General features: G+C 35.4%; 1 protein-coding gene across 1 annotated transcript; it reads left to right on the plus strand.

The window, feature by feature from the left end:
* The first annotated feature begins 10,434 nt into the window (after positions 1-10,434).
* LOC149963256 (glucose dehydrogenase [FAD, quinone]-like) lies at positions 10,435-35,837 on the plus strand. The gene is made up of 11 exons (XM_090165618.1): positions 10,435-10,454; positions 16,302-16,509; positions 22,664-22,866; positions 24,509-24,698; positions 28,189-28,320; positions 30,968-31,260; positions 31,444-31,600; positions 31,665-31,825; positions 34,008-34,185; positions 35,205-35,427; positions 35,500-35,837. The coding sequence occupies exons 2-11, from the start codon at positions 16,368-16,370 to the stop codon at positions 35,639-35,641; spliced, it is 1,821 nt and encodes a 606-aa protein (XP_090021744.1). The 5' UTR covers positions 10,435-10,454; positions 16,302-16,367; the 3' UTR covers positions 35,642-35,837.
* The last annotated feature ends 36,252 nt before the right edge of the window (positions 35,838-72,089 follow it).

Here is a 72,089-nt window from a genome sequence, read left to right on the forward strand (position 1 = left end):
GGATTCGGCAATACTCGGGTCTTTAAGATTCATTGACCTAAGAAGTGCTTTAAATGATGATCTTTCCAACACAGTGATAGATTGATCCCTTTAACAGAAAAAAAATTATAAGTAAAAATTACTTTTACTTCATCAGGACCTTTTTATCAAGCGTACCATATCAATAAGCATTTGTTACATCCATATTACTGTCGTCCCATCCCAGACAAATGACGAATAAAGCTGGTTTCGCACTCGACGGAAAATATGCCGGAAAGCCGATAATAAACGCCGAGGTGAAAATTGATTCCCATTCGATATACCGCTAACGTTCAACTTCACGCTGCTAATTTTCCGTCGAGTGTGAAACCAGCTTAATGAAATAAACAGTCTTATCAGCGATAAATTCACCACGGGGGAAATGAATCTTCATAATCCACGCCTACAACTTTCCCAAAGCCTTGTGCAACTATTCGGGCCTTGTATCTGATGATCTCGCTATTATGGTCTTTCTTAAGGCTTACCTGGTGCTGCGTGGCGACTAGGACCAGCCCTAGGCTTCACAGCAATGCTTGCATCTATTGCGTGTTGGAACGATACGGTTAAATCGCAGGGGCAAACGCTCTGAGCCGACGAGCCAGCGCAGCGCGAGGAGAGGAGAGAGAGCGTAAAATGTTGTCATTTGTCAAATGACGCGTTAATGAAATCTTGGGTTTTAGCAAGTCGGGCAGCACGAAGTACCGTTCCCCCTTTTCTCTTGAACCCACAAATAAATAATACAATCGACAACATTTGACACACACTCTCTCTCTCTCTCCTCATGCATGTTTGAAACTGCACGTATATCATATCGCTCCAACACAAAATAGGGCTGGTCCAAGGGGTCGCACAACACCCGGTATACCCATCTTCAGCCCATAACTTATCCGGGTGGTTTCTTCATTAATGTAAAAATTTAAATAAACATTCTCCCAAAATGTTCATTTCTATGTCTATGGCTTTCTTCCATTCCTTGTGTTGTGGCGATGTGATACCATCTTGATAATTAGATGGTATTTCGACTTCTGTACAACAAGATTCCATGACCTTTTCATCTTCGGAATCTTCAGCGATGTCATTATTTTTACTTGCGTATTCAAATAGGGTTAGATAATAATTCAACTGCTTGCATGAATCTTTCACAGCTTTCATCGACCGCAATTTGATATCGTCGGGATCATAGTAATAAACGTCACGTCGACCAGCTATAGCCCCAGTTTGTTTAATTTTTAGCTGTTTTAGCTATCCATTTGGTAATCCAGTGACTAGTTCACAACCTCTTGTTGAATAATTCCAGGTTCTTCTTGATTATTTTCTTCAAGATCGGGTTCTGGAGCTATAGCACAATCTTCCACTAAGATTAATTTTCGTTGTCAACTGCAGCATCGATATATCAATTTTTATCTTTTATGAGAGTAACATGCTTTGACTCTACGACGATACCATATTCTGAGAACCATACTCGATACCCCATTGTATTAACAGCATAGCCGACAAGTACACCTTTTCTGACTCTCATCTGCAGCTGGTGCTTTCGTTTCCGTTGAGGAATATGTGCAAATACCTGACGGCCGACGCGCTGCAAAAATCATCTACTTGGCTTTATATTTCGCCAAAGTTCCAATATTATTTTGCCTCCCAGCTCCCAATGTTTCGAACGATTCTTCAGCACTACAGTTGCACTGACCAATTCCGCCCATAGGTTGTACGGCAGATGTGCGTCCTCCATCATGGCTCGGACAGTATTACGGATGGTACGGTGACACGCTCAGCCACCCCATTCATTAGTGTCAAATATGTGTTGGTTCTTTCATGAACCAGGCCTGCTTCTTTACAATATCTAGTTAGATCCTTAGCTAAATATGCCAACCCGTAATCAGTTCTTAATCTTTCGTCCCATTTGATTTTCAACTTTAAAACACATGACAGCTAATAAAAACTTTTATGTATCGGCTTTTATCGTTTATAAACGTTATAAAGTATTTTGCTCCCCCTAAGTAGGCGATAGAAATTGGTCCCCAAGCGTCAGGGTGTACAAGTTCTAAAAGGTTCCTACTTCTGATATTTGGAATCGATGAATGCATACTTCTTGTGCACTTTGCCATTCGGCACGTTGTACATGCTTCTAGATTCCCACGATGAAATTCTAGTTTTTCCAACATGTTCCTTGACGACATGAATTTTAGATCTTCGTTATGTGAACCAAACACTTGTGCCACAACTCAATCCCTTTAATTTTTTTAGGATGCAGACTTGTATTGTACGTTTCCGTTTCATCATCACCAGGTTCATCGTCTAAAACTTGAGCCTTTATGGAGTAAACATTATCTTCTGATAACGACGCCATAAACCCAAAATCACCCTTCAGGAAAAACGTCGTGTACCTCGAGTTGTCTATTATTGACATGAAACCTGTTTGAAATGAGATTTTTACACATCCTTGGATCGTGCATAACACCTCGGAGTTTAAAAACGTTCATACCAATGCGTAACCAAATATCACATCGAACTTGCCTTCTCCGACATAAGCATTGTAACCCGACCAGCTGAAGTCGCTTGATGACTTAGGCCTAACATGGTGCCTTGTGTATTAGCATAGCTGATTATTATAATTTATCATTATAATGTTCCGCTGGCGTATATGTACAAAACCACTCCTTATTGGAAAAAAATTAAGTGTCGTTGCGGAGTCTAATATCCATTCATCTGATCGGATTATATTCATAACTAAGGCTGGAGGCTATGAACGCGCCTTGGCTTCCAATGATGCCTTTTGGTTTTTTATTTCCTTTTTTGTTTTTCCTTTCGTATCTACCGATTTATTACGGCATTCAAAGGCTCGATGACCCCACACATTGCAATGATTACATCGACCTTGGAAACAACCTATCGGAGTCTTCGAGGTCCGTTTTATTTGCGTTGATAATGCAATCATTTTGGCTCGGGTGATGCGCCTTTAAACTCTGTCGACCATATTCAGCAATACGTTATCCTTAATAATCACGGGGGTGAAGTCTGTCGCTGGAGCGTTATATATTACGGACACCAATTTTTGATACGTCTCAGGCAACGATCTTATTAACTGATATGCAACATCATTTTCCGTTACCAACTGCCCAGCTTCTTCAAGTTGCCGTTTAGCGTAGTATACTCTCCCGGTGAAAACTGGCATACGTACGCCTTCTTGATATTCCAGGTTATGAAATTTGTTTCTTATAATAACGATGCGAGCTCTTGATTATTTCAACAGCTGAAGTTTGCCCCTCTAAAAAACTTCTCATATCTTCTGATACTCCTAGAGCTATTGTTGCTTATGCCCTTGACATTCGGTCGTCATACCTCTGATGAGCTTCAGCTGTTTCACCTGGTGAATTTTCTGTATCTGCAACTATTTAAATTAAATTTAACTACTCGCCCCATCATAAGGGGATTTCCAATAGTCGCCATTTCTATCAATGTTAAAAATGCCACAAATCTCAATTAAGCCTTTACCACCTTCACAAAACGTCGATCCCCAGCAGGTTTACCAATTGAAGGCGGTAAACAAATTATTAAACTAAACTATAATAACTGTACAATATTAAACTTGATCATAATTTATTATTAAGTATTAAAGATATTAATGGAGTTACACATACATTATTGATGCTAAATGAGGAAAACGTGAACAAGAGGCATGAAAGACTACCGAACAAAACAAATGGCTGCCCATCATAAAAAAAGTATATTAGTTTTATGTCATGCAATAGCCAATGACCTTCAAGCAATTATGACGAAGTAATAGGGTAGCACACAATAAATCTTCTTATAGAGGGTGTTACGGATAAGAGTACCGAAACTTTCTATATGCATTCTATGGGTCTCTATGAGTTAACAATGTCGAATAAACATGGGTCCTAAAATGCTTCGTTTCAGAGATATGGGCTCCCAAAAAACTACCTCACAAAACCAGACACAGCCTTAAATCTGGCAAACAATATTCTTCCTTGAACCAAATTGTTTTCATTAACTGTTTTTTATCCGTCAGGCGAGAAACTTGAATAACAAGTGGCCAAAGTTCATTAATGTCCTTTGGAAGTAAAATGAGTTTGAAGACAAAGCCATTTTAGTTTTATTGACCCGGTTCCAAATAAAATAAAAACATTTTGTCGTTACGAAGGATTTTAATTATCAAAATTGAAGATACAAATGTAATAAGATTTCTAAAAGAATGCTTTTAAGTTTGTCTAACTCGTTCTGCGGTTAATATGGCACGTCCAAGAACGCTTATTGGGTTACAAGTTCAAAGATTCAATCGTTCGTCTATTTGGTAAAACCAGTCGAAATATTATTTGAATCTCTTTCCATGTTACATGCCAATCATAAAAAAACAATGTTTAAACTTTGTATTTTGAACTTTTTTAAATGATTCTGTTTAATTTGGTTTCCTTTAATATTTAAAGACCTTCAAAGTTTATTAAAAAATTTATGTTTTAATGATAAAATGTTCTTTGTAATGATTAAAAAGCGGGTAAAACAATAAAGTTTTCCATCGAGCCAAACTTTTAAGTGATATTATATTCCTATGAAATGGGAACTAGATAATTGACTCTAAATGACTAATTTTAACAAGAGATCTTACGAAGAAATCAATTGAATAGGTTTCCATTATATCAGAGTTATTTCAATCTAACACCAGTAACTTTATGGATCATTAAAATAACTGAAACAGGTTTATTTTAATTTGTATTATTCTTGTAATATATTCTGAATGTAACTAGATGTTCTCTTATATGGATTTATTCAATTTGTAAAAATGATAATTTTGTTATTTAAGCCAAAAGAAATGTGATCGAAAAATATTGAATTTAAGACAAAATAATTATAAGTAGAAAACATTTGTTTACAATTAATGGAGAAAATGGTTTGAACTAGTTTGATATTATTCTGTTGGTTCGGTGGTAAATATTTGGATAATACCCAAGATAAACCCGAGCCTGAGAGTCAACCGGTTTGTAATTTCAATCTCTTGCGTTTTCGAGAACGGCTGGAACCCGTCTCGTGTTATTTCAAATCAGTTTGGAAAATATATCGATCAATAACGCAATCGTTAAATATTTTTTTCCAATAATCACACATCTTTTCCCTGAACATCTGAGCTCAGTTACTGGCATATTCATCATTTAATAAAAAGCCGTTTACTCGCGCCACTGTCACTAATGAAGGTGGAAACAGTTGTAACCTCAGTGCCAGCACCTTAATTTTAAGATATGTAGACTAATGAAATGTAAAACAGATGTTTTTTATTTATGGAAATATGAGCCAAATATTTTGAATATTTAAGTATTTATAATAATTTAAAAACTTGCCTAAATTTTAATTTATGGCGATGAGCTTTTCGGTGACCTACAGAAATAAATGCAATTTTAATAAATTTACAATCTTGATATTTTAAAAGGTGTGAAAAGGAAATCTCCATCAAGCGCCTTAAAATTGAAAAAAGTTTTGCGAAAGAGTTCACTTAATCGCTTAAATTCTTTCAGAAAATATATCATTTAATTTGTACCTATAGATATTGAAGAAAAACAGAAGGGGACCCATTTTATTTCTTTTAAAATTTTATAGAAGGTTAAATGGCGTTGTTTGGGACCTCACTCAATATCTCGAGGAGGATCATCTGGCGTCCACTTTAAATTGATTTGTGCGCCTCTAGAGTAAAAATTAAAAGTAGGCCATAGCCTACAGCACTATTGTATGTCGTATATTCCGCGTGCCTCTCGCTTATTTTAAATGCGACTTTACGGAATGTTTTTCGCTTTTTTTGTTTTGTTTTTGTTTTTGGAATAAACAGGGTGATTAAAAGAAGACGCTTTGAGATTTAACAGTGAAATAATCAGCAGTTTACGAACTTCTTGCGCTGGCCGCTGCGTGGCTCTTTTTAAATTGAAATTTAAGAGATAACAGCAGCTCACCACACTCTTGGCTATTTAATATAAAAAAGCATTCGAATATAAGCTTTTGGTGAAAGCTTAGGGTCTTCGACACAAAATTACAGCGACGTCAGGATACGGAATATTAAATAGGATTAAATAAAAGCGCAATTATTAAATACACATTCCAGGAGGTTTGAAAGAATTGGTTTCGTAAGTAAAGAGGTCTCGCTTCGTGTTACATTTTGGAGGACGACGATTGGAGTTGCACTGTAGATTCTTCTTGAGATTCATAACAATTCAATTTTGCGTGGTCCTGAATGTCAGTGTCGAAAAAAGGTTTGGTTAAAAGTAAGCTTTAAAACAATAGTGTTGTCGTGTCAAAAGTTATAAGTACAGATATGTTAAATTTTGCTCAAGGCAATTTATTTCACGAATCCACTCCGGCGGTTTAAATACAATTAAAATTCAAGACACGTATAAAGAAAAGAAATTTTAGGAACTGGAGGCATCATTAGCTCTTTCTGTTGTCGAGATCTCTTTTTCTAGTTCGTATTCAATGTTATGTAAAAAAAATCTAGTTAAGTCCGTCAGCAATCAACTCGAGCTATATTGGTAAATACTTATCCAATGTAAAAATTCATAGCAAAATTATATTCTTCTCTTATATTAATTATTTTAGTCAGGAATCCATACCTCTACTTGGAATGCTTATCGTGGCCGATTTTCGTATCGATGTGGCTGACGGTTTTTTGACGTCCCTATGTTAACTTAACAAACAACAGCGTGAGAGGGGAACGCGAGCAGAGGGGATTTTTTCTCTCGTAGGCGGGGCCAAAGCCGTCAGAGTGACCTTTCCATACGCGATACGCCAGGATAACTATTCCAAGTAGAGGTATGGATTCCTGGTTTAGATAATAATTAACTAATTAGCCATTCACGTGTTATGTCAAATATTGATAAAAATATTAAGTCAAAGAGGAAATTTTGTTAATAGTAAAGTATTGTTTTATTAAATATCCCTCAAATTATATCGTAGTACCATGAATTTATTCATATTTCACCATGAATATAGGTATCCTATGATACTGGCGCCATCACGTTCAAAAAAAGGCTGAGCTTCTAAACCCCGCCCACAGTGACGTCATGGCATACAGTCATCTGCCTAAAATTTCGCGTCCATAAATATTTTGAGTCCGTTTGATAAGAGCAATTATGGGTAAGAAAAACGAGAAAGTTGCGCGTGAAATTAGTTTTAGTTTATCTAAAATAAATGAAAAGAACGAAGAATTAACCCAAAAGGTTATTGCTAGGTTAGCCCTTGATAAGGAGGTAGGAATTTTAAAACGACAATGTCTCAAACATCTAGACCATTTTGGCTTACGTGTGTTTACAGAAGTGAATGAGAAACCCAGTCTTGACTGTGATACTTATCAATCAAGTATTTTGACTGAATTGAAAACGATATTTCCAAAATTCAAACAGAATTCCTAGCTGTAACCAAAGATATGAAAATTATTCAACCTGACTTCAAATGATGCTAAGCCTGGGTCCGATATCTTACGTAAATGAACTAATAATAGATTCTTAAAATTATCACAAGAAGTGAAAAGAATGGTTTTCAAAAGATTCACTTTTTAAACTAATCATATAGGTAGAAATGGACATTTTAAAAGCACTTTTTAAACCATAATTAATGTAAAACGTAAGGAGTCTAAAAACGAAACGCAAACATAAACGCAAAATTTACTCACTGTATCTCCAGATTGGCTCGTTTAAATCGTCGTTGTGACGTAAATCGGCAGAAAGTCCAACCTTTTTTTTAACCTACTGTTCTATATTCATGGTTGAATATGAATAAATTCATGGTAGTACGACGTAGATCATATTTTTAAACTTTTCTTATTCTTTTCATCGTGTCTTTTCACCCTACATGAATAACCACAAAATAATAATTGTTATTATTAAATAATTAAGTGATTTTGTCTTCAAAACATGTTATTCCAATTTCACATTAGTATTCCCGGTAAATACCAAACGCGATGTGATAATTAAGAAAATTTACTTTTAATAATACTGATGTAAATCTACAAACACTTTTATAAAATCAAAAACACAATATATTTATTATTACTATTTCAATATAGCCGCGTTCACACTAGATACTTTGGAACCGTTTTTAATGGTTTCGAAATATAAAATTTAACATTTTCGGTGTCAACTGTATGAATAAATACATTCAACGCAAATTTTTGCAGTTTTAAAACGGTTCCAAAGTGTTTAGTGTGAACGGGGCTTATGTAAAACCCGGTAGAAACTACCGACTGGGTAAATATTTTCTATAAAGGGTGTTTTAACTGGATCTCCCCAGGCATATTCCTCAAAAACTATATTACCTAGAAAAGTGCAATTTTCAGGATGTACACTATAGAGAAAGGTCGTTGTTATTTGTTAATCTCGGCAAAATCGTGGAATTTTTATTTTTTAACGCTAGGTGGTAGACGAAAAAGGTCAAACAAATTGTGTAGCATACTTAAAAACCTTAAAGGAAATTATTTTAGTCGGAATAGGTCCATTTGTCACTGAGATATTAGGTTGATGAAAAATAACAAGTTGGTAGTAGGTGGCTTTAGCCTTTTCACAACCAATTTAAAAAGAAACCTATCTAAATTGTAATGTTTGTATCACAGCTAAAAATGAACGTTTTTTAAATTAATTATTTTATTGGAAATTAATTTTGAGAAAAAAAAACATATTTCCGAAAGTGTTACCAAATTTACTTGTGTACCAGTTTTATACTTTATGAGGTTCGATAATTTCATCATCCGCTGCTATACACGTTCACGCGCGATACAGCATATTTTATAATGAACCACGCACCATAGCTAGAATTACGAATCGAAACGCTGCATTAATTCTCTGGCGCAAGTCTTCTTCGCTAGTGACTCGCGTCTTATAAACTTCTTCCTTAACGAATCCCCATAGGAAAAATCCGGCAGTGTCAAATATGGGGACCTAAGACTCTAGAAGGCCATCGCACAGGGCCATTCCTTCCAATCCAACGCCCAGGGAACTCGACGTTAAGGAATTGTACTACACCTCTTTGCTTGTGAGGTGGCGCACCGTCATGCTCGAACCAAAGGTGTGGGATGTCGATCAAAGGTACATGTTCCAATAACGTGATCTCTTAATTGACTAGCCCAGATGTTGAAGCGAAATTGGACCTGATTGTGGTGAGGAAATCCCCAGTGCGGATTTTCATCGCTCCAAATGTGGTTGCTCTGTCCGATAAACGGGCCGTCTCTCGAGAATGAGCACTCATCGGAAACGAGGAGCAAACGAAGGAAATTTTTATTTACATCGGCCATGGTACTGAACCAACGGCAAAGGTCCAATCTAAGTCTCCTATCACCATCGTGAAGTGCTTGGTGGAGCGTGGCTCGGTATGGATAAAAGCTATGGTGGTCAAGGACACTCCAGAAATCATACGTTGGCAAGTCCAAATCAGAACATGCCATTCTTATACTTGCTCGAGGGTAGGTGACAAAGGTGGTGATGACTGTGTCTTCCATATTAATGTTATGATGTCCGCGTACGCGGAATCTGGGATTCACGTTGTCATCATCTTCAAAGTCACGAACAGCACGAAGAATAAAATGGTGATCTGGTCGACTGTCAGGATAGAACATTTGCAAAAACTGACTTAATAGACGGGCCTTTTGATGACCATCACCGTATTATAACTCTTCCATCTTGGACTACTTACAACCTATTTTTTTTAATTTGTTAACCATTTCGGAAATTGTATTGCACATTCAAAATGTATTACCAATAAAATATTATTTAAAAAACATTCATTTTTAATAGTCATACAAACATTACAATTTAGATAGTTTTCTTTTTTAATTAGTTGTGAAAAGACTAAGGCCGCCTACTACTAACTTGTTACCTTTCATGACCTAATATGTCGGTGACAAATTGACCTATTCGGACCAAACCAATTTCATTAAAGGTTTTTGGGTATGCTCTACAACTTGTTCATCGACAGTTTTCTTAAAAAAATTAAAATTCCAAAACCGTGACAAATTTTTGCTGAAATTTACAAATTACAACGATCTTTCTTGATAGTTTACATCCTGAAAATTTATATTTTCTAGGTAATATAGTTTTTAGGCAAAATGCCTGGGGCGATCAAATTAAAACACTGCCTTGGGGTACCCTTTAGCTTTTATTCAAATAATAGTTCATTTGGTTTGCAGATTTTAGATATCTTCGTACAGAGGCGGTAGAGGATAGAGGCCGGCGTTTGGATAAAAATTAACCGTTTATTTGGATAATATCCATAAACAAAAATTATCCAACAAATAATCAGTTATTTTTGGCTTTTTCCCATATTAAATCGTTTCTTTCCATGGATAATATCCATGGATAAACGGTTAACCGCAATTTTTATGATTAATTGAAATTTTGCCAGTTAATTTATCTGTGACGCCGATCTCTAGTAGAGGAGCATGGAAAAGTTTCAAGGTAGGCTAAAAATTGTTTGTCCTCAGTAATCCTTAATAATCTTATTTCTATTTCACATTAACACTAATTTAAGAAAACATTATGATTTTTGAACGGTTCTTTCATTGACTGTTTACTATTCTTTAAATTTGTTTAAGTGTCTCTTTTTAAATATCATTAAAATGTTATTGATTGAATTTATAGAAAATATCACGCGTCTCGTCTACTTCTTGTTCAGAAACTATTTTGAAAACTTTAGAGCCTCCAGTTTAAAATATCACGCGTCTCGTCTACTTCTTGTTCAGAAACTATTTTGAAAACTTTAGAGCCTCCAGTTTAAAACCACGATAGTGGTCCATAAATTTGCAGCCAAAATGATTTCGACCCGCATAGTAAGTCTCGCTCGCTTGTCAAACAAATATTTAATACCTTGGCTTAGGACTTCCTTACCTCCGCGAGAGGTTGGGTTTTTCGGGTGACCCGTGGTTTTGCATTCCCGCTCTCGCATCTAATCACTCCTATAATCTCTTGGTTCACTAGACACGTATAAGTGTTATTAGATGGGTTTTCCTCTAAATCGCGTCTTACTCTACAGGGTGTTTTAATATGATAGCCACAGGCATTTGCTCAAATACTATATTAACTAGAAATGTTAAATTTTCAGGATGTTCACTATCGGGGAAGGTTGTTGTTATTTGTTCAATTCAAGTAAATCGTGACATTTCTGACGGTTTTGGAATTTTTATTTTTTAACGCTAGGTGGTAGACGGAAACTGTCAATAATTAAGTTGTAGAGCAGACTAGAAAACCTTTAAGGAAAATGGTTTGATCGAGATCGGTTAATTTATCTTTGAGGTATTAAGTCATAAAAATAACGACTTGGTAGTAGGTGGCCAAACCTTTTCAAAACTAATTAAATAAAAATAAACCAATCTCAATTGTTACGTTGGTATGACTGCTTAAAATGAACGTTTTTTAAACAAATTGTTCCTTGACAGTGTTCTTCTACCACCTAGCGTTTAAAAAGAAATTTCCAAAACCGTGAAATATGTCATGATTTTGCTGAAATTTACAATAATAATAATAATCAGCTAGGCTAATACCCAAGGCACCACCATAGGCCTAAGTCATCATGCGACTTTTGAAGCCCTTAATTCAGGTGGCCAGGTTACAATGCGTAGGAGGGTGGTGGCAAGCCCTGCATGCCACGAGATCGAGCCAACAGCTCCCTACACTAACTATTACCGTTAACCTAGACAAGTTTTTATGGAAGGGGAAACCGAAGATCTCGGGGGAAAACCCCTTAAACCAGAGGGGAGAGAACTCGCAAACTCAACGCGGAAGGAGTTGTTCCGAGTTTTCACGCAGTGCCACAAGCTGGGATCGAACCCGGCTCCTCTTGCTGCGAGGCGAAAGTGCTAACCACTCCGCCACCCCAATTAAATTGTACATCCTGAAAATTTTTATTTTTAAGTAATATAGTTTTCGAGCAAAATGCCAGGGTCGATCAAATCAAAACACCCTGTATGCATCATATCGGCGCTATCTGCGGAACAGCTCCTGGAGGCCCGGCGAAGGTTAAAACCCGCTAAGATTAAAATAATGAAATGGGAATATTATAAAGTCATTATAAGATATTTTCCATGACGAGGTCGCCAAGTTTGAAAATAATCCTAAGCGGTGAAGGTGAGAGTTAAGTTTTCAAACATTTACATAACGTTTAAATAGAATCAGAAATCTAGGGCTTGCTATAAAACGCTTACAAAAAATTTGAAACATTTTCGTAATTGTTAACGAAAAGGTTTAGAAAATTTTAAAATATAAAAAAAGGTTTTCACTTGTTCTCAGTTCGGAACTCCTTAGGGTGGACACGTTTTAAGAAAATGTATATTTTTTCAGAGAGCAGATTTAGAAGCACTTTTTGTTTCAAAATTCAACTACTGATATATTCAAATAGTGAATTAATTATCAAGTTTTTCTTGGAAAGTAGCTTACCCCACATTACGCTTTAGCTTTTCAATATCAAAACAACTAAAATTCGCGAAAATGTATTTTAATGAAAAAACGCTTCGTGTATTTTTGTTTAATGAAAAAATATTTTTAAAACTTAGCACAAATTGATTTTCCAATAAACATTTTCGTCGAAATTTTGCTTTTTACGTAAAAACTAAATTTCCAAATAAATGACGAATCTAACTAAATTAAGCTTCAATAGAAGTGTTTATTTCTATATATAACCATGCTGTAATTTGGATATTTGCACAAGCAATAATTTTTCTTTATTCTACTGTGTACATTGCTTTGCTTAGAAATTGACCTAAAATACTTTACATTACGTTACTTTAAACAACGTTACCATACGTTACTATAAATAACGTAACATTACTTTACTATAATTAACGTTACGTTAAGTAAAGTTACATTACGTTACATTAAGTAAAGTTACATTGTTTCATTACATTATGTTACGTTAAATAACTTTCCATTACGTCACGTTAAATTTCTTTCCAGGACGTTACGTTACATTAAATTACGTTACTTTACGTTATATTGCGTCACTTTACGTTACATTACAATTTATAATGTTTTAAAGAATCCCCTAAACCCCTAGTTATACATCTACACTGTATAATCTCCCGTTTAAATACACAAAAAAAGCGCAGAAAAAACGTTAATTATATTCCACCTTCTTTTTCTTGAAGGCTAATTATATAAAAGAGTCGGATAAATTACTGTTTTCGTGCGACTTGCTGAAACCAGCGAATCAAACGATTAAATCTTGAAGGTGATCCACTGCGGATTCTAATTAGAGAACCAAAATTCTTGCAGGCAGGTTCAGCCATTCCGATAAAAACGTTTATTTACGACATCAGTGAATTTCGAATTGCAAATAAACAGAATTCGTTTATTATGATTGGGAAAAATTTATATTAGGTAAACATTTTATGTACGGTCAACTTTATGTATTTATATTTATATTTAATATATATATTTTTATCCATAAGCGTAAAGAGTTTTAAACAAATTAGTTTAATTTGGCATTTGGCATTTGGCAGCCCGATTGAATAGAAGTTTTGAAAGATTTCATTTTTGAAGTTGATAATAATTTTACACCGATTTGTGAACCTACGCTCGTTTTCGGTCGAGACGTCACAATCATGGGAGACCAACTTTTTAGAAATGTCGTAATCTTTCTATATCGCGTATTTTATTTTTAAATGAGGTTAACTTCAATTAGTTAGTAACCGATTAAATATGAAAGTGTCAGCTTGCGTGTATAAGTATCTCCTTTTTTTATAATAATAAAAAAATTCATCTCGGAGGTTTCATAAATAAGTGTTTTGAAATTTGACTATTATTTAATATCGAAGGTAATCCACTGATAATTCTTAGTTCTCATTCTGTTAAAATAAAATTGGTTAAAATATTTAAAGACATACCTTTTTCCTTTGGTGTTGTCAAAGTCAAATTATAGTATGTAGCCCAAGAGTATATATTTTAATACAGCGCAAAAATTAGAATAATTGAAATATATACACAAGTACAACCTTGATATCTTAAAACTGAGATTTCTGTTACATCGGATTCTCTTGTTTCAATCCTTCAAAGTTACGTTGATGTCAGGTCCGACCGGAAACACGTAAAGCGCTCAGTTCATTTTTATCGTAAATAAACCCTTGTTTAAAGAGGAATAACGGTATCTAATTTCTATTATGAATATTTTAAATATAACATAACTATATTTTGAAATATACACTCTTCTTGAAGGTCACCTTCGTTATTTTCCCGAAAATAACAAATTAGTAACTAAAAGGCGACACATCATTATAAAGAACCGCGAGAGATCTTCCGCATTTATTCATTTAATTTAAATAGGAACGTCTCTTTATTGAAATTCCGTCGATATCAGCAGCAACAAATCCGTGAAAAAACCACCGCTAAGTTCGAGACCTTCGAATGTTTTTGGGGCTGACATTCGAGACGTTAAAGTAAAATCGAGAGAGAGAAAATATTGAGTCAAAGAGAAAGAAGTACGGAGGGAACGTGCGTTATCCTTATCTTACTAAAAATTGGTTTTATTGGCGGGTTACCGACGCAAAGAAATATTTATCTAAGCCACGGACCATTGCAGTTTCCAGAATAAAAAGGTAATTCAATATATATTCAATTGTTTTTTGTTTCATTTCAAGACAACTCGATTTTATTTTATTTGAAATTGATTGTTCGAAGTTGAATTAATTAAATGATTCCGTGCTGCAGAACCCAATTTTTTTCAAAAATTTATATTTATTCGGTTAAATTTATTTTTATTGATTTTTATTACCTGATTTTCCTAATTATTGGATTTTAACCAAAACAGAAAATAAGAATCAATTTCTTTATTTTAGTTAATTTGGCGAAAAATTATTACCAAAATACTTGTTATTTGAAATTATTATTATTATTGTTATTCCGAAATTTATTTTCGTCTTTGGTCACTTTCGCATGTTGAAATATATTAAATAAATGTTTAAAAACAAAACCAAGAAATAATTATCTCGGCTATATCCAAGATTACATCTCACGACAGAATTAAATTTTAATGCCAGGGAAACTACACGTCGACCAAAATTGTAAAGTAACCTTCGGTTTTTTAATTTGAAATGAAAAACAAATCCAAAGCATGATGTATAATAATATAAATAATTTGGGTTTATTTAAATTTTAACCATAACGAAATTTGATGGTCGCTGCAACTATATACTATAATGGGCGTTTCCATTTGAGACAATACTACCTGCTATTTAGCCAGTCAGTATGTGATTAACAACCAGAGGCGTGGCCAGGGGGACCAGTCGAAACGTATGAGTGCCCCTTCAACGCACCAAAATGGTGCCTACGCCTCTGAAAGCTTGGATTAATTCATTTCGGGAATCAGGGCTTAGAATTTGGTCGTATGCCCACTTATTTTAATTTTTGACGATATTTTGGGATTCTGACTAGTAATAGCGCCGTAGTGGGCATTAATCTTCAACATTTCGGTTGATTTGGTGGATGATACGTCAATCAATACACCATTAGCTTCTAATCCATACGAAACGTCAGTCGATGGGTTATTCTCTAACTCTGGCTGCAATTGTATATTCTTTTCGAGCAGGGCCTCAAAGCGAGTTAGTTTTTGCACCATGGCTTCCTTTATACCGATGTCGCCATATCGTCCTTAACTCACTTAAAAGGTGAAACATAAATCAATCGATAAGGACTTTTTAATAAAGGACAGGATGATAAAGTTAATGTACAGGGTGGTTGAGTGGTGCTCTTTTGGGGATATTTACACTTGGTGCGCTTATTAATTTAATGTATAGGATTTATAAAACGAGTTCATGGATTTGGTTGTTAAAGCTTGGTGCGTTAGTTAAACGACGGCGTGATTAAGATGTTGTTTTCATGAGTAAAACAAACTTACGAAAAATTTCATCTTATGTTATAATAGTACGCTTATTAAAAATGTAATAGGTGATTAACAATAAGTTAAAATTGATTATAATATTTAAAATAGATTTCATACATCGGGAGGATTGTGTGTACTTAAATGTCTAAACAACCATTTAAGGAAAAACTTAACCATAAATATTAATATCTTAGTTTACGTAGCTATCCCCAAAACAAGCAGACAGCAGAAACGTTTTCTCAAACCTTAAGATCAACTAAATCTGTTATAAGCATGAAGCAGAAAAATAGAAATTAAAAATATCCTACAACCTAATTAATTTGAAATGAATAAAAACATTTTGTGGGCTCTGCAGAGGTATATTACCGCTTCCTAAATTGCTCTCGAACAATGCGATCGAACATTTCTGTAATGGCATAACCTTTTTTGATTTTCAGAAACAAAGAACTCTCATTATAACCTCACTTATTTATCTGAGCTGCTGGCCACTTTTACCAGTGACAATGGCGGAAATAAGATCAATGTTGGACCCTAGGTTGTTGTCGTTCTTGATGGCTTTCTTCTCAATAAATTTTTTGGGAACGGTGAAAAGAACCAGAGTGCAAACAACGAACGACATTGAACAAGAGTACGACTACGTTATCAGTAAGTTAATTTTCATTCAAGACAAAATGACTTGAATGGCTGAGTTTATCTTTGTCCAGTGGTGGCACCAGGATTTTAAAAAGTGTAGGCAAATGTTTTTGTCAAAAATAGGTCCCCGTATTTAATTTTTACAAACCAGTGGCGGATTAACGAAAAGGCTGAGTACGCTCAATCCTACGACCCTGGTGCTTGCCTAAAGATAGAGAGATCCGAGACGAGGCTTAAGGGATTAAGGTCATAGATGCCCTATTAAAGACCAAGCCTAGGAACCCAGGTTGTATTTAATCCGACACTGTTACGAAGAACAAATGGCCTCTCCTGGGGCCGAACACATTAACTCCCGGAACATTCTAAATATGATTTGTGGGTCCCCGCCGCCACTGCTTTTGTGCATGCGAAAATTAAGCGAATGGGCAGAACCATCATATTCGCATTTTTAAGAGATATTAAGAATGGCCGGTCAGCGCGATTTCCTATGGCTAAAATTAATACAGCCAAGCGCAGGAGAATCAATAGTCGGGTCGCTAAAAATTTTAAGACTTTATTTTAAGCGATTTTCATGCCCAAGATTCAGTATTGTGGATGCCTAGAGGGATTATTCTTACTGTCAACAATTATTGTCTGGCAGTACTACAATTAATTTTAATGTATCAGCGTTGGTGTACAGTACAGAGATACCCATACTGATTTGTTGCTACTGTCAACTTTAGCGAGAAACGTATTAGAATCCCGTAGATAAGAAACTTCATACTGTAATGAGTTAGTGTACCATTTTTGACATGGAAGGCCAACTGATCAGCTCGTATCCAGTTTCTCGGAAAAATGCAAAAATCAAATTTTGTCCGTCTTCGAGTTAACTTTGTTTTTCGCAAGTTACTCAAGAAATAAGAAACCATTTCTTATGGGAACTTTATTTAAATCTCATAATTTATACGTAATTAAGTATTTTTAACTTAAAATTATCATTATCGTAATTAATTTAATGGCAGTTTAATAGTAATTAACATTTTACCTGTTAAGCCTTTGCTTCGTAGGGAAAATTAGCCCGCAGAACCCGATCATATATTCTAGGTAAAAAATAACGTATTTAGATAATTTAGTAGTACCAGAAAGAATTTTGTGGAAAGTGAAAGTTAATTTTGTTTTATCTCTTCCATAAGTTTTTTTTACCAAGCTGATTTTTTACAGAGTTAAAAAAATTAATCATTGAATTTTAATTTACGTGTATCCATCTAGCATTGTTTAAATAATTTTGGGAATTTTAATTACAGTAATGAAGTATGGTAAATATTTGAATAATTTTTCATAACAATTAACGTTCTGGGCATTCAAACTTAATCCTCTATGACTCTATGTAAAGGCGTCTTAATTATTCAAAAGCTTAACGAGTGAGTAGACTGAAATTATTGTTATTTGAGGATCAGTTATCATCAGTAGTGTACGAGCCATACCGTTGTAAGGTAGTACAGCCAGAACAGGGCTGGAGAGACCCACCATTCAAGTACTGTTGATGAATGTTTGCCTTCGTGGCTATAAATTACACGTTTGCCTTCGTGAACTTGTGGCACTGGGTGAAATCTCCGAACAACTCCTTCTACGTTGAGTTTGCAAGTTCTCTCCCCACTGGTTTAAGGGGTTTTCCCCCGAGATCTTCGGTTTCCCCTTCCATAAATACTTGTTGAGGTTAACGGTAATAGTGAGTGTAGGGAGCTGTTGGCTCGCGTGGCGGCAGGGCTTGCCACCACCCTCCTACGCATTGTAACCCAGCAACCTGAATTTAAGGCTTTAAAAGTCGCTCAATGACTTAGGCCTAGGGTGGTGCCTTGGGTATTAGCCGAGCTGAATAATATAAATTACACTTTGCATCGATGAATATAAATAACACATCGTTGGTTTTTAATTTGAAAGCTCGGCAGAGTTGGAAAAGTAAACGATTCAAAGCTCTTCACAAATCATGCTATGCTACCCATAAACACTATCTCATCAAAGGTCTGTTTTTAATTGAGAGTTTTACCAAAATTAGCATATTTCACTTGCTTACTAGAACCAGTTATACACCTATTATCTTGTTATCTAAGTCTTAATGGGAAATTAAAACTTAATTTGACATAACCTATTATCATCATTATTTCCCAATGTTAAGTAAAATATTTAAAATAATATTCAATGTATTAAATTACATTCAATAATATTAAAATGTCTGTTCAAAATATTTAAAATTAAACCTATTTATTTTCTAACTTATGGCTTTTATTTTAAATTACTAATTTTAGGAAAAATATGCCCTGTGAGGCAGAGCAAAGGGACAGTTATTAAATAAAAAATGCTGTTATCAAAGCGGTTGGAAGGTTGATTTAAGGGGTAGTTGGGATCAATGAAGGCACAGATATTGGAAATGTTTTAGAATTAAAGAGATATTTTTTGGAATTATTTTAAAAAGCAAAATATATTTCTAAAATAATTTCCATAAATTTTTCCTCTCCTTTTATATATTTTAAAACCCTTTCCTTAAATTTGAGCCTTGAAACTGTAACAGTGAACTGAGAAACTTTTAAATTGCAAAGGACTACGTGTAAAATTACAGCATTTAAATTGCTGAAACTCATTATAGAAACTAATCTAGTAAAAAAGTCATCAATAAAAGAGATTTACAGTCAATTTAATCAAGAAAGTTAACCGAATAGGTGCAGTAATAGCCTCTATTTTCACAATAATAGCCGCCTAGAGTTAAATCTAGGCGGCTATGTCACAATCAACAGATGATATTCTCTACCTATAGAGAGAGCCTGCAAGTGCAAGGAGAGCCATGTGTCTTGTCCTTTAGCTTAGAAAAGATAAGTCAAGAATTTAATTTTATTAAAAAGACTTTCAAGAGACCCTCTAGTCAATTTAAAAAACGTAATTCAGTTGCCGTACATTGTGAACCCAAAGTTACGACTGAATGACTTAATTCAATTTGACTAGGTCTTTCTTGAAAGTCCCTTTAACCATTCAAACAGGTTACTGCAGTTTAACTGCACACATTTCATCAGGCCTTTCTAGAAAGAAATGTGGTCATTTTAATGTATGTAACTCAAATGTCACTCTTTTTTACAACCAGCGGGTACTTGACTTGTGAGGATCTTCAGTTTTTCATGATGCATGCCAAATTTAAATACTGATGTATGATTCTACTTTAAACATAAGTTTAAAATAATAAGTGGAGACTTGGATTGATAGAACTTATGTTAGTACATGTCTGTTTTATAAATTCATTAAGAGAATTAGCTTACATAGAAAGTTGCAAACTCTTTTAACCGTTTAATTTATTTATACAAAATTTTAATTTAACATATAAAACAGCATATTAATTAAGGTTATAATATTTGGCGAGTAGTAGTTTGAAACACAAAACTGCAGAATCCAGTTACGACAACATACCAGACATCTATACAGGGCTTCCACATTTGCTATCTAAAATTATCCTCTTGCGATAATTTCATTAAATGAAAAATCCCGTTTTTCGCGTTTTGACCTAGAAATTCCCATTTTTTTATATAGATATTGAGATTAATTCTGATAATTAATTCCACTTTAAGGTTTTATTTATTACAAAATTACTTACATTTGAATAGTTTTGCAAAAACATATCCTCAAAAGTTGCTTTGGATATTTAGATCGTGACTTTTATAATCACCCTTTATTAAATATCCATCGCTTTTCCCGTTTTCCCTCTTAAAGTGCATTATTCCCTTTTAGTGTTTTTAAAGGTTGAAAAATTCCAAAAAAAGGAAAAATTCCCCGCATATGGAAGCACTGCATCTATTGCATTGAAAATCAATGCCAGAAATAAGCGTTTCAAAAATATGGTGCCTTATTAAGCAAAATAGCTCAGCTCGTAGTTCGTCTTTTTATTTCGAATTTTTTATCCCACAGCCCTATTTTATATCCATGGCGGCCGATTTTAAAATTCATTTTAAATATTTCCATTTGAATATACGTAATTCTGAACTAAACACGCGTACTCCTTTACAATTTAAAATTTTCTCAGTTTACTGTTATAGTTTCAAGGCTCAAATTTAAGGAAAGGGTTTTAAAATATATAAAATTTATGGAAATTATTTTAGAAATATATTTTGCTTTTTAAAATAATTCCAAAAAATATCTCTTTCATTCTAAAACATTTCCAATATCTGTGCCTTCATTGATCCCATCTACCCCTTAAATCAACCTTCCAACTGCTTTGATAAAAGCATTTTTTTATTTAATTGTTAGAAGGTTCCACCAGTTCTTAGAACGACATAGCGTCTGCTTCAAATTATATGGGTTTTTGACGGCGAATTCGATCATACTAAGAAATTTGGCTAGTTTTTAAGAATATCCATTGAGCTTGCATGAAATTTTCGACTTAATATAAATATATATGTAGACAATACGTTATAGGATTCTTAAATTATATAGGTATATTATGGCGAGGAATTTTATTTGGCCCATTAACAAATAAATGAACCTAAAACAACTTTTAAGGGAAGTGGCGTTCCGTTTTTTAATGACCATATAAGAACATTACCCACCTTTTCCCCCAGTATTAAATCCACCTTTGGAATATTTACTACATTATTAATTGTTTATTAACATGGAAAATTAAGGGTTGGACTTCGAAATGACTTGGCGTAATTGCATATCCGAGGCTAATTAAAGTTAATTTATGCCATTTTTCAATTCTTACTACAAATCACAACAAGAGTTCCTGGTTATTTTCAAATCATATGATTTCTTAAATATTATTCTCAACCATGAGTCAAAAAAATTTAAAGCGAAAGATTATAATTTGAGGATCTTTACATTAAACCACAATTAATCATAAGACTTTAATTTGTCGATAAAAAAATTCAAATTACAACTTCTTGTAGAGCCGTGATTGGAAATGACTTAGCTTACGGATAAAAACTTCAAAAACATTAGATTTTAAAATACCAAGAACACATAAAAGTAAGAAAATAATAAAAGGTGGCACCATGAAGTAATATTTATCAATCTCAGAGAATTGACTGGCAACCCCTGGTGCCTACATTTTTATATAGTCATGGGAAATGGAGCCTCTAAATTATATATTATTCTGAAAATAAGTCACTATATTGGCTATAGTAGTGCCTTGGGTATTAGCCTAGCTGATTATTATTATTATTATTATTAAGCCTATCTGTATAACAGAATAGTAATAATCGTGACGTTATCTCGGAGGTCCAGCTCCGGCGCAAAGGTAGGCGCTCACATTTCTTCCTCTTCAGAGAGTGGAGGAGAGAACCACCTTAATCTGGTCAGCACAGGTCGAGGGGTTACCCGGGCGTGAAACGTGGATGAATTCCGAACTGGATTCACAGGTCTGGCCTATTATAACAGACAATTTCGCCCGTTGAGACGATTCGTGGGCATCACGGTGTATTTTGTTCCCCGACACTAGAGGGGGAGGGGAAACGCCAACAGCGCGTGCTCTAGAAAACTAATTATTCTATTGAAATTGAAAAAATCAACTATTAAATTGGGACTTAAACTAAAATAATGTTGCTTAACAATGGAAATTAACTGTAGTTGGCTTCATTGACTAGTCAATCTATTCCGGGGACCAACCATCCGGACATTTTTTGACCACTAAGTCACTAGTCGACTTGGTCTCCAGGTGATGCCTTGAGTATTATCCATATTATTATTAATAATTTTCTAACTTGGGAACCGAGGGGTTCTGGATCTAAGAGAGAGAGAGAGAGACATTTTTTTTATAATCAGCTACTACCCAAGGCACAACCTTAGGTCATATAGAAACTTTCAATGCCTTTTATTCAGGTGACCAGGTTACAATGCTTAATACGGAAGTGGATAGTCATTCATGTCACTCGAGCCAGCATCTCCCTACACCCTCTTTAACCGTTAAACTGAACAAGTTTTTGAGGAAAGTGGAAACCGCAGAACTCGTTAGAAAACAACTTTAGCCAGTGGGGAGTTAACTTGATAAATAAACGCAGATGAAGTGGTTTTGAGTTTTCCCCCAGTGCCACAAGCTGGTATAGAACCCGGCTCCTGCTTGTGCGAAGCGAATGTGCGAATCTGCTCTGGCATCTCAAGTTTTATTCAAGTGTCGATTTCCTATTCACTCTAAGTTTTCTCTCTTTCGCAGTAGGGGCTGGTTCAGCGGGAGCTACCCTGGCATATCGACTGTCAGAGGACACCAAAATGCGGATCCTCGTTCTGGAAGCAGGAGGACAATCCAACATCTTCAACGAAATTCCGATGGCGGCCGGAGAGTTGGCGCAGTCTTCGGAGGACTGGGGCTATTGGACCGAACCGCAGAAGTACGCTTGCCAAGGATTGCAGGGAAAGGTTATTCACGCCTTATTTACTGTCAAGAATAGATTCAAATTAACAGATAATATTTGGACTATACCCGTTCGTCAAATAAAAGCAAAAACCACGTAACGCAAATTACGTGCATTTTGCTTTAAAGAATTGTTTAATCTCCTAGATTAAATCTGATACAAAAAACACTGTCTTTATCTCAAATATTAGCTAATGTATGAACCTTTTTTTGTAATGAGCGTGCTTTCGCTTTGTCCTACCTTTTCAAAATAACCAAAATAATATTTTCCAAAATGTCCGCTGATGAGTTTCGTGGATTTCTATTTAAATGACGGGCTCGTCTCGTGCTTCCTTTAGGCCTAGCCCCGTATAATACTTTCCTCATTTTCCCGATTATAGAGGATGACACCCTGCATGCTTCTTCTTCGTGTAGGTGGAGATTAACTGCCGGGAACCACGGAAAAAGAGGAAATAGAGGCGCTCAAATATTCTCTGTAAGCTTCAATACGTTTTCCACATAGTAGCAAAACAGAAGCTTTGAGAAATTTAGAGGAAAAATAGGAAATTAATCATGTAAAACTCCGTACCTTAGATTCGAATTCTGAGAGCCTTCAGATTTGACGATTCTGTAACGAAGCTAGTACCCACTTCCGGCTCGTGACCCCAGCTTCCATCGGTAGCTGTATTGCCCTATCACGGCCAATTTTGATGACGTGCTGTTGCGCTTAACAGCGTATCATCAAAGTTGACGAAGCTTTTATTTGTAGTTGATAACCATAGTAACTATGGAGCTTATTTTTTCTGAGTCTGAGAGGAAGCATTGGCTAAACGCTATTGCCTACGTACAAGGCAGTTATTTCGAATTTCAAGTACGAGGTTAATATTATATTTTGTCTTATAAGATCCAAATATAAGAAAATAGAAATTTAAGAGAATTTGTTTAACTTATTGGCGAAGCGAGTGAAGAATTCTAATTGGATCGAATTAATTTTGATTTGACGTAATTTGCTGGAAATGTTTTCCAATTTTGAAGATTTTGGTTAAAGTCTTATTCTACGTTATTGCAATAAAAATTAGGAAAAGAATCTTAACGTAGTTAAGTGTGTTCACCGTGCATTCAAAAGCGGTGCTTATCTACCCGTAATCAAGATAGCCAAGTACTTAGATTTGACCGCTAACATTTGACCATCAAGATGACAATTGGCACACAGGTAGTTCTGAGCTTAACTAAAACACGCTTAAAGTAATCTCTTCTAGAGGATGAGCTTACGATGTCATATTGGTAAATGGTTGTCGTGAATGCCTTCCTTTGTAGAATCCAGGATGATGTCCAAAACCTTATGAAATATGAGTGCATAATCCACCTTCCACCGTAATTGACGTGTTTTAAAAATTTTGACCAAAATTTGGATCCTTTTAGACAGTAAGCAACTATGGAGTTAAATAAATAAATAAATAATACTCAGCTAGGGTAATACCCAAGGCACTACCTGAGGACTTAGTCATCAAGCGACTTTTAAAGTCATTAATCTAGGTGGCCACGTCCTTTAGTTTAGCATTAAAAAGACACTAATTTGGAAGCGAAATCTTAGAAAAACGTTTTCCCACGAAATAGCTCTTACTAAGTCTCCATCAATTTATATTGATGTGAAGTTACTTATTTCAGAGAAGTTACTGGCCTCGGGGGAAGGTTCTGGGAGGATCGTCGAACCTGAACTTCATGGTCTACCTGAGAGGAAACCGACGCGATTACGACCACTGGGAGAGTCTCGGCTGCGACGGATGGGGATGGGAAGACGTCTTCCCTTACTTCTTGAAGTCGGAAGATAACAAGAACATTCAGGATATGGCAGACAGTAAATTATAAACCAATTATAATAATAATGGCTCTTGGATTCCCAAAACATACATGTTGGTTTCGAAACCCTTAATGGATACGTTAAACTGTTAAGCGAAAACAAACGATAGACCGATTCACAAATAGGTCCATTCCGAAAGTCTGTTAATAAGTATGTCTTTCCCCATTACCTTGTAAAGACTCACTTCCTCTAAGTTGTTTACCCTTGGGCTTGGGAAGTAGAGTAAGTGAGTATTTTTTAAATTGATCCAATAATTACAGGGAATCAATTAGTAACATATACTAAAAGGAACATGTTGGCAAGCTTGCCAAAATATACCTCTCCTTGGAAGGATTTGCCTGAAAATAAATAAAACCAATGTAACCACATTAATGAAAAGTATCACACATTTAAAGCCGATAAGAAAACACGTAAAATAAATTATGAAGTTACGAGTTAAGTATGCAAAACAAAACAAGAAGCAAAAACCTTACCATTTACAAAGCACAGAAAGCCAGTAAATAGTAAGTAATATACTATAGATACAGATACTTCATGGTTTAAAATGTAGTATCTGTCTCTATATTGTATTACTTACTATTTACTAGTTTAAACTAACCATGGTTAAATTTTGAACCCAAAGCCCCTTGACTAAACGACAGCTCGTATATCAATAAACGTTAAACCAACGCCACCACATTAATACAACTATATCTACAGTACCGCCTAGAACAAAGTTCACTAAGCGAGCACTCGCTTAAAGCGAAGCGGGGATCTGGCAGCAACCCTAGCTCATGGTTCCCCCCTTAAGCGCCGCTTTAAGCGAGCGCTCGCTTAGTGAACTTTGATCTAGGCGGTACTGTAAGTCGAAAACAAAACCCGTCAAAAAATAGAAAATACTAACTAAGTGGACCACTAACAGGTTCTACCCTTTAACCATCTTATCTCTGCTGACTGCTCTAAAACAATATTTGACCTTTAAAATTTCATACGTAAAAAATGTAGACTTTAAAAAGTATTAATATACTCTTCCGCTAAGCTGAATTTATAATTTTCAATGAAGCGTAACATATATCGGTGGCTCTGTGGTAGAACGTCTTCTTGCCATACAGGAGGACTCAGGTTCGAATCCCGCTCGATGCAATTGCAATTTGAAACTAAAACGATTTCCGTGAACAATTGGTGGAAACTCTGCCATTTAGACGTAACCCTCAGCACTCGGTCCGTCCCTAAACTAACTAACTGCCATAGCACTAACTCAACATTCCCACACTACACATTAATATTACAATAACAAACTTTTCAATAAAACTGAGTTGAAACCGTCGCGACGGTGAGCGTTAACGAAAACAACACCCGCACCCAACCCAACCGAAAATTTATCCGTTAACGCTCACCGTCACACGGTGGTTTGGCCACCCTTTAAACTGCAAACACGGATTTTCGACTTTGCCCCTGTAACGCTTTCGCAGCCCACACACAGACAGAGACACGGTGATTGTAAAACCCTTAGTAGGGGACTTTGTCCCTACGGAGAGGTAAAAAGGTTTAATACGTTTATTTATAATTAAAATTTTAAAAACTAAATTTTACTTATAAATAAATTTAAAAAACACAAAGTGGACTTTTTTCCATTTAGTAAATTTTTATGTATAAGTGCTGCCACCGCCTTTATTACAATTAGTGAGATCGAAGGTCATAAAAAAACACGAGATGGTGAAAAAAATGCATTTTTGGAGAGAAAGTATCACATGGGTTTATTCAGAAAAATTACTTCTTACCCTTTTTAAACTACGTTTTATCATATTTAAAATTCAGCTTCAGAAAACTACGAGAAAATTACAAAAACTATTTAATAGCATCAAGCTATTTAACTCATGAATATGCAACTCTATCATTAGCCACGGTATACTCTGAGAGAACGTGGGGCGGAGCCTATTTTCGAGCCATACGAGTGATTTACTTTTTTAAGCCAATAAGAACGAATTCGGAAATTGTCATTATAGCGCCAGATAGTTTACAAGAGCAAAAATGCCGCGAAATGACTTCTCACGGACGGCACACGTTACTTTGTTAAATATTAAGATTTCCAGTTATAAATCTTTCTAGAAAAAAAATATAAAATGAAAAGGAATGTTACTCCTATATTTTGAAAGCGATGCTATCGAGTGCCTGTGAGATTTTTAACAATTTAAACATACAAACTATCTCTGAAAAGCTAAGCCTCAGTGAAACTTTGGAAGAAAACCTGAGTCAATGTTTGCCATTTTAATATTAAATAATAAATGCTCTGTTATAATTTTATTTTAATAAAAACTATTCTAATAATAATATTAAATAGATAGATCTATTTATTTAAATATATTAATGATAAATACTGCAAAAAGGAAACATCACCATAACGCGTCATTTTAGGAACTAACGCTTCGACTGCTTGTAAATAACAGCCGAGTTCTACTTCGACTACGTCACTATATATTGGCTCCGCTCCACGCGTCGCCGGAGGTGACCTAAGGTATTCCAGTTGAATATTCATAGGTTAAATAGATTCATGGTTTTATACAAAAACTATAAACCTAAGTTTCACTTAGGATATATTCGACTTACAAAGAAACGTGAAAACAATTGTGGTTTTTAATTTTTAATTTCACATTGTTGTCTCATTAAAAAAACTAGTATAATAGTCAACCCATAATCAGTCTGTCATCATCTTGAAATCGCAGTAGGTCAATTATCGTTGTAATCTATCACTGGTTAAGTAATCAGAAAAATGGCCTTTTGAAAGAAATAATTAAAAATAATCCTAGAGTATTTTAACATTAGACTGACTCATTTCTTATCTCGATTTAACTTTCTTTTAAGTATATTACAATTAAAAGATCATAACTGCAATTACTGGATCATTACTGTTATTACGGGATAATTACTCTAATTACAGAAACATTACTGTAATAACCCGATCATCACTAAAATTACGGAATCATAACTATAATTACCATATCATTACTGTATATACCGAATCTTTTTTCTAATAACAGGATCATTACTGTTAGAACTGGATCATAACTGTTATAACCGGATAATTACTGACATTATTACTGGATCATAACTGTATTTATTGGATCATTTCTGTAATTACTGGGTCATTTCTGTAATTAATGGATCCTTACTGTAATAACTGGATTATTACTGGATCATTACTGAATTACTTGATCATTACTGTAATTACTGGATCATTAGTGAATTACTCGATCATTACTGAATCACTGTATCATTACTGAATTACTTGATCATTACTATAATTACTGGTTTTTGTCATTTTCCTAAAAATGCTGTTATATAAACTTGTTTGAGTTTGGTGATCAGGTAGCCAAATGAGAACTGGTAATCTCCTCGACTATAAAGTATCACTTAATTCTGGCAGCATTGCAGTTTCGGCTGGATCCAAGACAACTATCTAGTAATTTAGTTTCCAAACCAGGAATAATTTGAAGTATCGTTTTGCAAGATTATCACGCCACTGGTGGACCCCTGACTGTGGCTCGACCACACTTCAGCTCTAAAGTCGGCGACGCTGTTCTGGAAGCGGCCAAAATTATGGGATACCCAGTTGAAGACCAAAATGGAATTAACCAAACTGGTAAAATTCATTGAATAAGAACTTTTTACATGCAAATCCTGTAGTGATATAGAAGGTGTCTGGAATTGGTCTGATTGGGCATCTTTCTCAAAAACTACACGAGTAGGATGAAGTAGTTGTAGAGAGTTATCTAAAATGTACCGTAAACCTATTTTCATTTAAAAAATCAAATTTTTCACGAATAGTAGGGGATAAAAACCAAGCTCATCATAGAAGGCAATAGTTTTAAGAATCTTGCATGTAAATTTCAGAAACGGCTTAAATGGTTAGTTTTTTAAACAAAAGGATATTTTTATTAATCCAAATTAAAAAAATTACAAGTGAGGTTTTAAGATTCCTCCATTAGCCGCGATACACGGATACAGTTTTCGGGAATGATTCGTTGTCGTTCATCTTCGATGCTCGCAACATGCGTCTCGGTAACTCGTTTTTGGTGAACCCCACAAAAAAAGTCAACCGGCTTTAGGTCGAAAGACATTGGAGGCCATTGAACGGGACCATTTCGTGGTTATTTTGTTCATTAAAACAATTGGAACGAAATTGGCCAATAACTCGATTCCGTGCAAACCTGCCCAAACATTTTGTCTAAATTGTTCTTGGTGATGTTCCCATTTATTCCAATTTTACCTTCTCCCAAAGTTATCAGTTCTCCCAAAAACATGGTGTCCCATTTGTCCCAATTCCATTTCTCCGAACCGGAGTTCATTTAACCCAAAAATATGTATTCCCATTTTTCCCAACGATCAAGTTTCCCAAAAATATGGATTCCCCTTTCTCCCAATCATTATTTTCCAAATATATGGTAATTGCGCGGTTTTAGATCTCATCTAAACAAAGTAAGTTTACCGTTTTGTGAATATGTGAATTGACTTGGCGTTAGGTTAGGTTAGGTGAGGTTAGGTTAGATTAGGTTAGTAGGCATATCCTAATTGTAGTACTATAAAGAATTACTTGGACTTATTTCATGTAATATATATTTTTATGGTAGGTTGAAATAAAACTTAGATTCATGTTTATACCAAGTGTAATTTTGGGACAAATGGGATTTGGGATAACTATTTTGGGACAAATGGGATTGGGACAAATAGGATTGGGATAAATGGGATTGGGAGACATGGGAATTGGGATAAATTGCAATTGGGAGAACTATTTTGGGCGAAATGGGGGTAAACCGATGGTGAGGGAAACTTCAGTATGGATTATCATCACTAAACATGTGGTTATTTAGGCTGTTGAAAGGCCCATCTCTCGCAAAGGAACAATCGTCGATCAACAGAAGTTGATTGAGGAAATTCGGGTTCTCATCAGACATGATCATTAGCCAATTACACAAATAATATCAAAGTTGCGTATCTCCGGTGGATGGTTGCTCGAAACGGATGGAAGTGAAGATTACGAAGAGTGTTCTACACGTAGTGCCTTGACAAACCAAGATCGTCAATTTAGTCTCTAACGCTTGGGGATACGCAGTAAAGTAAGCCACAACGGGGTCTTCCATGCTGAGGTTTTAACGACCTGCTCCACAGAACCTAGAATTGACGTCCCCATTGTCATTGAAGTCTGGAACAGCTCCAAGAATGGTGTTCGTGGTTTCGTCTCCTGTCAGGATAGCGAGTTCTAGACAAATCACAAACTCGATGGGCATTACGATCTGCATCTCCGTAATACAACTCTTGCATAAAAGCGCGCTGTTCAAGAGAACAAAAAAGCATAATTGATAAAACTAAAAAACTTTAGAGAATGGTTATAAAACGGAAATAATTCGCTTTAAATACTTCTTTAAAACCGACTTTCGTAGAAAAGCAAAAGGAAATGCTTTATTAGTAGGCATAATAATGAAAAAAATTAGACCTCATAAACGTAAAAAATATAATAATTGATAATACTCAAAATCGTTAGAGAATGTTTATAAATCGGAAGTATTTTGCTTTAAATACTAATTTAAAGTAGACTTTAGGATAATAACAAAAGGAAATGTAGTAGGCATTAGTAGGCATAATAATTTAAGAAATGACATCTCAGCTAGTAGGCTTCTCACATTACCGTACAAACATATAAAAACTAGTGACTCCTATGACGAGCTTGTTTTCTCATAGTATCTCTGTCAAAAATTAATGTTTTTCAAATAAAACCCACTTAATTGTACATTTTCGATAATTATCTACAAATTTCCCTTCGAAAGTTTTCATCTAGCATTTTCCGGCCAGAAAATAAATTTTTGAAAAACGTGAAAGTGTTTTCGATTGTTCTGAAAATTTTATTGAAAAGCGTTCCCATATTAAAATTTCACTACTCTACCTCTTTAAGGTTTTGAGAAAAATGCAGTCAGCGGAATTCTGGACACCCGGTATGTGGACATGAAAGCTGTCTTTGTTTGAATTGCGGATCCAACATCTTAGTTCCGCATGAATATTGCAGTTAACTTTTGAACATATAATTGTCAAAATTCTATAATTAGAACGTGATATTATAAATGGAACCTGAACTAAAACTAAACCTAAGATGAAAATTGTCACTGAACCTTTCTCCTGTTAACCAAAACTCTAAAAATTATAATTAAACCTTCACAAATGCATTGCAAATCGTGGCTATAGTGTAAATCCAGAAATAATAAGAACAATTTCACAAGTGGGTACGTTTATTTCAGGTTTCAATAGAGTTCAAGGAACAATCCGCAACGGTTTCCGGTGCAGCACAGCGGTAGCTTTTATGCAACCGGCCAGCAACCGGCCCAACGTGGATGTCGTCATCAAAGCCTTCACCACCAAAATCCTGTTCAACGACAAGAAGGAAGCCTTCGCTGTGCAGTTCGACCACGGCGGCCGAAACCGGACCGTCCGAGCCCGGCGCGAAGTCCTCCTTTCGGCGGGATCCATCAACTCGCCTCAGCTGCTCATGCTGTCCGGCATTGGCCCCAAAGAACATTTACAGAAACATGACGTAAATAATTATCTTCTTATTTTGGTTAGTTGTAAGAGTCAGAATAAATTAGACCAACGTTGGATTTGTACTGTCATAAATGGCCATGGCCATATGAGAAATAGCCATTGAAAAATTAAAATAACATTAATAAATAAAAAATAAAATAAAAAAATAATATAAAATTTTATTTTTCAACACCAGATAAAGGTTCTTGTGGACTCGCCTGGTGTTGGAGAAAACCTTCAAGATCATATAAGTACCACTCTCGATTTCACCGTAAAGGAAAAAGGATATTCGTTGGTGTCTGATATGGTGTACGATTTTGACACAGTCGAAAATTTCTTCCACAACGGCTCGGGTATATTCAAATAACGACAAACGTCATGTGAAATCCTTGAAAAACCTATTTCTCTTTGGGTCAGGTCCTTTGGGACTTCTAGGCGGTGTGGAAATTACGGGATTCATCAAGACTAAGTACGCTAACCACAGCGACGACTGGCCAGATGTAGAGTATCATATCCTCCCCTTTTCAGTAGCGACCTTTCCAGAAGTCTTGAACAAATTCTTGGCCATAGATCAAAAGGTGAGATGAACCAGAATGACATTCGAGTAACATTAGAAGATTATCTTTCGAGAGAAGCATACATCTACAGTAGGTCAAAAATGAGAAACGTAAACCCTCACAGGCTCGAAGCAGTTTTCATTAGGAGCTAATTTTACGCCAAAACCATGGAATTATTACTTTTACTAGCCAAGTAAAAGATTTAAATTACACTGCAAAAGGAATATGTATTAATTAATTAATAATTTTATATCTGTAATTAATTTAGAACAACTCGCTATATGATGAATTTTGGCCCAAACATTTTGAAAAATCAGCGGAAGCCTGGGAAGTTACATATTTAACGCCAAAGCCACGGTATTATTACTAGCCATGTAAAACATTAAATTATCACCGTTATAGTAGAAGAGCTAGACTCGCTTCATGATTAATTTCGCCCAAAACTATGTTTTCTTCTAAACCACATGTTGAAAAATCAGGGGAAGCCTGGGAAGTTACATATCTAATAAACCTTAGCTAGAAAAGGCGATGTATACTTCTCTTAAAAAATATATTATACACTTCTGGTACCATGTATAAAATACGAAGACTTAAGATGAGGTGACCTTCAATCAAAAATTTCTTAGCTCATATATAAGGAATAATATTTCTTATACGCTCTAAAACAGGGGTGGGCAACCTTATCAGCTCAAGGGCCAAATTTGAAAATTCTAAATATGTCTCGGGCAGCAAGTTTAAAATTTCAATTCGTCTCTTACCAAAATAACACCCTTCTGTCAAATTTTTCCCGCGTTCTTTCGAAGAATAAGAATTTTTTGGCGCACGGTACTATACCGCGGACACTGCCTTCTTTAATACTCCTCTTATATTAGAGAAGCCAGTTCTGCGGAGGTAACTATAGACTAAGAATCTAAAGGGACTCACTGTTCCCAATATTTAGACAGGGTAGGCAAGGCCTAAACCGGAAGGCTTACCGAGGTACATCAGCCGCTTTGAAGTGCCTCAATAATTATGTTCAACTACCACTACGATGATCTTACTATCTTAGTCGGGGCTTAGGCAACAGTATGTGCAAGAAAGTCAGATTAGGCTTAATTTAATAAATAGTTTTAAGTTAAGAAATGAAATGAATTACCGGGAATATGATTTAAAACCTCAGCCATATGCGAGTTACTGGTAATTTTTACTAACACAGTTTAATTACCATTACTAAAACGTTTATAGAACCAATTTCAAAAATAAAAGGTCTAAAACATACTAAGCCTTATCATTCAACCGACAAGAGCGGTGCCTTTTTTGTCAAAATTGAACGTGAACGCTACAGCTTTTCTACGAAATTACGTCATCATTTACCCTAAGATTCTTGGTACATGAGGTAGCATAGTAGCACACAGAGAAGCAGTCGACGCTATAAAAAGTTTACCAAACACGTTGAAAATAAGGATTTTTTAAATTACCAAGAGCGAAAATTAAACGTTACGATGCTGTTGTTTTCTCGAAGGGAATGAGTACATTAAAAAATGCGCACTACATTAGAACATCGGAATTCAAAATATCTTAAAGTTAAACGACGGCCGCAGATACAAATAATAATTTATTTAAAATTTTCATGATTTGAAACACGGCGGGCTGCGTGTTCGCCATCCCTGCTCTATTAGCTCGTTCTATGAAATCGGAGCAAAACCGGCCAAACATTTCACAAAGACTATTCGACTAAGTTTGTGGGGTTAGTAATTTTCTCTATTCTTTGGATTCCTAACTTAACCTTATTTTCGGTCTTTGTGAGGGCCAGACATATTATATTTTTGGAGGTAATTTAAGCCATTTTTAAGACCCACCACAGGTTTTAAATATAAATTATTTTATCTCCGTCAAAAATCTGGCCAATATTTCACACACCTCGTACTCCAAAGAGGGAAAACACACTTATTTGATTTTATAGAACAGTGTATTTTGTACGAGTACGTAAGTTTTCTTTTCAAATACTAAAATTTTCTCAACGATTAAACATTGTGCAGCCTTTGAAATCCAATATCTCGACCCAGTCGTTGAAGTTTCAAAAGGTTTGTCACTGAAATGTGTAATTACCAAATAATACCTTTCTGACTTAAAAATGCGACGATCTTTCAATCTTATTTGCTTTTCGCTTGAGCAACCAACTACAACCTGATAAGTATGCTTAATACGCCACATTTTCATGCAGGTATATAACAAGTACTTCGCTCCATACAGTAACAAGAAGGCCTTCTCGATGTTCCCGTTGACTCTGAGGCCGGGCAGCAGAGGTTTCATCAGACTGCGCTCCAAGGACCCATACGCCTACCCCAAAATCGACCCACGCTACTATTCGGATCCGCAGGACGTCGCCATCGCCGTGGACGGTGAGTTACAATGACGGTACCAAAAATCTTAAAAGCTAATATATAGCTGCTACTATAGCTCCAATTTTCATGATTTCCGGAAATCGTACCGGAATGTGTTTCTGCCTTAGGACAGAAAGAAAGGATTAGAGGCGTTGTTTTTCATTCGAGAATAGAACCACCTAAAAACATGCAGGCTAGCAATTATATTTAAATTTAAAAAAATATTTTAAAAGCGCTTCAGTGTTTGTGTTTTATTCGTAAAAAGAAAACACGTTTTTAGGGCTGTGCGAGTACTCGAACCTCATCGATTACTCGACATTTTTTGAGGTCGAGTACTCAAACTCAACCTCAAATAAGTAATGGAAAAATACTCGTCAACTATCGAGTACCCAAAAATGTATATTGTATTGTTATTTTACTATTAATTACTATAATTAGGCTAGTAGCCTAGTATACTAGTCATTTTTATCCCACTATTCACCATAAAGTTACTAAATTTGTGTAAACTGTGGTTCATTAAAATGAAAGGAATTTTTTCAGCATTTAAAGTTAGTTGAAAATAATATTATAATATTTAGAATTAAAATCATTATGTGGATTTGCTCTTGCAATGACCTTGAAAACACGGCTACTATTATAAGTGTTAGCCCTCACACTTTAAATCCAATCAGCTTTCATCCGATTAGAGATCGGCGTAACAGATAAATTAACTGTCAAAATTTCAATTAAACATAAAAATTGCGGTTAACCGTTTATCCATGGATAGAAACGATTTAATATGGGAAAAAGCCAAAAATAACTGATTATTTGTTGGATAATTTTAGTTTATGGATATTATCCAAATAAACGGAAAATTTATATCCAAACGCCGACCTCTACATTCGATCTAGTTTGATGAATAAGTAGACGATAAATCAAAGGTTTAAAACAATTAAATTAAACCAACTAAACGAATGAAGTTCGTCAGAAAAAACTTGAGAATTAGAGTAGAGCACCAAATTATCAAATTCTAATTTTTAAACTGGCTCTCGACGCAGCCGTGAAAATGACGTTAAAAATGACGAAAACGGCACCGTTCGAGAGGATCGGAGCGAAGCCATTCGAGATTCCTCTGCCCGGATGCGACCAGTTCCAGATGTGGAGCGACCCTTACATCGAGTGCCTGGTGCGCTCGCTGACCTTCACCGTGTACCATCCGGTGGGCACGTGTAAAATGGGAGCCCAAACGGATCCAATGGCGGTTGTGGATACCGAACTCAGGTACATTTGAACATGTCCTGTAATTTCTAATTATCATTGATATAAATCTTAAATTTTATCTTTCGAGTGCAGAGTTCGAGGAGTGAAGAAGTTGCGAGTGGTGGACGCCTCGATAATGCCCGTCATCACCTCCAGCAACACGAACGCCCCCGTGATCATGATCGCCGAGAAAACCGCCGACCTGATCAAAAGGTTTAGAAAGGACGGAATATAATCAAAGAAACCCCGTTATAAGGCTATACTGACTTTTCAATTTCACTAATTTCGCGAGCGTGTCCTTGGAAATAGGGCTGGAAAAATTCCAGAATACGATTGGTGGAATCTGCTACGAAAAAGTTCCAAACGTTTTCATACGCGGGGTTGGCCCTTCAAAAACTATTTTCACAATTTAATAAATTTTATTTCAATTCTATATTACTTTATGTCGAAAAGAATATTTTTCACAGATCGAAAGTTTGGAGATTATATTTTTTGGCCTTCAAGTTGTCCAAAAATACGTTGATTAATTCGACCCAATTAATAAGCCAAGAAGTGTAAAGAAAACTCCCACTTTTAGGTAGCTGATACAAGAATATACAGTGGGCTAAGCAAATATGAACCATGAACGGATAAACAAATACCCACAACAGAATGAACTAGGTTACGCTCAAAACCCACTGTGAATTGTGCGCAAATCGTTTTTCTCCGGTTGTTTTATATTTCTAAAAAATCAACACAGCATATTTCCCAATTCAAATAGCCAATCAGAGACGCCGAAATATGAGCTTAAGCGCCCCCCGCGGAATGGCCTTGATACTAGGAAAGTCCCAAATAATGATTTGGCCATTTTGATTTTAAATATTTTTAGATATTTTAAGGTTTGACTTTCCATACCTAGTTATTAGTTGTCTAAAAATGTCATTTTACATCTTTACATCTCCTGAATATAATTTATTTTTCAGAAACTGACTTAATTTTATAATTTTTGAGAAAAATACAAAATAAATGTGAACTTTGTATATATTAACACAGAATGGATGAACAAAATGAATGAAAAATAATAAAAATACAATAAATTTCAAAATGGAGGTAGATCCATGTGTCTAACAAATTAATCAAGTAACTATTTTGGCAATTGTCATGAAATTATAAAACTTACACGATTTTTTATTTTAAAATTAACGAATCGGTTTAAATTTAAAAACAAAACAGAGGTTAGAACTCAGCAAAATATTTATTGGAAACATATAATATTTCAATGCGAGTTTTTCGATGGGGATTAGCATACTTTTTTTGACCAGACCTTGCATTTTCTTATCCACACGCGACTAAAGGTATCCGAAATTTATCATATTGGCTGACAAAAAAATAAAAGATATTTAATATTTCCATTCATTTAATGGGATATGTGATAATTATTGTATTCAAATATTGCAGCTAAAACTCGCTCATAATAGAAACCCAGGATTTCTTGCTACGCTTACAGAAGTTGGTAATTGATTTATACATTTAGCTTCCTTGGAAGGTCAAACAGGGAGTTTTCCAGCAATGATGAAAAAGGGGCTATAAGATAATTGCACAGATGTTGTCTACCTAAAGGAACTGGTGTTGATGCTGTTGATGTATTCGTGTGGACAGTTCATTTTGTGTTGAATTAAATGCTTGGCAGATTTGAAAAACAAATTACATTTTAAGCAAAACTACTTCTTGAGTTCTTCTTTATCAGTGTTTGACATGGCTTCGTCACATAGCTGTAAATTTTACCAATGTTTTCGTCAGTAAAAGGGTACTTTTTACCTGTAACATGCGAGTTTCCTCCCTTTTTAGTTTTAACTATGGTAGTATTCCTTACATGAACGCACTCTTTCCTCTCGTGCCGTATCAAGTGCATTTTATTCTTAAAAACAGAGCTACAGGATTGGCATGACAACAGCTAAATTGGCTCGGAACCATTAACCAACTGTAACATTGTAGTTACATTTTTAGGCATTTAGGTTTCTCCGATCAGATTCATATTTTTGATTAGAGTAAATGTTATCAGAGGAATCTGATATCTTGTAGCAAGTGTGTCTTGATAAAGATATTTCGTTTGTTAAATAGTTCTTACAGAGATAACAGAACGAAATTATTTGAAGGCATCAAACTGTACACTGCATTAATGCCAGTGGCGTAGCTGATGGTCCGCAAGGCCCGTGGTGTGGGGGGGGGTCAAGCTTCGGTGGACCCCGCTCACCATAAAAAAATTGAAAAGGGGGCCCCATAGATATTTTTGCCTGGGGGGGCTCTCAGCTACGCCACTGAGTATGTTTGCAGTAACGACAGCAATAGGGTCCTCGTGCCGGTCCCAGGGAGTATACAGTGGAAGGCCGCCACCCGTGTGGTGAACGTACAAAGGCAGGGTGGAGCTGGTGGTGGACGTACAAAGGCAGGGTGGTGCTGGGTGGTGAACTAGCAACGCAAGACCACCATGGTGGTGAATTGTAGAAGGCAGCAGCCTTTCTGTGTAATAATGGTTGACCGTCATCTCATTACCCACCTCCCGAAAAGAAGGGTTATGATCTTGATTGACAGTCCCCGCTTTTCGTTGGGTGGAGAACTAGTAAAGCTAGGACATCACTGGTGGTGAACGTGTAAGGCTATAAAGAGTGGTGAACATGAAAAGGTACAGACTGTACCCCGATAAAATGAAAGCGTTATAGAAGGTAGCAGTCTTTCCCGCTATTAATGATAGAAGGTTCCCACCTGCAGAAAGAAGAGTTGTAATCCTGATTGAAAGCCCCGCTTTTTCTCCACCCAAATGAAGTGCGTACGTTTCTCCAATACTATCGTACACTCTGTTTGAAAAGTCTTCGACAGTTAAAATATTTGCCCTCTTTTTAATTCTGCTAGAAAACTATAATAGATAGCTCGATGAAACCAATTGCAACTTTTATTTATTTTCCAAAATCTTTCGTTATTTATCGGTTTCGTCCGCCAAAAATTAATAGTTTGGCGGGAACCGTCAAAACTCATTTTTGACAACTTTTTAAATATTGGTTCTACGGCACTGGTTCGCGCGTTTTTGAATTCACAATGGTCGGTTCATATTTAGAAAGTGGAAAAATTATCCCTTGAAAAGAGTACATTATATGCCGAGTGGGTATATAAAAATATGGAAGGTCTTATATATAAAAGTGATATATATTAAAACAAATTGTATAAATATATGTTTATATGAATTATACGTACACGGGGAACATATTTATTGCAATAATATCCGCAAGTACTTCAAGGAGCGCGGCGATACCGCATTCGCCTCTTTGAATACTTGGGGACAGTAATGATCTTATTAAAGCCATGACCCTAAATAGATATATTGATAATTAAAAAAAAACAATGTTATATTTACAGGAAGCCATCAATGTTTAGAATTACGGGCGGCATTTCCTCCGCCAGCATGCTAATAGTAAAACCCTCCGATTCCACTGTAGAGGGTTCTACTAGATCTTCTTCAATCATCTCCCTAACAATTTAATTTACGGTATAGTAATTTACGGAAAATAACCTGACTCATAATTTAAAAAAATCTTACAAATACTCGTCGTTGACGATTGGAAATGTATCTATCGAAGAATCGATAGATACAATGTCGTCGTCGTCGTTGTCATCGTCATCGTCATCGGAAATGTGATCTAACCATTCCATAGTTAGAGGTATTCTTCCAGCAACCATTTTGATGAAAGAAAAAAAAATCGGAGAATACACTTTCTGGTCATCGTGAACTCCCTTTTATACGCGTTTAGAGGTCATGAAGGGTTTTGCCCATAGTTGAAAAAATAACGTGACCAAAATCTGTGTAGTGTAAATCATCCTAACGAGACCATGCAGATTCCCGGTTTTATTGACGTGGATAGGTATATTCTTACTAGATATGGTGGGGAAAAAGCGTTATTTTCTAGTTGTGGAAAAACCATCAGGTGTTCGCTAGTTTTCGATGAACAACGAGAGATGCACAGTGAAAAGTTTTCTTAATGCATTTGGGATAATCCCTCGTAGAAACCACTCTCCTCGTACATCCCCCACTTTTTTGTCCTTTATGTAAATCATCGACACACGTGCGCTTTGGAGAAAATTTAAAAATGTCGCATTAACCTAACTGAACCCCATAGCTGAGAGAGAGTGTCGACACATTAAATAGAACAATAAGTTTAATTTAAATATCAAGTCAATAACTGAAGTTTACAATAATTCGACATTTTTAAGTTTTGAATTTTGTATGCAAATAATATCTATAATTGTTCGTACTTCAAAACAGTATTTGTGTTTTAATAAAATTGGCAATTTCCCGCAATGAAAAAAATCCTCAAATTATTTTCTTTAAGCTTTTAAAAATATGAAAAAGTAATTTCAAATTTAATAGAAAATAATTATTTTTCCAAAATCTATATAGGTCATCATGGTATCATAAACAATATTTATAATGTCTCTTGGAAATACATTTTTCCTCTCGAGAAATATACTCATCGAGATGTCGATTAAACCACCGCCGCTCCATGGTGAGCCTCCACATATGGTCAATTACACTAAAAGTATAATAATATTTTGGTTTTACGATGTTTTTCGGTGTATACCTAGGGCTGGTGGCCATTTTGTTTTGCATCTAAATTCGGAATTCTCCTATCCTAGGGTTGGTATCCATATTGTTTTGTCTAAATTTTCTTAAGTCTTGAAATATAAAGTGTGCAGAATCCACCCACATGATTCATATAATAACAAAAATAAACAAAATATTAAAAAGTGGTAATTTTGTTTTGTCTAAATTTTCTTATGTCTTGAAATATAAAGTGTACAGAATCCACCCACGTGATTCATATAATAACAAAATATAATCAATATAATAGTAATTAACCCGCGGACATGCATATTTCAAGTATCATCAGTAATTTTACTATCGAATCAATAACTGAGTTTTACAATAATTCGACATTTTTAAGTTTTGAATTTGCTAAGCATATGGTTACTTGTTTCTACTTCAAAACAGTATTTGTAATTAAATAAAAAAAAAATCTCAAAATTATTTTCTTTAATCTTTTCTTCATATTTATTCGATAGCAAACCACAAATACCTATATGAAACTCAAATTAATTCTAAGGTATTGCGTCTAAGTACCGATTTGATCTATACGATAAATAATTATCTTTTTAATGTGACGTCACTCGGAAATGAAACGTATTGTTTGTAATAAACATATTGTGACAACCGCGTGGCAAAACAAATTGTGTTTGAACCCCTGTGACGTTAAACGTTTTATCCTAGATAACGGAATAACGACACTCGCGCACGGACATTATAAAACCAAATAAAATATTTTTATGACAAATTTATTGAGTATTTCTTATACATGAATTTAGATATCATATGATCGTTTACATTTTTGTTTTCAGAAAATCTTTTTAATATTTGAAAAAGTTTCATTCCTTTACAAAAATTAATTGCAAAATATATACGATATTCACCACACGTTTTACTAGAATTTACCTGTAATTGAACAAAATTATACGGATTAGTTAGACTGTTACCTTCTATAAAATAATGAAAAATTATACAAATCCGTATAATTCCCAAATATTTTTGTAATTATCTGATAACATTTTTATAACTGTACACACAATTTTGCTAATAATGACCTCACAAAGCTGATCATGCGGGTATGTCAGAGGTTTTTGTAGTATTCATACGGGTATCGGAAGTGTATTTATCGTTAGGTTAAAGTGTTTTTGTAGTAATTTTTCTACTTATTTACATATTGGAAATGTATTGAACGTACGTAAAAGTGTTTTGGTAGTAATGGTTCTACTTATTTACATATCGAAAGTGAATTTCGACGTAAGTCAAGGTGTTTTTGCAGTATTTTTTCAACATATTTTCATATTGAAAGTGAATTTGAAGGAAAGTTATGATGTTTTTGTAGTAATTTATCTACTTATTTACATATTGGAAATGTATTGAACGTACGTAAAGGTGTTTTGGTAGTAATTGTTCTACTTATTTACTTATCGAAAGTGAATTTCGACGTAAGTCAAGGTGTTTTTGCAGTATTTTTTCAACATATTTACATATTGAAAGTGAATTTCAAGGAAAGTTATGATGTTTTGTAGTATTTTTCTACTTATTTACATACCGGAAATGATTGAACGTAAGTTAAGGTGTTTTTTTGCAGTAATTGTTCTACTAATTTACATATCGAAAGTAAATTTCAACGTAAGTTGAGATGTTTTTGTAGTAATATTTCTACATATTTACTTATCGAAAGTGTATTTTATCAGATTTAAAGTATAGTAAAGATGATTTTTAGTATTTTATCAGATTTAAAGTATAGTAGAGATGATTTTTAGTAATTTTATACTTAATTGCGTATCGTGATTCAGGGGCGGACTGCCCAGGTGGACGGGTAGGCAAAATCCCACGACCACAATCATTAACCGCGAGGTGATGGATCTAACGACGTTAATTATCCCAAAGCTGAACAATCGGATAGGGATGAACAAGGACACATGTTTTCATGTTTATATGATCATAACACTAACAATTTAAACAAAAATATTCATGCGCTTTAGGAAAAAAAAGTGTACTATTTTCTGTATGGATGTATATTCATAAAAACTGTATATACACAAGTGTCGGATGTATAAAATACATAAAGAGAGAAAAGGGAAAATATTACTTTATTTTCATTTTAGAACCTGTAAGCGTCTGCAAAACCAACGACTCAACCCTAGGATAGGAGAATTCCGAATTTAGATGCAAAACAAAATGGCCACCAGCCCTAGGTATACACCGAAAAACATCGTAAAACCAAAATATTATTATACTTTTAGTGTAATTGACCATATGTGGAGGGTCACAATGGAGTGGCGGTGGTTTAATCGACATCTCGATGAGTATATTTCTCGAGAGGAAAAATGTATTTCCAAGAGACATTATAAATATTGTTTATGATACCATGATGACCTATATAGATTTTGGGAAAATAATTATTTTCTATTAAATTTGAAATTACTTTTTCATATTTTTAAAAGCTTAAAGAAAATAATTTGAGGAATTTTTTCATTGCGGGAAATTGCCAATTTTATTAAAACACAAATACTGTTTTGAAGTACGAACAATTATAGATATTATTTGCATACAAAATTCAAAACTTAAAAATGTCGAATTATTGTAAACTTCAGTTATTGACTTGATATTTAAATTAAACTTATTGTTCTATTTAATGTGTCGACACTCTCTCTCAGCTATGGGGTTCAGTTAGGTTAATGCGACATTTTTAAATTTTCTCCAAAGCGCACGTGTGTCGATGATTTACATAAAGGACAAAAAAGTGGGGGATGTACGAGGAGAGTGGTTTCTACGAGGGATTATCCCAAATGCATTAAGAAAACTTTTCACTGTGCATCTCTCGTTGTTCATCGAAAACTAGCGAACACCTGATGGTTTTTCCACAACTAGAAAATAACGCTTTTTCCCCACCATATCTAGTAAGAATATACCTATCCACGTCAATAAAACCGGGAATCTGCATGGTCTCGTTAGGATGATTTACACTACACAGATTTTGGTCACGTTATTTTTTCAACTATGGGCAAAACCCTTCATGACCTCTAAACGCGTATAAAAGGGAGTTCACGATGACCAGAAAGTGTATTCTCCGATTTTTTTTTCTTTCATCAAAATGGTTGCTGGAAGAATACCTCTAACTATGGAATGGTTAGATCACATTTCCGATGACGATGACGATGACAACGACGACGACGACATTGTATCTATCGATTCTTCGATAGATACATTTCCAATCGTCAACGACGAGTATTTGTAAGATTTTTTTTTAAATTTATTATGAGTCAGGTTCTTTTCCGTAAATTACTATACCGTAAATTAAATTGTTAAGGAGATGATTGAAGAAGATCTAGTTGAACCCTCTACAGTGGAATCGGAAGGTTCTACTATTAGCATACTGGCGGAGGAAATGCCGGCCGTAATTCTAAACATTGATGGCTTCCTGTAAATATAACAATGTTTTTTTTTAATTATCAATATATCTATTTAGGGTCATGGCTTTAATAAGATCATTACTGTCCCCAAGTATTCAAAGAGGCGAATGCGGTATCGCGGCGCTCCTTGAAGTACTTGAGGATATTATTGCAATAAATATGTTCCCCGTGTACGTATAATTCATATAAACATATATTTATACAATTTGTTTTAATATATATCACTTTTATATATAAGACCTTCCCGAATTGCAGATGGCCTATATATCCCTCCTCCGGAGGGATATTTAGAGTTATACGCCGATGGCTTTGCGTACGTATTTGTTCTAATAATGTTTTTTTTTATATATATATATATAACCACTTAACTTAACTTAACCTCCTTTAACTAGCATCCAAACAGCTATAACGGCGTTTTTCCTCCGGAGGATGGATGTACGCCATCTGATGACGGAAGAGCGTCAAAACATGTTGGACGCCCTAGATGTTGCGGTAATGCAACATCTAGGTGCGTCCATCACGAGGACCACCTTGGAAAATTTTCCAAATGCCGTCAGAGTTAAATGATAAATATGTTATTTAATTAAAAAAATGTCTTATTGTTTTAAAATGATTATAAATGTCTGCGTGTGGGTTTATTTTAAAAAATAAAAAATAAATATTTTGTTTATGAAATAATTTTTTATCCATCTAGTAATTACATAATTACATAGTCCATATTTTTATATACCCACTCGGCATATAATGTACTCTTTTCAAGAGTGCATGAATATTCCCTATATACTTAAAAAGTTAGTATTGTGCTTAATTAGACATGAAAACATGGGTCCATCTCTCGTTGTTCATCGAAAACTAGCGAACACCTGATGGTTTTTCCCTATATTTAGTATCTATCACGGAAAATACATGGTACCGTTAGAGACTACACCAGTGGATTACAAACAAATTGTAATCAATTTCTTGAATTCAATTCGCATTTAAATATGTATAAAATAAAAATTTCATTAGTAAATCAAAACATTTTTATTCGTTTGCCAATTCCATATTTACATAGTCCATATTTTTATATACCCACTCGGCATATAATGTACTCTTTTCAAGAGCGCATGAATATTTCCTACTTAAAAAGTTAGTATTGTGTTTAATTAGACACGAGAACATGGGTCCATCAAGTTCAAGTAGTTCACTCACTTTAGGACAATTCACACCATTTAGGTCTATAACTTCGCGGTGTATTAGTTCAAATAAAAATATGCACTTTTCTTCACCCTTACAAAAAACTCTTTCGTATCCCCGAGTGGCCATTGATAAGCATTCTTCTAGTTTTCCGTACGGGGTGAATCCAAAATCCCAAGCGAGGCCGTGAACGTTTTTCTCGACCCAGGTGTTCTGTCGTTGAGTGCGGGAAGGGAGGTCAGCTCGGGGGTACGGCGGGAGGAAAGTCCACGATGCGACCAGGGGTGTAGTCTCGGCGGAACAGGCTGACGCTTCTTTCACTATTTTCTCCGGCTTTTCATTACTGGTCCGCCCGTCAAACAATTCAAAATCAACGACTATCGATTTCTTATACCTGTAATAGATAAGTAAAATAAATATATTGTCCCCATAAAAAGAGGACTAAAATACTGGATTATACTTACATAGTTCTTGTTGATTTATTCTTCTTGACTTGAAACTTCTTCGAGTTTGAATGGTCATCCACTCTAGACGTTCGACTTTATATGTATATTAATATATTGCGTCATGGTATTTTACGTCACCACTGTGAGAAAACGCAGGGTTTTGGGCACCACCGTTGTAACATTTACCACCACTCATTCGCAACTTAAATAATACCGGAGAAATTAGTGGTTCAAATTTTAATCTAATTTGCATAATAAAATGATGTTTATTTATCAATTCGTAATTTACACGGTCTTCGTACGGTATAACGTGTACGATAGTATTGGAGAAACGTACGCACTTCATTTGGGTGGAGAAAAAGCGGGGCTGTCAATCAGGATTACAACTCTGCTTTCTGCTATCATTAATAGCGGGAAAGACTGCTACCTTCTATAACGCTTTCATTTAATCGGGGTACAGTCTGTACCTTTTCATGTTCACCTTACACGTTCACCACCAGTGATGTCCTAGCTTTACTAGTTCTCCACCCAACGAAAAGCAGGGGACTGTCAATCAAGATCATAACCCTTCTTTTCGGGAGGTGGGTAATGAGTTGACGGTCAACCATTAATACACAGAAAGGCTGCTGCCTTCTACAATTCACCACTATGGTGGTCTAGCGTTGCTAGTTCACCACCCAGCACCACCCTGCCTTTGTACGTTCACCACCGGGGTTTTTGTTTTCAATTGTATACTCCCTGGGACCGGCACGAGGACCCTACTGACAGCGCAATTGGTAAGTTTTCCTGACAGTGTGTGGCGTTATGTTTAAAAAACTTTCTGGTGTGCAGGTTAATGGTACAATATGGTGGCAGAAACCATTTTTTTCTGAAAATTAGGAGAATTCGAATAGCAATAGCACTAGTTGGGGGGGAGGGTGCATGTGAGGGGTAGTAGTCCTCCCAATAGAGTTTTAGGGATTTATAATTAATAAATATTTAAATGCTTTAGTACAAACATAAATATAGTAATTACCACCATGGTTCCATAAAACCTAATTTATGTGAAGAGTTATAGATAAGCGGCGGTTTAAACTCCACTCACTCTCCATTTTCAAGTAAACTAGCTTTTGGTTATTAACCCCATGGGGTAAGGTATGAAATGAAAGGTCATTGCATGAAGCCTTATACTATGTATAGCAAATTAACCGTTAGTGTATGTACGTGAAGTTTTATCGATAGATGGCGTACCAATTGAGCCCCTACAAACCATCATTTCGCTTTTGGAACTTAATAATTCGATGTAGGGTATCAATTTTAAGCAAATTTCATCAATTATATCTTTACCTTAAAGAAAATATTGCGGAAGGATACACTTAAGCGAAATCAAAATTTTTTCAAGGTCTTAAAGTGACTCATGGCTAGCCGGGCCATACGAAACCGTACGTATTGGGCGGACTCACTCAGAGAGGGAGAGAAATAAGCTAGCGAATATAAAATGAGGTTCGGGTTATTACACTGAGTTGTTAACTCTGGGTACAAATGTCAGACCAATTAAGGGTCACGTTAAAGGCAAGGATAGGGTTTTTCCTTTTAGGACCTCTAGTTAGAATAGAGTATCGGTCAGCTAAAGGTACATTCGTTTTAGATAGTGCTTAATTTAAAAAATGTCTCGTGCGCTTAAACGTGATATCTGTGTGTTTTGTAAAAAGAATACTAGAGAAAAGCTTTTAGAAGGTCCAGCAGATTCGACCTAGCAGACTATATCGTTTTTATTGACGAAATACGCGGAACAAGACGATGATAGCCAAGATCTATTAAATCTTCTCGGTGGAAATGTAACAATTGAAAACTTAAAGAAGCGAAAGGTACAGTGGCATTTGTCTGGTTGTAAAAAATTTACTGTAAAGTCTCGTGGAAAACAAATTGAAAAACGTTATCGTGAAAAATCAAAGTATGCAGCGTGCGAAGAAAATTTAGATCTAGCCCCATTTACTAGCGGAACATTACCTATTACGAGAAGGAAAACCGCAAAGTATTCTAAACTTCTTTGTAACTTTTGTGATAACAAAGAAACCAAGAAACATCCTTTACGTACTTTATCTTACGACTCAAGCGTTGCATCTTTAAGAGAAACAGTTGAATTAAGTGGTAACGACACATGGAGGGTACGATTAAATGAACGTATCAATGAAACTGACGCACACGCAATAGTTATTATGTAGCATTTGCAATTCGGGGTAGAGAAACTAACTCGCGTTTTACGATCAAAGACTTTAATGTCAAGAAATCAGAAAGTGAAAAAGGAGGCCGTAGTATCGTCTGGCATCGAGTTCATAAATTAAGTTGAAGAGGGATTCGAACAAAATACAATTAAATTTATAGCTATGACTGAACTTGAATACTTGTTGAGGTTAACGGTAATAGTTAGTGTAGGGAGCTGTTAGCTCGCGTGGCATGAAGGGCTTGCCACCACCCTCCTACGCATTGTATGAATTAATGTCTTTAAAAAGTCGCTTGATGACTTAGGCTTAAGGTGGTGCCTTGGGTGTTAGCCTAGCTAATTATTATTATTACTAAACTAAAGATGACATTATGTCAAGAAGGCAACTGAAATATTTTGGAAAAGATGAAATACTGGAAATCCAGTTTCCTCCAGCGAAACAAAAGTGCTCTTCGGAGTTAGTTTCTTTGAAAGTTACCAAAGACGCCGCTTTAACCACCCTGAAAGACGAGTCTCGGGTCAAATGCCTTTTCAAATCGTCGTCAGTGATACGAAAGTTGGTATTGTCATCAGAAAAATGGTGTTTTAACGGATCTCTTGTCATTGAAAATGATATAATACCCAATAAATGTTATTTTTTTAAACGGTGTATGACCGGAAAAGCAACGCTTAGCTCAAACGCGTAAGTGAAATTGACCAGTAATCATTAAGATTGGCTCAGACGCTTATTTAAGAATGTTCATCTCCTCGTCAAGCTTCTACCAGGACATCGCAAAGTTTAAGAAGATCTAGAGAAATGCCTTTGCAGATGGGTGTCCTACTATCCATTTACAAGGAATTTCGAAGCTCAAACTAGTTGAGAAACCAAGGATTCTTTATTAACAGGATGAGTCGCCTGCGGTATAACATGTATTAGGAAAGCGGGAGCAGCTGCCTCGAGATTTAGGTAGACTATGAGCTCGTGAGCATCTTGTTTCGACAATCCCAAGGACAAATTCTAGTCTCTTCAAAATGGCGCTTTACGCTTACGAGAATATATGTAGTCACTTCGTATTTTTTGGTTGAGATTTAGTTTTAATGTTCACTCAAAAACATGCGGCATGATTTTAAGAAAAGTAAAGCGAAAGAAATCAATTTGTGAAAAATCTTCGAAGTTTAAAAAAAAGGATTCAACAGCAGATACATCAGAAGAAAAAATCCAAAGGAAACGAGAAGAAAAACCACTATTTGTCAAGGGCGGAACTTCAAAATAAATTAAAATCTATAGACCGAAAAAATGAAAATTTGGGGAAAAAACTGAAGCGCTTACGCCGAAAATTTTTGCCTGATTTAAAAAAAACCGGACAGGATATGCACGACGAAGATAATAAATACTTTAAAAACATTTTGATAAAATACATGGATACTCTCCCAAAAACAGTTTTGCTAAATTGGTTGCGGCACAGCAACTAGCAGCTCTGAATGCGAGGAAAAAAGGCAATCGTAGATGGCACCCTAAAATGATTCAGTGGTGTCTGTATATAAAACAAAAATCGTCCGCAGCGTATGATATTTTACGGTCATCTGGTGCATTGGAGCTGCCATCAAAGCGCACATTATATAATTACGCGTCTCACATTGGTGCAGCGTCTGGATTTACTCCTGAAGTTTTCAAGGAATTAAGGGAAATGCCAAATACAACATGCAAGGAAGGTCACCAAAAGTACTTTAGCCTCATGTACGATGAGATATATATATCGAGTACTCGACCTCAAAAAAGGCCGAGTACTCGATGATGTTCGAGTACTCGCACAGCCCTACCATGTGTACTTTGTATGTGACCCACCCCACCTTATTGAAACAGCAAGAAATTTTTCTCAAACAGCAACTACCACTTCAAAACTCGTTACTTGTGGAAGAATGGGAAACATTTGCTATGGACTCAGTTAGTCACTCTTTTCGAAAGATATTTAAATCGATCTATAAAACTTATGCCGAAAATCACCAGCGATCATATTACTCAAAATTCGTTCCTCCGAATGAGGGTTCGTCTTGCGTCTCAGATATTTAGTAGTACAGTGCCAAATGCTCTAGAGGAAGAATATTTATATAAATACTCACTAGAAACCTTACCGAAGGAATTTATAAGCGATGATCCAAAACTAGAGGTAAGAACTTTCTGAAATATATATATTTACCAGAAATTAACATTAATATTTTTTTCTTACTAGTGGCTTGAGAAAGACTTTGTTAATTATTTTTTGGACTGGGAGAAGGCAGTAGCTAATAGGCTTGGATATTTCTCAACCACCCAAATAAACATGATGAAGCTTAGTAGAGAAACGGTTGAAGGACTTTTAACGACAGCTCAATCTGTACCAGAAGTAGCGAGATTTTTGTTACGTACAGGGGCAAAATTTGCCTTTACAAATCGTCTCAATCAAGATTGCCTAGAACAGGAGCTCCGGAAGCAAAGGTGGTCTCTCGGTAATAATGAAGCCCCAAATGTTTTCCAATTCGGTCTAGGGGTAGACAAAATTAAAACAATTAACTATTTGATAAAGGCTCCCAAAACTGGTAGCACTTTAGTTGAAGATATCTAGTAAAAAAATGGAGTTTTGTAAAATTTCACAAGATTTTATCGACTTTATCTTTTGATATAAGAATAAGATCATATATACTTTCAAATCATTTTAATTAAAATTAATTTCTTAAGTTTCTTTTCGCAAATTATTTTTAACCCATTCCTCAATCCCGGCTTTTATGCATCTTATTCCTAAAATGTATTCCAACTAAGAATAATTTCAAACCCTTTCACCTTAACTTTGGGAAACTCTCGACTAGTTTCATAAAGAACTTTTTTCTAAATTATTCGTCTCTGGAAACATTACTGTTTTGGTTTAAAATGTGCACAAATTTATAATTTAATTACTTTTCCCAAAAATGTTTGTTAACACTAATGCTTTACGCTGCAGATTGTAGATATTGATTTTAGAAAGCATTCATTTATTTATTTTTATTGTAACTTTAAAGTCTGTAAGGGAAAAATATTCCAGTTAAATAAAAAATATGTTCCTATCCCTTTAAAGCCCCCAATTTTACGTTTGTTTTTCACTCCCAGCTCGGGTCCACAGTTCAGAATATCGAGGTATTAAAATCGTTAGCGTTGTGAAAGGCAGGAAGCCCCGATCTACTGGGTCTGAGAGGTTTATTTTTGTTAGAGAGAGAGAGGAAACGTTTTTACGAAGTAGAACGAGAGAAGCAAGCGAGAGTGTAACATTCAAAATATTTGTATCGTCTTTTTCCTTAAAATAAAGTGTTATGTTTATGTGTTTTAACTAATATCGACTAACTCACTTTAGTTTATGAGCCCAGAGAAAACCGCGTTAAGAACAAAAGTTCCCAGAGCAAATAACAGAGTCAATTAATTTCTGAAAATATAAACATTTCTAAATATATGCTAATATAGAAAGTATATGATAACTACCAACCGTTTAGTTTTATTTTCAGCTTTATTTCCTTTTTTTTTGAGCTACGTCTTTCACTATTTCGTTGTCACCAGATGTTATTACAATAATCTTACTGTTTTTGGTAATACTTTCATTAGAATAAGCTTTTGGAACAATCATTTGAAGATCAATACCTTCGTTTACTTCTATTTGTTGCTCAACTAGAATCTCATTTACATTTTGTACAGTTTTCTCAATTTGAGGCTGAGCTTGTAGGCTATAGGAAAACCAAGGGTTAAACCAAATCGCGATTACATGCAAATTAAAATGTATATAAAATCAACCGAGCTTTTGTAACTTACCTCAAATATTTGTGATCGCAATGTAGAGTATTCTTCTGTAATCGTACAAATTTTTGTGGGTCTGTATTCAAAACCCGAGCCGTAGTAAATTTAAACGCGGAGTTAATTAAAAATAAATTAACAATATCTCCTTAAGTATTCATTTCCAAAAAAATAATTTTAACGGCAATAGATTCCTTGCAAAAAATACTATATAATAGCACAATCAAAACAAATATATAGGAGGGGGCGCTATTCTTGAAAATTGCCAGTTTGCACTAGTTTTGCAAAAGTATGCAAAATATTCTTTCCGCAAAATAAGTCTTGCAAATGGCCAGTTCGGACTAGTTTTGCAAAAGTATGCAAAATATTCTTTCCGCAAAATAAGTCTTGCAAATGGCCAGTTCGGACTAGTTTTGCAAAGGTATGCAAAATATTCTTTCCGCAAAATAGGACAGCTCGATTTTTGACGCGAATAGCTATTTTGTGGTTACTGTCTGCTCGTGCTTCTTCTCGTTGTGAAGGTGAAGGCTTTTGCTCTTTTGAATAAAAATTTTCGTATTCTATTTATAATTTTATCGTTATTTTTAAATTAAATAATTTAAATAATATAGTCACGGAAATAAGAAAATAAAATAGTCCATGAAAATTAGTTTCATTAAAATTATACGCCAACATTTTCTGAGAATTCTTGGTTATAAAATGTACCACATCATTTGGTTTTTGGATTGAAAATTATTTTGAAAATTTTGCTAATAGCTATTTACGTAAATCAAGGAATCAAATAAATGAATAAATAAGTGGGGAAAGATAAATTTCTCAAGAGTACAAAATTATGGATTTGTCTAAAAGAAGTTTCTAGCTAATTATCTAATTTTTATAACAAAAACCAATGTTCCTGTGATTACATCTAAGTTGCTCAAAGTCGAAATTTTAAAATATGATACAAGTCTGTATAATAGACAACCATTTTTACGATTATACAAGAAATTGGCTCGATAAACAAAGAGATCGAATCCTCCGATACATCTTTCATTACAACTCCAAGTCTACCTAAGGAATGGAATTTGTGTAAATGCTAGATGATAGATATAGTAGCTCAGCTAATGATCTTTGATACACTGAACCTATTCACCATGTTATTAGTCATTACCCACTGTATACAACAGCAAAGTATTATCTATATTAAAACCAAGGCTTAGAATATATCTAAAATAGTAATGTAACGGGAAGGAATTCGCCATTTTTTTGCGGGCTAGCGACTGTCCTACATAACTGCACGGGTTCGTCTCAATTTTGAGGCAAATTGTAAGTTTGAGACAGAGTCCTTAAATATTCAAGTCATTTTTTGAGCTCGATACGAGTCCCTTCTAAATTTCATTAAATTACGAGCCTGGGCTGTGGCTGAGACCATTCGAAAAAACGTAGACCATTTTAAGCAGGAGCCGAGACCAAGAAATATATTGTCTAATTTACGAGCTGGGACGACACCCTTAAGGGTTTTAAGACAAGACTGAGTCCGAGTTCCAAAAATAGTTGAAAAATGAGCTCTAGTGGATTTTTTTACGAGATTTGTTAACTTTGCCTGTTTCTAAATTAGTGTTACTTGTATGGTCATAATTTACGACGTGCGTCGCTGTATCTGATTTACAACTCCCTCTTGTGTCTAACGTCGCCGGAGTATTCACGTGCGCGTTTTTTAAAACTTCGTTCTGTCTGTCCTAAGCGCTCCTTTCCACGCCCACACTCAATATAATATTTTCCAGGTTTATCGTTTTGTTTCACGGGGTTTTTTTAAGATACCTATTTTAAATGGTTAATTAATTTCTAAGGAGGTCATGTAGTTAAAAATAGAAGGCTTGATCCAAATGATTTATTATACGTATCTACATTTAATTTTCTGTAGACCCTGCATAGGTGAGACAGAGATCAGATATACAGGTTGTTTTAGAGAAGACTGGCCCAAATTTACAGGCGTGTTCTTTGGGTAACAAGGAGTGAAACATGTCCGAAGAAAGGTTTTCCTAAGTTAAGGATGATAAAATTGGCGAAAAAGTAGATTAGTCCATTATAAAGCTAAACCCTAAACAAATTTTAAGAAATTTACTAATAGCACGTACTGATAGGTCTTCGAGCAAACAAAAAGACGTGAAACTCGGACCAAATAGATCTTCGAATGAACAATTAAATTAAATTAAGTTAAACAGTATCCGAGTAATTGGCCGTCAAAAATCAGCCTCCAAAACGTCGAAAAAAGCCCTAATTTGCATTTTCTATTATAGCTTGGACCCAATTGTTTCCTTTCACTAAGCATTGGTTTCTTATCTTTTTCGATAAAAAAACAAAACTAGTATCATAAGAGCGTTATTTAAATGAAAGAAGTAAGTTACGTGTAGAAATACGTTTGAACAATACTAAGGATTATATAATTAGCGAATTAGTAGAAAAGTCCATTATGAAAAGGGAAAATAAAGCTAAACCCTGCAAATTTGAAGAAATTTAAAAACTTACTAATAGCTCGTACCGATAAGTATAAGTCTTCGAGCGAACAAAAAGACGCGAAACTCGGACCAAATAGATCTTCGAGTGAAAAACTAAATTAAATTAAATTAAATATCCCAGTGCCAGATTAAGACCCTTGGGGGCCTCTAGGCACTAGGCTATCGGGGGCCCCTTTAATACAAGTAGAGGACTCAAGGATGGAGTAAGAGGGTAGCTAAGCAAGCCAACTTTTTCTAGAGTTGACACAATGACCATTTTGAAAATGGGAAATGGTTTTTTCCATGGGCGCCCGCAGAGGTGGGCAAACGGGGAAATTGCTCCACCCCCCCCCTTTCTTTAGCCATTCCTCTTTTTTCTGTCGAACTTTTTGGGGAGTGCAGTGACGAAGAAGAGTGATCCAGTTACTTGAAATCTGTGTTACATCTATTTCGGGAAACTTATATCCCTATTTCTACTAAGCTTTAGCTTTAGCTCGTTCATTTATCGGATCGTTGTATGTGTAAAGGTTGTATATTTCATCAAACGAGTTCGCTATATGACTTGAAATAATTTCTGCCGGCGTGCATGCTCTCAGTAGCGTAGGGGGTGGCCTTGCCCCTTGGTCCACCCATCTGGCTATGCCACTGCATGCTCCTCTTTATTTGAACTCTGTTTGAACCCAAAAACCAACCTTTTTCTATTTGACTAGGCAAAAACCTAACTTTTCGCCCTACCCCTCTAAGACGAAGCACTTATTTACATACGTTCCTGAATTCCATAAGTGACAATTCACAACGTAACTTAAACCAAAAAATAAATAAAAATGCCATGGCACCCACTTAAAGGAAGTAATAACTGGACCATGATTATCCAATTTATAGTTCGACTATTCAAATTTGTTTAATGCTGGGAAAATGTTGTCAATTCAAATCCTAACGATGTTTATATAAAAAACTATGCTGGGGCCAAACAAAATGAACAAGGGTGGGGCAACCCCCTCTATGCTGAGCGCCCTGACACGGAGTCACAGAGTGGACAAGAGATTGGTTATGCCAGGTTACAAGGTAGTCATTTTGGTACGGTTCTACCTCTATAGATCACCGTAAAACGAAATAGAGGCTACGCGGCAGTGGCGGACTGGGTCTAAAAATGTGGACTGCCAGGGGTCAAATGGGGCCCACCCAAAACCAGAGGCGTAGACAGGGGGAGACACCCTCCGAAAAAGGAACATTCCCCCCTGAAATATTGTTTTATGTTAATAATTTTTTCGCTTTAATTATTTTTACTCAAATGTGTGCTACTGCCGAAAACTAGAAGGATAAATGCTATAATATTTTTAATTAAATCAAGGAATACCACTGGGCATGCCTCAGGCTGGAATCAAACCAGCGACCTGTGGGTTGCGGTCCCAACGCCTCTTCCTTTTGGACTACTAGGCCCACAATATAGGTGTTCCCTTGTCTCGCGTAAAATATATCCCGATTTTTTATTAAGCCATAGCATTTTATAAATCACCTATTAGTAACAGTTCCTTTCAATTGGAATACTCTTTGAAACGGCAACTCATAGGTCGCTGGTTCGTTGCCATTTATAAAAGAAATGTTTTAGCGATATAATGTTTTTAATAATTACAGATAACATATTAAAGGCAATATACAGTCGATACTAAATGTAAACATAATTATACAGATTGTTATTATTAGTTTATATTTTAGACAAATGCTAGCTTTTTAAATAGGTATACGGTGCCGAAATTTTACTTATTAACTGGTTGTTTAAAAGCATGTTTCATGTTCCACGATATTTTGAGTAACCGTTGGAATACACTAGATGACTGTGCGAATCTGTCAATAATTGCTTCTACGTCCAATTCATCTAACAATTCCTTTTCAATGGATAGCAAAATGCATGATTCCAGGCTCTCCTCGGACAGTGAATTTCTTAGCCTTGTCTTTATTATTTTTAGCTTTGAAAATGTCCTCTCACATTGGACTTGAGTAACTGATAGTGTGCAGAAGACTTTATAAAGTTCATAAAGGTTATCATAATCGATCCTTGTCGTGAAGTCTGTTGAATGCCAGAATTTTTAGTACACAGGACGGACAAGTGCTACAAACCTTGCACTTGTTGCAACTGGAATCCATATTATCATCGTTATTAAGCAATAATTTTAATACGTCGAAGTTCGAAGCAAAAGAAAGCAATTCCAACATAACTTCTTTACTGATTCATGGAGAAAGCTTAACACCATCCAAGGCGTCATCTTCTAGGCCCTTCTCGGTAATATTTTTAAAATTTGCTGTGTCCAAGCAAGATAAATCTTTATACAACTTTTTGTGTTGTAAAAAACGTGAATCTAGTGACTTGACAATGCGGTCCATTATTAGGTTAAACACATTTACTCTAAAATCAGCGGGACCCTGCCAAATATAAGACGTAACTAAGTACTGTTCAACTACGTAGTTGCTTTCGTCGGGTACTCGGGCTTAGCCAAACTTATAAAAATGGTTGAAATTGTTTTGAAAATGAATCCACGCTGAACCGCCAGCGCCCCGGCACCCCGACGATGTCATTGGGACTTTTTTTTTAAATAAAATATTAAGTTTTAGTTTTATTCAGTAAAAATATAATTTAATATTGAAAGTTTTGGAACTTCTATTATATTTTGAAGCTACTATAATGTTGACATATTGTTGAAGGTTTAAGGTGTCCCACTGACCAAATTTATCATGGGGTCTTCCTGCCATCGGTTAGGCCCAGTCTATGGCCAGTCCGTCACTGCTACGCGGTACCTTATCTCGACTTACTCGAATTCGTTTTTAGTGTTTTTCGGAATAGTATTTCATATTTCATTTATATTATAAATATTAAAAAAAGAATCAATTTAGTTTCAAAGTTATTGATTGTTTTCATTTTGAAAAAACATGCCGTAAAACTGTTATTAAATTTAAATAAGCTTAATGTTTTTTTCAAATAATTTATTCTTTGAACTAGCGTATTGACGTGGGATCTTTCGGGGGCCCCTGACCCTCGGGGGCCCCTAGGCACGTGCCTAGTGTGCCTAATTCTTAATCCGGTACTGAAATATCCCGAAATTCCAACGGTAGACCGGTTTCGTCCTATTTGGGACTCGTCAGTACCGTGCGGGAAATCTGGCTTGCGACTATAACACCGAATAGAGAAACTAAGCCTAAATATTAAAAATTTCAAAGCGATTTGCATAGCAGCGGAGAGCAGTGGCGTAGCCAGGGGGGCACAGAAGACACATGCCCCCCCCCCCGAAACGTATGGTCGTACGTACAAATATCTTTATTTTTCAATGGTGTGCACCCCCCGAAACAAAATCCTGGCTACGCCACTGACGGAAAGCCGAATAGGGGGAGAGTGGTGGAGATTAGTATATACGCCATGTTAAGTTAAAAGGAGCCACCTATGAACTGCATTGTAAAGGATTATATAATTAGTGAATAAGTAGAAAAGTCCATTATGAAAAGGGATAATAAAGCTAAACCCTACAAATTTGAAGAAATTTAAAAACTTACTAATAACTCGTACCGATAGGTCTTCGATCGAACAAAAAGACGTGAAACTCAGAACAATACAAGGCGAGTCTAACAAGGAGAGTACCCGAGGTGTTTATCACCGATTTCGTTCAAAGTCGGGCGTAATGTAGACCCGTGTAGACCTATATGAGATATGAAATATCCCAAAAGGGGACGTTGCACTACCCATTTGTTTTGCCATGGCAACCGAAAATGTTTTTGAACACTTAAAACAAGAAAATCACCATTTAAAAAAGCATGGGATTTTCTCGGTTTCACCTACGAAAATTTGTAAAAATTTCAAATTTTATTTTTTATTTTTAAATCACGAAACGGGTAATTTCGATCAGATTTAATTAGGTCATTTTCATCAAATTGGGTGAAATCGGCTAAAATGGGGTAAACTTGTTTAAATTGGATAATCTCGAATTAAATTGGGTAAACTCGGCTAAAATTGGGTAAACCCGGCTAAAATGGGGTAAAACCTTTGACATTGGATAAAATCAGCTAAAAGGGGGTAAACTTGTTTAAATTGGATAAACTCGAATAAAATTGGGTAAAACTGTTTAAATTGAGTAAACTCGGCCAAAATTGGGTAAAACTGTTTAAATTAGTAAATTCAATACAAAGTGAAATTGTTGAAATTAGGTTTATTTTGTTCGTTAGAGATTTCGTAGCCAAATCAAATAAATTTTTGTTTTTACGAAAAAAAATTCAACCATTTTAATGAATAGATGTTTCTATAAATAAACGGGGCCTTCTGGTTTTAATTTAGCAACTACGTCCCTGCTTTGACTTTGGTAATATTATGAGCCCGCTCTTAAGGCGAAATAAACCTCGGATTTTCAAGTGCGCGTGCAAACCGCACGTGTCAAAACTATTCTAATAAAGCTATCAAATTGTGACGTAAAACAAGTTCGGCAGGCGTAGCTGCATTTATAGAAAGACCAATTGGCTTTGTGATGTGGCAATTTTAAATTTATTTTGATTAAATCTAGAAAGCACATTTATGTACTGGAAAATCTTTCAAATTTATTCAAAATCACCAAATTAAATTTTTTTCAGATATACTTGAGTAATCTTAAGTTACATAATTTTTTGGTTGAGATTGAAATAAAATTAGCGAAAGATATAATAATAATTTAAATGCAATTATTTATTTTATTATTAATTATTAATAACTATATTTAAATCAATCTGATTCAACGACTAAATATACATATATAAAATTGATTTTTAAAATTTTAATAATTTTTTGAAGTTCAAATGAGAATTGATGACCTCATTAAAGATATTTTAGATTATTAATGATTATATTAGATTATTTAATAATTTATTCGTTATTTGTGGTTAAAAGCGTAATTTATAATATATTCATAATTCGTGGTTATTAGATATCAGTCATTTAAGCCGTTTTAAAGAATAACTAAACTCCCTCCTGGACCTTGTCCTCACGTATGACTTTGCATGATGCCGAAATTGACCTCTCCCACCTACCTCCTCTGGGGAAGGGCGACCATGACGTTCTATCTTTTTATCTCCAACTGATGAATGCTATTCTGGACCCGCCTGCTGTACCAGTACCTTATTCGTATAACCGTGGGGACTATGACCTATTCCGTGAATCTCTCTTGAGCTGGCTGATTCCTTGGATGAAATGGTCAGCCGGTTCCTGATTCTCGTAAATGAGGCTAGAGATGCCAGCACACAGTGTTTCGAAATCGACTTTTTTGGGACAAAATTAAATATGAATAAAATATATTAAATGTGTATATATTTTTGATCAGATTCATTAGCTTTATACGAATATATAACTTATATTCTTGTAACTGCCACCAGGGGGCCGAACGTTCCCCTCTCGGAATTTCGGTAAATTACTTTTTTATTGAATGTATAGACTTAAGTTGCACGTAAATTTAAAATTTCAATAAATTTGGTTGAACAGAGGCTCTGTAATAAGCACTCAAAGGTACAATTTTAACCAAAATAAGGCTTTTTCAAAAGACGATTTTCCAAAATATCGCAATTTTTTGCAATACTTTGCAACGCTGTCTTGTAGAGTAGTTTCCGTAGAATAACCTGCAAAAAACTAGAATGCGACAGCGATTGAACTTCAAAAGATATATAAACATTTATCAAAAGAATTAAATTGGCTTGTAAACGCCATTTTATTCTGTCTCTGCTCATCTTGTTTTTTTACTGTCCACTATAAACTATACTACAGTGGAAAACTTCTATTTTGTCCTACTGCTAGTAGAATTTATTAGTTTCCACGCACACCACGGTTTCCAATCGGTTGTCGTGTAACAATGAAATTAAAGAATGTGTCAATTTTGAGATACAGCAGGTACGTGACGGAAAACAGAGAGCGAGTGTGAATTAAGACAAAACATAATACATCATTATTTAGCTATTTGAAAAACGCCACCTTACTTAAATTTTATTTTTTAATCATCCAAAATCACCGCGACTGCGACATTATCTTGAAAATAACGGGCCTAACAAAACAATTTCGAAGAAAACAGCAAAGAAAGCTCACTAAAAAGTTAGTTTGGTCTCATTTAGTTTTTTCCTACCACGTTCCGCCTACACCTAGACCTCAAATGTAGAGTTTTCTAACATTATATTGGAATTCGAGGTGTGCGTGAGAACTAATGAAACGAATAATAAATTCTACTTGCAGTAGGACAAAATAGAAGTTTATCCACTGTAGTATAGTTTATAGTGGATAGTACAAAAACAAGATGAGCAGAGACAGAATAAAATAGAGTTTACAAACAAATTTAATTCTTTTGATAAATGTTTATATATCTTTTGAAGCTCGATCGCTGTCGCATTCTGGTTTTTTGCAGGTTAATCTACGGAAACTACTCTACAAGATAGCGTTGCAAAGTATTGCTACAACTTGCGATATTTTGGAAAATAGCTTTTTGAAAAAGCCTTATTTTGGTTAAAATTACCTTTGAGTGCTTATTACAGAGCTTCTGTTCAACCAAACTTATTGAAATTTTAAATTTACGTCAACTTAAGTCTATACATTCAATGAAAAAAGTAATTTACTGAAATTCCGAGAGGGGAACGTTCGGCCCTCTGGCGGCAGTTACAAGAATATAAGTTATATATTCGTATAGAGCTAATGAATCTGATCAAAAATAAATACACATTTAATATATTTTATTCATATTTAATTTTGTCCCAAAAAAGTCGATTTCGAAACACTGTGCAGCATTCCCTTGGTTTGTAGCCCTGCCACTAAAAAGTCTGGTTTACGTAGGGAACCATGGTGGTCTGGGGAGACTGAAACATATATCTTAGCCAAACGGGCAGCTTTTCGGAATTATCGGTCGTCTCCGTCTCAGGAGTCTAGACACGACTTTGCTAAACACCGTAACAAACTGATCTCGCACATCCACTCTGCAAAGTACAAATAAGAAGCCTCCCTTGTGGATGATGTACCTAATAGTCCGAAAGCTCTTAACTCTCATGTGGCTCGCACCTTGAACCCAAAGAAGCCGCTCTTGGTTGTTGTTAATCGGGCCGGCGAAACTCTTTGGGATCCCGCTGCAATAGTTGGAACACTAAATGACTTTTTCCGTTCAGTATTCAAAGATGAACCACACAAAGAGGTGGTTTTTCTGGGCGACTTCTCTCCCACCTCGATGCTGCAATCTGGCCTGCACGAGAAAATTTGTCACCCCTAGACTTTGGCTTAACGTATACCATTGTGCGTAATTATCTCTGGCGTTTGAAGATTGACAAATCTCCGGGACCGGATGGTCTTCATCCCCGGCTGTGAAGGTTCGTCAATCCTTGCTGCACCCCTTCTCGCTATCTTTAAGTGCTCCTTAAACACCGGTCGTCGGCCGGTCATCTGGAAGCAAGCCAATGTTACGGCGATTCGCAAATCACCCAACTCCAATGAGTATGATGCCTTCCGTGGGATAAGCCTAACCTTGCTCCCCTATACGGAGCTCGAAACCAACGTTCGTGATACGGTGGTTTCCTTCCTTACTAAGCGCTCCTTATTCTCCAATGACCAACATGGCTTTCTATTAAAACGGTCTTGCTTCGCGAACCTCCTGGCCACTTTGGAAGTTGTTACTCAATGGCCTGACAGTGGGGACTCGGTTGACCTCGTTTATCTCGACCTCAGAAAAGCCTTTGACACTGTCCCTAATTCACTGCTTATCCGCAAATTGGAAATTCTCGAAGTACCACATATGATAGTCCACTACATTGCCGACTTTCTAAGCGGTCGGCTCCAAATTTTATACCGTACGTACGTTAGGCCTCACCTAGACTATTGCTCTAGTATTTGGTCACCCCATATGGTGAAGGATATTGAGAACTTGGAACGTGTGCAGCGTAAGGCCACAAAACGTGTTGCTGGGCTGCGTAACGTCCCGTACCCTGATCGCCTCGAGCGCCTTCACCTCCTGACTCTTCATAATAGTCGTCTTCGCACGGACCTTGTGAAGACCTTCAAAATAATTTATTCACACTATGATGTACCTGCTGGGCAATTTTTTGATATTAAATTAACCCGGCGCAAAGCCCCCACCATTGTGAAACGGCGTTGCCTTAGTACGGTTCGGCGTACCTTCTTTACCCAACGGGTGATTAACGACTGGAATGGTCTTCCCTCCGCCGTGAAAATATATTCTTCCGTGTCAGCCTTTAAGGCCCGTTTGGACAAGTGTCGTGGTTGGTGCTAACACGGTCTCTTAGGGGGGAAAAAATATAACAGTGCTCATTTCTATTCGATTGTATTCGCGTGGTCAGGGCTCAATAAGTGTATAGCTTTTTTTACCTGATGAATAAAACTATTGTTTTTCATTTATTTTATAATAATTTCTGGTTAAAAAGTTTGATTATCGTGAGTTCCAGGTCACTTCAATCTTTACAATTTGTAGCAAATCGTTTGTAATTCGGATTTCGTTGCCTCACGAATCAAGATGGATTTTAATCCTGTTAACATTGTCAAATCTTTTAAGGAATTAGTAGAATTAGAATTCAAATCATACGTTCCAGGATCCTCGGCTTATACCGAAAATGAAAAGCTTTTTGCGAAAGAGATTTTCAATAAAATGTGTTTTATGCTAACAGATGTCTTACAAGAGTAGGATGAACTTTTAGGTAAGAATTATTGTAATAAGACAAACTTAATATTATATTTTTAAGATTGTTACTTTTGTATGTTATTTTTCTTTTATTTTCACTTGTATTGAGCAGTGGCGTAGGAACGGGGGACAGGGGTACAACTAAACCGTTGAAATTGGAAATTCGCGTCAAATGGTTTTAGAAGGGGCACAAAAAGCCTATCGATGTGGGGGGCGTCAAATGCAGCATCCAAGCTGTACCCCCCGAATCCAAAACGTTCCTACGCGCATGCTATTGAGATATTTGTTAGTAAACCTTAATTTTTTAACCTGTATACTAACCAAGTTAGAATAATTCTTGTGTGTAGAGGCCGTAGCGGCGCCAACAATAGGCCGGGGTAGGCCTGGGCCTACTTGAAATTTTGGTAGGGCCTTCAAAGTCGTCTTAAGGGCCTCCAAATTATTTAATAGAAAAATGCTGTAATTTTTATGCGAAATAATTTATTTATTTATTAATTTTCCGATATTCACCGCGAGTGATTTGCTTATCCACACTGCTGTTTTTATTCCTTTCAAAGGTACAAGTAACTTTTCTATGACAGCAGTTTATTTTTTTGTTTTAATTTTTCGCGAGCGCTACTGTATCGAAATTGTATCTTTAATTTTATCTTTACAAATTAATGGTTCTTAAACTTACTTTACTTAGTGTACCTACGTCGAGAACCTACGTACATTCATTTTCGTACAGTTGTAAGTTCTGATGTAAGGGATGTACATGCGAAGTACCGAAGGAATGAATGTAAATTGATAGACTGGAATTCAATCGTAGAAATAAATAAATAACCACTCATTTGTTAAGTGTTATCGGTACACAAAAGAGGATCAACACACACTCAGTTTTTAGTCATGTTTAAATTCATAATTAACTCTAATTCTTTCGTCGCGCACCCATTTAATCCAAAAATTTCACCACTTGCTTAAAAAAATTAAATAATCCACGTGGGCAGATTTTTAAAAAAAAGTGGTTTGGGGGGCCTCCATAATTTTGGTGGGGCCTCCAAATGGCTGGCCTACCTTATAAAAAATCCTGGCGCCGTGTAGAGATGAAGTAGGACTCATAGAAATGCGTTGCAATATTTGTTTGGATAATTGAACATAGATTGAAATTATAAAATAATATTTTTTAAATATGAATGTGAGAAGTTGGTTCGAATTAGAAAAGTGTTCCCCATCTGATTTGCGAAATATGAAGTCGAGAAATGTTAGGCCTAAAATCAAGAAAGTCGTTAAGTTGATGACGTGTCGAAGACGATGTTTGGGAGCTGAAATTCTCAAACTAAAAACCTTCACCCTTAACCACGGTGAGGATGTCTAGCAAATTTCAGCACTCTAAGGTCTAAACCCGTCTACGTTTAGAGTTATCAGTTCCCGAACCGAGAAACTCAGAAAATGCCATGCTTTTTTAAATGGGGATTTTATGTTTTAAGTGTTCAAAAATATTTTCGGTTGCCATGGCAAAACGAATAGGTAGTGCAACGTTCCCTTTTCGGAAATTTCATATCTCATATAGGTCTACTATTTGCCCAAGGGGGGCGCATTCGCGGTATGAATCTCGTCGCCCGCCTCATTTCGACTAGAAGAGGAAAAACGAGAATTTCGCGACAACGTGTGACGTCACATGTTGTCGATTCTCCAGGAGACCTAGTATTACCGTCTAGCTAATGATGTTTTTAGTTTGTCTGTCTTAATCATGGGTGTTCGTATACTTTTACCCTTTTATCAGATTTTTTCTACGCAATTAATGAATGTGGGACTTATTATATTTTATATAGAATAATATATTGAACCCAAATAAATGAAAGCAAAATTTTATTAAAAATTTACAAACTTTTGTATACATAACATTTAGGTTTTAAGTTTCTTAATTTTTTTTTGAGCTCTGCGTTTAGCGTCATTTTCTTTATTAACGCAAATTAAAAATTTAATTCTTATTAACGTTCTCATTTTCACGAAGGCTGAAATTATTTCTCTAGGATATTGTTTACATGTTTCACAAATTAAATCGGTGACCGTTTTAACAATACCTTCCTTTGTACTTATTGTTGTAACATCTTTACTATTGCCATGATAATTTAGGAACTCTTTTTCGAATAGTTTTACATCATTTAAAAAGGTTTTAGCAGGTACAATCATTCCACCATACCTCAACTGAGTCACCCAACTTGGCATATCATAACTATTAATTGGTGTTGAGCTAGTACATTTCAAACTAATGTCGGGATATTTTTCCCAATACTTTTTGGCTACCCAGCCAGCCAAATACTCCATCCCCCCTTCTTCAGAGGAAGTTAAATTGATTTCCATATTATTTCCGTTAACAATATTTTCTTTTCCAAAATTTAACTTGGTTGGGGAAGCTAGACGATTTTTAGGAGAAGTACAATTTTTCATGTCAAACAACGACTTATTGGTTTTTTTATAAGGTGAAGTAAATTGATTTATAATAGGACTAGAATTAGTTTCCACTATATTGTTTGTAGGTTCTGATTCTTCTATACTAAGTATATCATCAGTCACTAAGTCAATATCAAGATCTTCGTAGGTTACGTCAGATTGTGTAAATAACTGAGTAATTAAATACTCATCAGACACTTGCGCAACCGTATTGGTATTTTGCTTCACAATTCCTGGGTTTTTACCTAAAATAATCATTCTTAGCCTATACATTGCATTTAATGGAGTGGGGTGGTCATCTAACCCTCCCCGGGTTCTTAATTGGGAAAACAGGTTCTCCAAGCAGTCTTGGTTTAATCTGTGAGTATGTATATATTTTATACCATACTTTCTATTTAGATCATACCACAGGCTAATTAATGACTTCGTAGATATTAAAACGCCTTTTTGAAAGGTCTGTAAGCACCCATGCTGGGGAATTTCGCTATCAGTTTTGGGTTTTTTCTTTTGGTTTGGATTAAAATTTTTTATGCATCGCATATTGTTCATAAAAATCGTCATATCATCGAGAGCTTCATTTTGCACATCAAAATTAATGCCAAATGCGCTTTTGCAAGGATTTCGGTCAAATTTTGAGTAGCTTTTCATAACGTCAAACCACTTATTTGTTCTTTCTAAAAACTCAGCGGTTGCTTTCTGTTCTTCTGCTTGAATATTAGAAATTGGGTTTAAAGTTTTTACTGCCGTGGCTACAGTATGAGATAACAGTTCGGCTGCAAGTCTTACATTTTGTCTAGCCGTCTGAACACATTCCAAATGTAATTTTGTTAATTTATGGCAAGATTTTAACTCGTTATTATCATTTTCAAAAATCAATTTCACTGGCTCTTTAGATATTTTAACATCATTATAAACAAATCCGTAATCAAGAAACCAGTTCCGTATTAGTTTGAGTAGGTGAGGTACATCCGCGAAACAATATATTACATCATTAGGGCTGGTTGGATTGTTGAAATATGTTTTATGTACTGAGACCCCGAGTGATCTCCAAAACCCCATATTGCTGGCGCCCATATCACTCACGCACGCTTTAACCTTAAAACCTGCCTTGTCTAGTTCCGATATGCAGTCAAATAATACTTCTTTTGTCATCTTTTGATCAAAAGCAAAATAAATTGGTTGTTTCCAATTTGAGAAAAGACCCCTCGCCATTATTACTTGCATTTGGCTATGCATGCCTATAATCCTATCTCGCTTTGGGTCGTATTCGTAAGTTGAACGCAGATGTACTTCATCATACGTCAAAACCGTTAATTTTTCTACCAAAGGTATATTTTTTGAACTGGCCTTTATGAGACTGATAACATCATAAAGGATACCCTCTTTAAAATCTAATTTAGCAGCATATCGTTTTAAGGTTGAAATGTGAGGAAGCGGAATATTCATTTTGTTTTTCAAATATCAATATGATTTCTTACTAAAATATCTTAGTGCGAACGCATTGGCTAAGTCATCTTTTCCCCAAGTCACTTTTTTTTCCCATTAATATTTTTACCTGACTATTAGAAAACACTTTCTTTAAAATTGCTTCACTTTCAGCCTTAAGTTTTTCTAATTTTAAATTTTTTTTCTTTAGCAAAATACTATCTTTTTTAACCTTTTTAAGTTCTATTTGTGACATTTTCAGATTAATATTTAAAATGCGTTTAGCTTTGTCTGTGAAAATCAATTTTTTATATATATTACTTGCACGATTTTCTAATTTCCGAATTTTCAATTTAAGCCCCGAGCTTTTTTTAATTGCTTCTAGCCGATCACATTTACACTGCCTTTTCTTTTTTTCACAACTCATTATATTGGCACTAATATTCTTTTGAATTTCTTTTTCACTACTCTGATTAATGACTGCCCCATTAGTGTCTTTTAATTCCGACGAATTATCACAGATATCTTTAGAATTTTGATTGTGCGTTTTAAATGTTTCTACTTGACGATTTAAAAACGCTTCGCTATTTTTCAAAGTATCACAGTTGCCTTTAGAAATTGGGAAGGTAAGGGAGTTTTCTTGGAAATTTCGATTTTGTGTTACAAAATTTTCTGGTCTACCTTTATCACTATTTTTGTTTGACTCAGCCAAAATATCACAATTTGCTTTAGGGATATTAGAATCACCTTTTTCAGTCACAATCAATCTTGAAAAGTCTCATTTGGCAAAGTTAAGGAATCATAAACACTTTTCAAAACAGATGAAATATCACAATTTTGACTTGTAGAAGTATTTGTACTTTCAGGTATATTGCAGGTTTCCTCTATATTTGGCACAGGTACATTATTTGTCATTGTGGACAATTTTGCCCTAACTGGAGTATGGCAGACATCAGTTTTCTTACTTCTACTTTCTTCTATTTCAGGCAAAGTCATAATTCTAGCCCTTGTCGTAGTCCGAGATGGCCTAGTTGACAAGGTGAAGTGGGTAGTCTGGGTGATATTTGGTAGATTTTGTGACGGTACAGCATTTTGTTTTAATATTCTGCGAGACCTGGAGTCATTTAGTCCAAATAACCCCATCAGATGATTTTCATAATCATTAGTTTCAAAATGGTTAGAACAAACTCGAGCATATTTGAGGTTTAAGCTTCCTGGAGTACTACATCTTTCTATCCATGCTTGTTTTAAAATTTCCTCTTTAGGAAAGCTATGATAAGATGTTTTGCGGTCTCTGGTTGTATGATGATAGTTTTTACAATTTGGTACTGAACATTTCACTCCAGGCATGATGCGTAAACCTTATTAAGTTTTCTGAAAAATATCAGAAAATCTTTAACTTTGAGAGATTAGACGAGAATCGATGGCGCTAAGCCTTGTCTATTTTCAGCTACAGAAAAATCGAGAACAATATAGTAATCTCTTAACATATTCCCTCGGGTAATAATTTTTAATTGTTAATTTAATCTGAGCCATAAATAACGTTCATAAATATACTATTAATTTTATAATGTACAATACCTTGAATTCTTCACTTCTTTTTTTTTCAGTGATCCCCTTTGGGCCTTGGCTGGCCGCTTCGAATTCTGATTCTTTTATCTTGTTTCTACTACGCGGGTTTACTACGCGGTAAAGCCACAGCTTGTTTTTTTTTCTCTCTCCAACATATGTGACGTCAAACGCTCGAGGCGCGCTATTTCCTCCCACCCTAAATGCTGCCCCCCAAAACGACGAGAAAAGTCCATCTGAATAAGCCAACCTTATAGTGCGAGAAGCATTTTTTACGAACCTTGCTATTTGCCCGAGTTTGAACGAAATCGGCGATAAACACCTCGGGTACTCTCAAGTTAAAAAACGGCAATTATTTAATTTCGTTTTTTTAATCTTCTAATGCCATAAGTATGTACAAATTTAAAACATGGTTAGGCATTTTGGAACGAATCTACCTCATCTCCGTTTTTTTTTAAATATTATTACACTGCATGTAGTTGGCTTGAGTAATTAATGATCTTAGTACATAGTCACCCACAAAAAAAATGATTTTATTCTACAGGTTTAGTCTACAACACATTTTTTTTGGACGGGAACGAGGCTCGAATTTGCAATAAATTGAGGGGCCTCAATAATTAATTCACACTTCGTATCTACAACCTGCTATGCCATGGCGTACTTTCTGAATGCAGAATATGGTATTATGCATCTTATGTATGGACTCGCTCAGGGAAATGCGGTGGAAGCGCGGTGCTGGTATCAGGAACACTTTCCTCAAAGACAGCTTAAGAGAAGGTGGAAAAATACAACAAACAGGATCTGCAACGTTACAGAAGACGTGGAGGTACAAGTACTTACTATCTTCGAGGATGATCCTACGACAAGTAGGAGGTAAGTTCAACATCAATTGCGATTTGACCATGTAATTGTCTGGCGTATCCTTCGAGAACACTAGTACCACCCATTCCATTTACTAATGGTTCAATCTTTAAATGATAAAATTGGTTAAAGGAAAAGTCCAGGTTTGGTAAAACTTGGGTCTATTTGAAAGATCATGTTTAAATAAACTCAGATACAATTTTACGACTGATATTTTTTTTTTAATGACGAAAATTTAATTTTTAAACGAGCGAAATGTACCGCCAAGCGATCTGCCATTTTTTGTTTCGGGGTGACGTTTTAGGACTTTAATCACGCGCTGTTCGCGCTATAACAGGCTTTAGCAGCGCTCTGTTCCCCGCGCGCGCTTGCTCCGCGTGCGGTCTGCGGAGCGAAGGCGAAAGAAAATGGCAGCTCGCTTGGTGGTAAATTTCGCTCGTTTAAAAATTAATTTCTCGTCATTAAAAAAAGATACAATTTTACGACTGATATTTTTTAGGATATTTAAACATGATCTTTGAAATAGACCCAAGTTTTACCCATCCTGGACTTTTCCTTTAAGTACGCCCCTAGTTTCTGACGAAGCTAATTTTTTGCGTGGCGGAGTATTCAATTCACATAATCGTCATGAGTGGCAGAAAGAAATTCCGCACGTGACTACCGTCTGGTGCGGAATTGTTCGCGACCATTTAATTTGACCTCGTTTTCTACCACCAAGACTAACTGGTGAGTCGTACTAAATCTTTCTACAAGACACTTTACCAGAACTACTCGATGACGTACCGCTAGCAGTAAGACAACGAATGTGGTTTATGCACGACCGAGCACTCCCTCATTTTAGCTTTCGGGTTAGAGCTTATCTTGATGCCGAGTTACACCCAGGCCGCCGTCACGCTCTTTCGTTCGCTGTGCTTACCAGTACTTGACTACGCCTCTCCGGTTTGGAATCCTTCACTTAAAAAGGACATTGCTTAACTGGAACGTGTTCAGCGGACGTTCACTAGATTTTACTTGAAGTCTCCGCGTGCTAACTTACCTGGATATGTCTCGTACAGTCAAAGACTAGCTGACGTTCATCTACTACCACTAACTGCTCGCAGAGACGTTTGTGATATGATCACACTCTTGAAATTGACCAGGTCAGCGACATTCAATCTTTGTGATTACATGACATGTAGTACCCGGCAGTCTTGCCCTACGTACTACGCAAGTTTGCCCGATGCTTGGCCTTGAAAAATTCATTTTTCATCCTGAGTGCTCGTACATGGAACTCGTTGCCCGCCGACATCAGGGAGAATTCCACTCATTTTTCTATCCCCCAATTTCGTTCCTTAGTAACGGATTTTCTTTTTGGCATTTGGCTTTCACAAAATTCTTAATTTTCTCTCTCTTATGTTTAATTTAATAATTTTTTATTTTGATTTTATTTATTTAACTTCTTTTGGGTTCTGTAATCTAATTTATTTGTTTGTATTGATCCGGTAACCACCACGTAAAGGCTTTGCCTCTGTGGTTGCCTGCAAAGTTTTTTTTTGTTTTTTTTTGCGAAATAAATATTATTATGTAAGTAATACTATCATAGTTAAAACTAAAAAGGGAGGAAACTCGCATGTTACCGGTAAAAAGTACCCTTTTACTGACGAAAGCATTGGTAAAAATTTACAGCTATGTGACGAAGCCATGTCAAACACTGATAAAGAAGAACTCAAGAAGTAGTTTTGCTTAAAATGTAATTTGTTTTTCAAATCTGCCAAGCATTTAATTCAACACAAAATGAACTGTCCACACGAAAACATCAACAGCATCAACACCAGTTCCTTTAGGTAGACAACATCTGTGCAATTATCTTATAGCCCCTTTTTCATCATTGCTGGAAAACGCCCTGTTCGACCTTCCAAGGAAGCTAAATGATAGATCAATTACCAACTTCTCTAAGCGTAGCAAGAAAACCTGGTTTCTATTATGAGCGAGTCTTAGCTGCAATATTTGAATACAATAATTATCACATATCCCATTAATTTAATGGAAATACTAAATAACTTTAATATAAAGTGTCATTTTGAATAGTGAAGTTCGTTTTCAAAAATTACGAGTTATTTTTTGTCAGTCAATTTGTTAAATCTCGGATACTTTTAGTAGAGTGTTAGTTTTATCATTCCATAACAATTGCCAAAATAGTTACTTGATTAATTTGTTAGACACACGGATCTACCTCTATTTTGAAATTTATTGTATTTTCATTCATTTTGTTCATTACAAAATTAAGTCAGTTCCTGAAAAATAAATTATATTCAGGAGATTTAAAGATGTAAAATGGCAATTTTTAGGCAACTAATAACTAGGTATGGAAAGTCAAACCTTAAAAAACCTAAAAATATTTCGAATCAAAATGGCCATATCATTATTTGGGTCTTTTCTCTTATCAAGGCCATTCTGCGAGGGCAGTGGCCAAGGGGGTCTCATGTACGAATAAAAATGCTATTGGCCGAACCAGGGGACGTCACCTGTAACTTTGAGAAGGCTAGCATTTTCCGAACCAGGTGACGTCACCTGTAACTTTGAGAAGGCTAGCATTTTCCGAACCAGGTGACGTCACGTACTACAGTAGAAGGCTGATTAAAAGACCTAGAATAAGACGACGCATAAACCAAAACCCCCTTTTCGAGGTAACCTGTTCTAGTCTAAATTTTACAAACCTTGGGCAGTGGCGGCGATAAGAAAACATTTCTGTGTGGGCACGGGCCATTATTTTGTTATCCAAAAATTCATATACTTAAAACTTAACAAGAAAATGTACAGCTCTAAATTTATATTACTATATATATATTTTTAAAAGTGTGCTTTCTTATCCGTCAATAAATGCATTGATAACCAAAGTTAAAGTTTAACTGCACCCAAAAATTAAATTTTATATTTTATTAGATTATGTATAGTTGTCAACACTGTCAAAATTTCATATTAAAATATTAATTATTTTATAAGTTATTCCAAATAGATAATGTGAATTTTAGCAGACAAACTTCCGCTTTCAATTGACCGAAAACACGAAATCTTGAATGTATGACGTAGAAGAAGCCAAACAAAATACATTTTACTCAAACCGCCAAATTGCCTAGATCATGATTACGTATGGCAACGTTTGGCTACACCCTAGAAATTATAAAGCCAAATTTCCAGGACAAGTTATGTCGCGTTATACGATGAAAACATATAACATTAAGAAATAGATTACCTCATCTGTATGAAAGAAAATTTCTACTAAGAATAATTATTTCACGGTTAGCGCTGCTGTAGTCTAAATGAGTACATTAGCGACACGAATTAAATCTTATTGACATTCAAGCCCGCCAAAATAACTAGTATCTGTTCTGTGACCTCAGTGATGCTATAAATTAAGTCATGCGCACTTTCAACAAGTAGAGATCGGCGTAACAGATAAATTAACTGGCATTAATCATAAAAATTGCGGTTAACCGTTTATCCATGGATAGAAACGATTTAATATGGGAAAAAGCCACAAATAACTGATTATTTGTTGGATAATTTTAGTTTATGGATATTATCCAAATAAACGGTTAATTTTTATCCAAACGGCGACCTCTATCAACAAGACGGCCCAGGCCGTAATAT

Source organism: Leiobunum rupestre, chromosome 1 (assembly GCF_980474605.1).
Source record: "Leiobunum rupestre chromosome 1, qqLeiRupe1.1.hap1, whole genome shotgun sequence".
NCBI lineage: Eukaryota > Metazoa > Arthropoda > Arachnida > Opiliones > Sclerosomatidae > Leiobunum > Leiobunum rupestre.

What these genes read in the sequence shown, in the direction of transcription:
- LOC149963256 (XM_090165618.1), top strand. Translation starts at nt 16,368, where the DNA reads ATGGCGGAAATAAGATCAATGTTGGACCCTAGGTTGTTGTCGTTCTTG. An exon ending in AAATGGAATTAACCAAACTG is followed by an intron (nt 28,321 to 30,967) that starts GTAAAATTCATT and finishes CGTTTATTTCAG; the next exon opens with GTTTCAATAGAGTTCAAGGA. An exon ending in GTTGTGGATACCGAACTCAG is followed by an intron (nt 35,428 to 35,499) that starts GTACATTTGAAC and finishes TTTCGAGTGCAG; the next exon opens with AGTTCGAGGAGTGAAGAAGT.